The sequence below is a fragment of the Amblyraja radiata genome, chromosome 17 (genome assembly GCF_010909765.2).
Source record: "Amblyraja radiata isolate CabotCenter1 chromosome 17, sAmbRad1.1.pri, whole genome shotgun sequence".
In the NCBI taxonomy this organism is placed as follows: Eukaryota; Metazoa; Chordata; class Chondrichthyes; order Rajiformes; family Rajidae; genus Amblyraja; species Amblyraja radiata.
The window spans coordinates 39,386,393-39,458,481 of NC_045972.1; the positions used below are offsets into that span (position 1 = coordinate 39,386,393).

Sequence of the window (72,089 nt, forward strand, 5' to 3'; positions counted from 1 at the left end):
TACCACAAAGAAAAACCTTTAAATGTAGTGATGTGCAGCAGAAATAATTACAAAAAATGATCCAAAAAATAAAAATCAATCACATTTTGCCTACAACTATGGTTGACTGCTATAGCCCTATAACATTTAAATGATGACAATTTACAATTACCGGAAGCATTTCCATAGTGGTTTTCATCCTCACTTAAGAACTACTAAGTAGAGGAAATGTTATATCAAAGATTTTGGCAATTCCAGTTTTATTTTGATGGAAAATAAAAGCTGCTCATTCTACAGGAAGCTTATGAAAACTGCAGTCATTGTGCTTAATACTTTAAGTGTGCAGAGAGGTACATTTTGATTATTGTTGGGAATCCAGCAGTCAACAATGATCAGACTCTAGGTTTAAAGTAATGGATTAGGCCTCGAAACTGACAGGGCGGACAAGACTAAAATTAATTGCTGTGTCTTGACAATGTGCTCTCCATTTTAATTGTTAAAGGCTCCAGGTTACCAAGATCACCTACAGGGTCCATACAAGGAGCTCATACTTAATTTTCTACTATTTTTAAATGATTAGTAAAGTTGCACAATTATACTCTAACAAAGTGCATCCAGTTCTGCTGGAAATGAACGTGCCGATACTAAACTACCAACCTGTGTAGAAAAGAACTGCAAATGCTGGTTCATACCAAAGATAGACATAAAGTGCTGGAATAACTCAACGGGTCAGGCAGCATCTCTGGAGAAAAAGGACGGGTGACGTTTCTGGTTGGGACCCTTCTGCAGATTTCCAAAACATTATGCATCCTTTTTCCTCCAGAGATGCTGCCTGACCCGTTGAATTACTCCAGCACTTTGTGCCTATCTTCTAATTACCAACATATTTGTCAAGTTTAGACTACCCCAAAACCTCAACAACAAAATTGTTACGATATTTATGTGGATAAAAAGTGAAATGTCTTCAAATTCATTCCCAAGTGTTTCCATATAATTTAAACCCCAATTACAGACATTGTGAAGCTCTTTAGATGACAATGCTGCCTTGTGTGCCCTAGGTTTGTCAGTGAGAATATCCATTTAATGAAAGATTAAAAATCAGAAGCTTTTGACCAAATTATTAATTAATTTATGGTACGCTGTAGAGAAAAATTATCCTTGGACGTAACTACACTGATCTTTTTCTGAAAGTATTCCAATTTAAAAAGTGCTCTTTGTCATTTAATGTACACAGAAGTTGGAGTATTATTGATGGTTACTTATCTCAGTGTCGAACAGTGCTCTGTTTAAGGAGAGGAAAGTACAAAATGTGTGCAATACAGAAAGAATATGTCAAGCAGCATGGTTTTAAAAGGTACTGAAGCCAGCAGGATTTCTTAAAATTTAAGATACAGGTAGGTTAAAAAAATACAATACAGGACACCCTCATACCACCAAGGAAGAATCTGCCTTACAGCAGGAAATCCACAAGTTTAAAATTGCAAAGCTCTCAAATATCCTTTTAGGGAGCAGAGCAGCTACTTCACGAAAGGTTTATGCTCCACTGAAGATCCTGTCCACGTTTAATCAGTTTCATAATTGTTTTCCATAGGAAAAAGGGGACACCTGCTCTCAAATTGGATAAATGCAAATAATGCTGAATAAGTAGTTTGTAAGTTTACATTTGTAACAATGAGGTCACTGATGCAATGCACAGGTTCCATGATATGAAGATAGTGAACCCGCATTTTTAAAAACGCTTGTATTGCAATTTCACAAGATACATTTGTCTCCAATTGCAGGTAACATCTGCTCAAATGCTGCTCCATAATGTGATGCATTCCAGTTTTATTAAACAGGAAGCAGTTCAAGAGGTTGGCTTCTAAACAGAATCTTGGACATTTATTTGCCATCGAAAATGAAACATGATGCGAATACGCACAATTCTTCGTCAAAGATCCTTCATACAAGCGATCACGATTTTTCTTTCATAAATACTTCTAACCTCCAGATTCACCATCGGCGTCAAATATTTTTGTGAAAACTGATTGGATTCCAACCTCCTTAACAAGGCTTAAGTCAGGTTTAACCATAAAGGACTTGGAAATGTTATATAAAAGTGATTATAAAGGAAAATTGTCTATAGTGTTATCATTGTTCCATCTTCTCGCATGTTTCCATGGCCTGAACTTATTTTGCTGGGACTGTCACTGTGTGTGTTCAAAGAGTTTAAGGACCCTTTATATTTGTTTTCTTTGCTGTCTAACAGTGGGCTGTTTAGGGAGAGGTTATGCTGCAGCTTTTTTGTAAGATCTCCATTCACATAGTTTGGGAACATTGTTTTTGGAATGTATGATGGCATGTCGTTTTCAATTATTAGATCGCTTTCGTCTTCACTCTCTCCTTCAGCTGCACTGTAGTGGTTGGCATAGTGTGAAGTAGCTATGACATTGTGCTGGCTTGGACTGCTGTCCGTGGAAACACCAGAACTACCAGAGGCCCTACTGCTGCGAATGACATTATTGCGTTGATTTGCTGGCTTCACGGTAATGATCAGATTGTGACTGTTCGCTACCATCATGTCAGTCACTTGGTCCAGTGACTTCTCGGCGACATCAATCCCGTTGACCTCGAGTATTTCATCGTTCACCGCAAGCAGGCCAGTGCTCTCCGCCAAGCCACCTCGGACAAGCCTAGAGATGAAGATACCTGGGACCTTTTCCACTCCTTGAGGGGCCACCCGTACACTCACCCCGTCGCGAATGTAGAATCCAAGTGGTTTGTCAGAGCCGTGTTTGTGAAGACGGACTCTGCGGTGAGTTTCTGGAAGGATGTCCACGTCAATAATGGAAGAGATCTGTCGGAAATCCTGCGGCATTCCAATCAAGATGTGAGGCTTTGACTTGTGATAGACAGGCCGTAGCACATGAAGACCTTTCTTCTTGCGTAGGAGAGAATTTGTTCCAAACGCCCCACAGTCACCTTCAGCTGCAGAAAGATGCAAATGTTTGGTTAGATTTCTGAAGTTACATTTGAGCTTTTCATTTAAAAAGGAAATCAAGTCAAATCAAAAGCATTCAGCACTTATCTCACGTCCTAATCAGAGAGAATAAATATTTAGCTGGTGTTAGAACTCTCCTTAAAACCCAGCTGTTACCTAGCCAGAATGCGGCAGAGATTTGGTTGTAGTGGGGTTGTTTGTTGGGTTTATATTAAGATAAGAACTTAAAGTATTAGCTTAGCGTGAAGATTAAATTTGGCATTGCATTAAAGTTCATTTTATCGAGTTTAGATATATTGAATGATCAAAAGGGTAGAATCACTTATCTTGGTAAAACCATAGAGAATTGTAATACCGAGGGAGCAAAAGACAGATTCATCTTCCAAATCTTTCTTCTATGTTCAATTTAGATCCCAGGAGAGTCAGAAATATTTGTTCTCGGTAAAATGAATACAATATTGCAGGATACACTACCATCCAAAATACGCTGGAAAATACCTAGGGATGGTCTCATCTTCATGGAAAACATTTATATAAAGGACACATAGGCAACAAAATGTCCAAGTTTTAGGTCCATTCTCTTCCTTCTCACCCCTCTTCCAACTACCCCTAAATACACATAGCCATAGTACTACAGTACTTTAATTAGAGGAAGAGCTCCCTAATGCAAGCAAGCAAAATTTAGATTGCACACTAAAAGCAGATTGGGGCATTTAAGAAATATACTGCGTTTGGGACCACTACAGTCGCTGCTCCCTCCCTCTTCAGTACCTCATCTCACAATTCAATTACACTTCAACTGGTTAAGAAGGAACTGCAGATGCTGGAAAATCGAAGGTACACAAAAAAGCTGGAGAAACTCAGCGGGTGCAGCAGCATCTATGGAGCGAAGGAAATAGGCAACGTTTCGGCCCGAAACGTTGCCTATTTCCTTCGCTCCATAGATGCTGCTGCACCCGCTGAGTTTCTCCAGCTTTTTTGTGTACACTTCAACTGGTGCCCGACAGCTAGTCCATCCCGATGCAAAACCACCCATTATGTTTCAGATCCTTCGGCTAAAAATTCTTGAAATGGTTGAAGTTGTTGATAACTTGTTGCTAATTTGAGTGTCAGATAATTGTTGCAACTAATATTCTGCCAGACCACTAAAGAACATGGCTGAATTATTTTATGGTCTGATTTGCTAAAGCAATAGCTGACAATTTGAGAGGAAGATAAATGTCATTTGATTTCTGTTCACATCATTAAACTGTCTACTGCTGCTGAAAATTCCAGAATTTGAACTGCTCAGCTGACTGAAGCATGCATTTAGATTTAACATTACTCTCAGATGCGATTAGTAACATTTCATAAAGTAGCTTTTCAACAGTAAAAAATTGAAATTCATGTTACATCAGATTTAGTACTTGAAATGCACAAAGTGACCTCTTCCCATGCTGCAGTTCATTGATGACATAATAGGGTATTATTTATTGACAGCACTGCAAGAGACGATTTAAATCGCAATGAATCTCTTTAGAGCAGCTTTTATTCAGTCATCACACCATGGCCCTTCTGACTGACTACACTGCAGGACAGAAAAACAACAGGTTCCATGGATTTCATATTAAAACATCTAGTTAAAGGCAACCACAATACACTCATTTTTCTTTCCTCCTATCATTGGATGAGAAAACTATTTTCTTGGATTACAAAATTACTAACAGGGTGGTTGAAAATTGAGACCCTTGAGTGGAAGTGTGTTGTCATTAATCTGGAATATACACATGTGCAAAATTAAACACTTTCTATTCAGCATTGAAAATTTAATGCTGCATAAAAATGTATCATTTCAATAATTTTTTTCATTTCTTGGTCAGTTGAGACTCAATTTGTTCAGGTTAGAAAATTCAAATCCCATTCAAGCACAAAAATACCCATCAGGCTTTATCCCTCTCTTTCAGTTCCTTCCTTATTTGCACCATGATGAAAACATCTATATAACTGGAATCTCTATTTTACATTGGCACAAATCTTGCATGGTACTCCAATTGCCCATCCCGAATTGATCCTAACTGATTGGGCCCCGTTATCAAGCTGTGGTGTTATCCCTCTGTTCGGGCAGCAGTGCATCTTCCAGTCACCCCATAGCGACTGCAGTCAAACAAGCCCCATCCTCTGGTATTTAGGATGGTAAAAGATCCTCAGATCCAACACACCGTCCACCATGACCTTGTATGGTCTGGGAGTTGGTGTTTGGAGTTACCACTATATTCCACCACATCAAGCATGAGAGCAGGAGAAGTGGATAGAAATGGGGCTGAACAGGCAAGGGTTTGGAATGGATGGATAGTTTATAGTTGGTACTGACTCATTACCCAAATTCCATATTCTCCATGTTGAATATCACAAATTATTGCAGTACTCCAGCCAGCAGTTAGCCCCTTAAAAAAAAAAAGGGTGAAAGTATTCACACAGCAACTATTATCCGTAGACACAAAATGCTGGAGTAACTCAGTAGGACAAGCAGCATCCCTGGATAGAAGGAATGGGTGACATTTTGGGTTGAGATCCTTCTTCAGACTCTAGACCAGGGGTGGGGAACCTGCGGCCTTAAGGCCACATGCGGCCTTCTAGGCCATTAAGTGCAGCCTTTGAATGAATCCAAATTTTGTGGAACAAATCCTTTTATTTTTATTGATATGCTTTTGTTCGTCTTTTATTATTTTAATTTTAATCGTAAAAGAAGATTCAACTAAATAATCCTCCCTGACTGACGGCCACAATTCCAATATTAGTAAGTCATGAGGGCTATTTTAACACCTGTTATGCTCACTCTAGAATGTACGTTAACTTTGACATGCACGGAAAATGCTTTCTTGCTTTTCAACCACTTATTGCTGCGAATCTACATTCTCCTACCCAACCCAAATCAAGACGCCCTTAAGGTCACAAATGACAGATACTCATCTAGAAGATCAGCTGAAACTGCGTACCTCCATGTTGCAACCAAATATTCAAATGCTTTCCCACAAAGAGCAGTCACAAAGTCATTAAAAGGTTAATTAACTTTAGAATTAACAAATTTTTTTCATTTTCTTGAAGTTAGTACATAGTAGTTAGATTTGTTTACCAAATAATGTACATTTTGAAGTATATCTAATTTAAGTTTCTTGGCTGCGGGCTTATTAGATTACAGCTAGCTTAATGCAGCATTCCAACATGAAAAGGTTCCCCACCCCTGCTCTAGACTCTGAAAGACATGCAGACTTCAGATTCCGAAGAAGGGTCTCGACCAGAAACATCACACATTCCTTCTCTCTAGTGATGCTGCCTGATCAGCTGAGTTACTCCAGCATTTTGCATCTATCGTCGGTATAAACTAGCATCTGCAGTTCCTTCTTGCACAACTACCATCCATAGACCAATATGCGTTATTTTATAGGCTAATACTCCAATGGATTACTAAGAGTGATACACTCAAAACAACTTAGAAATAGTTAGGTGCAAACATTTCAACATATCTGGCAGCCAGTACAATGCTCTTTTTATAGTGCAAAAACAGTCAGATCAGGTTACGTAAGCATGTCAATGAGTAACACAGGAGTTTCATTGAATGAAGGTGGGAGATCATGCAGAATGATTGTGGTTTCAGTTCATGGCTGTGCAGAATTAAAAAAATTAATACCACAGAAATAACAAGTGGTCTTCACTGTGCCCGTCAGCACATCAGTTTTAATTTAGTTTATTTGCATGTGTACCGAGGTACAGTGAAGAGCTTTTTTGTTGCATGCTATCCATTCAGTAGAGAGACTATACACATGATTACAATCCTGTGTGCAGGACAATGGGAATATCATTTGGAGCATAGTTAGAGTAAGAAATTCTGTTCTTGGAGTAGAGCTTTCAAAGAGTGGAGCTATTGTAATGAATGATTGCAGATCCACTTCTGGGACCAGCATACAGAGAGTTGCCTTGCATGGGTGCCATCCTGCATCTATCTAGCAGACACCTTGATGATTATGAGTGCAGCACTGACCATCAGATGTTTAACCGAGATCCCATGAATAGAATTATCCTTGCACTCTTGATACTTATCCCTCCAGCAGCACCATTTAAACTTGATAATTTGTACTCTGCTGCTTGGGGGAACTTGTCAAGAACAAACAGGCCACGTTGCAAGCAACAGATAGCCCCGAGCCCAATTGGACAAATGTAGGCAAGATGATATATAATGTGAAGTGCAAAAGATGCACAACCCTGTGATGTTATGTGCAAAGTTCATACCTAGGGATGCTCAATGAGGAAGGCTCCCAAAGTGCACTGGGCTCATTTGCTGTTGCTGGGCCTGGAATGTTATAGGTTGTTCAAATGCAGTGTGACAGAATTAAAACTGGTACTTCCAACCTACCCCATATCATCCCCATTTACATATGCTTGCCCCCATCCCCACCAAAAACATTGCAATTCCCCAGAAGGGAAAAAAGGCCAGACCTGTTTGGGGAATTCCTGATCCATTCAGCCAATCAAAAAGGGGGGGAAAAAAAAAGAATCCGTCTCAGATCAACAAAGTCCCAAATTTCTCAATTACCTTCTTATTTGCTCCAGTGCTTGGAATAAGGAATTGTACCACACAACTTGACAGCCTGGTCCTAATACTGTAGGAAAGAAGCTCTTACATGTAACCTAGACCTGACATTGCACCACTTAAGTGACACCTGGTTCTCAGTAATGTACTTAATTCAAAGTCAGCAATTGGAGTGACAGTGAATGTCTAATTTACCCTGATCTAACCCATGCATTTTGGTATCCTACCAAGCTACTGAAATCAGGTTTCATTGATTTCTTAAAAGCAGTTCAAAAGGCATCCAATATGCTGAATGCTGTCCTAGGCCATGTGTGTTCAGGAGTCAGAAGCATGCTTCTGACTACTGAAATGCACGCGTTAGATCAGGGTAAATGAGACATTCACTGTCACTCCAATTGCTGACCTAGTTCTGTTCATATATTACAGGCATTTGGATTCAAGTACATACATTTTGTTGTTAGAAAATTCCAAGACCTTTGATTTTTTTTTGCAAATTATCAGGATCAACGGTTTCACCTTTCACTGCTGGAGTTTCTAAAGCCCTACTTCAGACAGTTAATCGCAAAAAACAAATCTAAGCTTGAGATGGAGGAAGTAGGTTGCACAGCCAGGGGTCCCAGTCTCAAAACAAAATACCAGCCATTCAGGAGAATACATTTCTTCTTTAAGAGGTAGTGAATCTTTGGTATTCATTATGCAAGAGAACTGCGGCATTTTCACAATTCAAAATCATCTTGAAGAGAATCAAAAGATTATGGGATTAGTGCGGGTAAGTGATTATTAAGATCAATCTGTTCCTACTTTTAAAATCTTTAGTATGATTGGTGCCATCTTCTGGAAGAATCATTAAACAGAGACTAAACAGAGTCTCAGATGGATTATAAAAAGCTATGACATTAATAAAAGCAAGGTGGTGAGCACAGGTGTCTTCTTAGCAGGTATTATTTTTTTTTAAATTGGCCCTGATCTCATCTCATAGCCATTTCTCCTGTCATTGCTTGCAATCTCACTACTTGATTTGGCTGCCATATTTCCAGTACAGGTGCACAACCTTTTATCCGAAAGCCTTGGGACCAGACACTTGTCGGATTTCGGAATTTTTCGGATTTCCGAATAGAAGATTTTTAGCGTAAATTAGGTAGGTAGCGCGGGCGGCTTGAAAAGTCTGGAGCGGCTGCCTCCTCCCCGGAGACCAGGGAATCATTGCATAAATGTTAGTCAGTTAGTTTGGAGGGATTTTATGTGGTGGGGGGGTGAAGGGGGAAACTTTAATTCTTAGTCCCCTACCTGGTCGGAGAGGCGAGGAGCGGGCAATGCCTTACCAGGTCGCCGTGCAGTAAGCTCCGGAGCGCTGTGGCCGCCGACTCCCAACATCGCGGAGCTGGGGGCTGTGGGCGTCCGGCCGCGGGCGGCGCCGGTTGGAGCTCCGACCCCGGCAACTCTACCCCTGGCTGCGCGGTGCTCCAAATCCAGCGCGGCCCTGCGACCGGACGCCCGCAGCCCCAGCTCCGCGATGTTGGGAGTCGACGGCGTTGCAGCGCTGGGATACCAGCGGGGAGCGGGCAATGCCTTACCGGGTCGCCGTGCGGTAAGCTCCGGAGCGCTGTGGCCGCCGACACACATCGCGGAGCTGGGTCTGCGAGCATCCGGCCGCGGGCCGCGCTGGATTTGGAGCGCCGCGCAGCCAGGGGTAGAGTTGCCGGGGTCGGAGCTACAACTGGCGCCGCCCGTGGCCGGACACCCGCAGCCCCAGCTGGGAGTTGGCGGCCACAGCGCTCCGGAGCTTACTGCACGGCGACCCGGTAAGGCATTGACTGCTCCCTGCCTCTCCGACCAGGTAGGGGACTAAGAATTAAAGTTTCCCCCTTCACCACCCCCCCCCCCCCACTCACCCCTTCACATAAAAGCCCTCCAAACTAACTGACTAACATTTAAGCAATGAATTACAGATGTTTAAGTGTCTCCCCGGTCTCCGGGGAGGAGGCAGCTGCTACAGTAGTATAGACCTGGGTTGACCGTGGGTCGTTTCGGGTCAAGTTTAGCGCCAAACACGAGTTTTGGTGTGCAGACGACATCCTGAAAAAAATGGACGGTTTTCGGAGTTTTTCGGTTTCCGGAACTCCGGATAAAAGGTTGTGCACCTGTATTAGCCATTATCCAAATGATCAGCCATCAAAAGTGCTTCACTGGCTCAAGAGGTCTTGGTATGACCCAATGATGGTTGAGAAAGACAATGTACAAATGCAAGTAATTGCTTACGTACAAGGAACCAGGAATTGCTCACAGGAGGACAAAGTTATTACTAATCTTGTTAATTGCAATGATGCGGAAAATATGCTCCTATTCAGGTTATATTCAAACTAGAATTTCTTGGCAGATTGCAATGTAGATTGGCATTTGGGATCTAGCCAAGACTTCAGGTTACTTTAAATTGCTTCCTGCTAGCCAGGTTTAACTATCACGAGACAAAGGAATAGCAGATGATGGTTTCCAAAAAGAGATTAAAAAAGTGCTGGAGTAACTTATTGGGTCACACAGCATTTCTAGTGGACATGGATAGGTGATGTTTCAGGTTGGGACCCTTCAGTCAAACCCGAAAAGTTACCTATCCACGCAAAAAAAAATGCACCATCGCATGCCAATCTCAAGTTTAACAGTTATACTTCCTGCAAGCTACTCTTATTGCATAGTCCTCACAATTCAATGTCAAGAGGACTGTATTTGCAGCAGGTCCTTTCAAAGAAACCATCAGAAGAAGAACTTGTAATTTAGGGACTAAGAAGGAGAACTTCATAATGTATCTTATTTCTTTCCCCAAAAGAGTCCCTGTCAAGAGTTGAACATAAGCCTTGTCCAATTTTAATCTCTGTAGAACAGAGATTATCTGTTTTATCAAACGTGCCAAACAATCACATAATCACGCATCTTACAATGTACAAATTAAAAAGTCTCAAATGTTAATTATGTCAGTACCACTATAACATTTCTCCAACTAGGGAAGGACACAGTTCAGAAGGTTGAAGTAACAGCTGAGCACAGCTAAAGGCAGGGCATCTCAAATGAGACAACACAAGAGATTATAAAGAGTAACAGATAACCCAATAAAAGTTCATGCTGAATGTGACACTCCTATGGAACTATTGGATTGATACGACTCTTAGCAGATCTACAGAACATTCAAAATCAATCCACTTAATCAGATCCCCTTCTCTGTAGTTAACGATCTGAAATAGGAATCTAGCTGGACACAGTTCAGATAGATGCAGCATTCATAAACACAAGGATTTAGGATGTACTTTTATCATGATTTTTTTAAAATTAGTATTAGACAAGTTTATATAGTGATCTGTGAACAGCACTTGTGGATTGGCCATTAGGGAAGATTCACATCAACTGTATGTTAACTTTTGTTTATAAAAGGAACATGTCAAGAACAATTATAACCAATACCAACTTAATTTGGTAATTTCATTTTGAAGGTTTTCAAAATCTGCCCTCGTCCCTGTGCGGTTTACACCACTGCCCACTGAATTAGCAGGTATTGGAAACACTCACCGGGGAACCAGCACACTGAAAATTAGCATTGAATTGCTAGAAATGTTTTCATGGGGCTAAAAAGGCAACGTTCAAATGTAGTTTTAAGTCTTGGTAATTAGCACAAGATTGACCAGAAAGATTTCTGCAAGACTTTCCCCAATGAATTTATAAGTTTGCAAAAACTTGTGGGCAGCATTTATCAAGACTGAAGCCAGGTCTGGTGTGAAAACAAAATAACACGGAGGATTTAAAAGAAAAGTTGTGGGTTGCTTCATTGAGATTAGCCCCCAAACTATAGCACCAAAAGCAGGTCAGAGGCTGAGTGTTCTGCTGATTTGTTCTTCTAATCCTTTGCTGTAAAAGGTCACGAGTTATACATCCTAATTGGATAGAGGGCAGCTCCACGTCATCCAGAATAAATTACAGTAATTGGCATCCCCTCTACCACTCTAGGCATTCTCTCTCTATTACACTTTACACTTCCACCTCACCAAGCTTGCTGGTAGCTCTTCCCAAATTCAACCTCACAAAGGACAAGGGCAGGAGATACCTGGAGCCACTAACACATTCCACGCTAAATAATATAATAGCCTGCATTGTATTACTGATTGTAGTGAGTCAAGGGCTATCAAGGACAAAATGTTAGCCTAGTTGGTTAAATACATTTTCCATGAACAAAAAGGGCATTGCAAACAGGCAGAGCAGTTTGGATAATAAAGTTGGCAGCAAAAACTTGAAATAATATAGCAATACAAGTTTTTCTCAAAATCCTCGGGTGGCGTAGCGGTAGAGTTGCTGCCTTACAGTGCTTGCAGCGCCTGACACCTGGGTTCGATCCCGACTACGGGTGTTGTCTGTACAGAGTTTTACGTTCTCCCCGTGACCCGAGTGGGTTTTCTCCGAGATCTTCGGTTTCCTCCCACTCCAAAGACGTACATGCAGGTAAATTGGCTTGGTAAATGTAAACATTTCCCTAGTGTGTGTTAATACGCAGGGATCGCTGGTCGGCGCAGACCCGGTGGGCTGAAGGGCCTGTTTCCACGTTGTATCTCTAAACTAAACTAAAATACGAAATGAACACAGCAAGATTAATGCAGACTTCAGGGACATGAAAGAAACAAATCTACTCAAGGGTCAGACAAGATAGCAAGTGACTGAAAATTAATCACTGGGACAAAATAACAAGGTTTTGCCCAGACTGGAACATGTGCTGCTTGAGCTACATTTGATCAACAGTGATTCTGTCCAAGTGGAAGTCCAGAAGTGGCGGCGCTGGTGAACGGCTGCGGCTCGCCTGCAGTCCATTTGTCTTTACTTTTTTGTGTTGTTTTTTTTCCCCGTTTTGTCTAGTTAAGTTTTTGGTTTTTAAGGTTGTGTTTATGTGGGGGTGGGGGGGTTGAAACGGGGCTTGCTGTCTCTCCCTTCGGGGAATGCGACTTTGTCGTATCCCCCTTCTCTGCCTCCGTCTGCGCTGAGGCCTAATGGCGGAGCTGGCGACCTCGCGACTCCGGAGGCAGCCTGTCAGGACTCGCCCTGGGCTCGCTCCCGTGAGGGCGGCCTGGCGCGGGGCTGGAACGGCGCTCCCGTGAGGGGTTGTGACGCTCCCGTGAGGGCGGCCTGGCGCGGGGCTGAGACTCTCCCGTGAGGGGCTGTGGCGCTCCCGTCGGAGCCGCCCAGCCCGAGGGTGGAATGGCGCTCCCGTCGGAGCGGCCCAGCTCGAGGTGGAATGGCGTTCCCGTCGGAGCAGCCCAGCCCGAGGGAGGTACGGCGCGGCCCAGCCCGAGGGAGGTACGGCGTTCCCGTCGGAGTGGCCCAGCCCGAGGGAGGTACGGCGCTCCCGTCGGAGTGGCCCAGCTCGAGGGTGGAACGGCACTCACGTGAGGGCGATCCGGCTCAGGGCTGGAACGGTGCTCCGGTGGCTGGGACGGCGTTCTGGCGGCGGTGACCTGAGTCCTGGGTTCAGCCGCGGGCCAGCGGCTGCGTCCGCTGGACTGGAGGGCGGCAGCTTCGACCACCCCCGGGCCGCGGTGTTTGAGCCGGCCCTTTTGCGGGGTTCGGTGAGCCGCGGGACTGGTTGTACCATCGCCCGGTGGGGAATCTCCTCAGCGCAGAGGGAGAAGAGGAGGGAAGAGACTGCAGCCCTAAGATTTTTGCCTCCACCACAGCGAGGAGGTGCTTGGAGGACTCACTGTGGTGGATGTTAATTTGTGTTTAGTGTTGTTTATTATTGTATGATTGTATGTATGACTGCAGGCACGAAATTCCGTTCAGACCGTAAGGTCTTAATGACAATAAAGGTATTCAATTCAATTCAAGTGTTGAAATGGGTAAAGAATCAACTACATAGTTTGGACAAATTCAGTTATCAGCTGTTCATTTAGGAGACAATTTAATACTTTAAAATCCATTCACCCGTGAATAATTTTGGCACGGTACCTACATGAGAACCTGTCTTGACAAGTTCTATATAAACCACAGACCTGCCCAGAATACAAATGTGATCATTGTTATAACTTCAGCAGGTAGGTTTTATGTGCAATTTAGACAAGGTTATATCTTCATTCTTGTTTAGAGTTTAAGACAAGCTGGTAACTTCAGACAAGGACCAAGAAGTTTGCCATCACCTGTATCCACAGTCCCATAAAGATGCTCATTCAATTGTTCAAAAAGGAAATTAACACTTTGCCCAAATTTTAAAAAGATTTGCAAGACAAGCCAAACGGATCTCTTCAAAACCCACGTTATCAAAGCAAACAAACAAACATGCAGTTTAATTTTAGTCACAAATGTAAATATTTTGCTTTCGATGGTATATTGCAAACAACGTGACAACATAGCGTGGAGGTGAACTTCCTTCCGCTCCAGTTGTGTGGGCACTGCAGGATTCCATGCAGGATCCACAGACTGCCACAAATGGGGCAACGTATGTATCAGTGGATCAGTCACTAGGATGTAGTGTGCTCACAATACTTGTGCTTGCCCTGTGTTGTAGATTCAAGATGCTCCATTTCTAGCTCTCATCCCAAACATATTGGAACAGAATTTTTGCATTTCGCTTACAGCAATAGTCACTGTTGTATAATGGATTACATTAAATGACAATCAAATCTAGACTTGTCCAATGCGCTGTAAAAAGATTACTCCCTATATTGTGTAAAATGGCAATCACATTTAAAAGTCTGTGGTACATTCTTTTAGGCATCCTTAAATGCAAACGGAACAGAGTGGCAACCATTTAAACCGCTGGACATATCATTTAGCAAATAGTTTACAAACAAATACGCAGACCTGACTTGATTTCTATGATAGGCCCATTCTTAGTCAAGTGTGTGACTAAAGATATGAAAAATTGTGGAATGCATCTCTTCTAATTCTGAAAGCATTACAGGTATTGTTTTGTACTGTATATACGATTCATATTTTTCTGAAGTTTATCATGTGAAATGTTTAGGTTATGCTGACAATGTTTGTTTAAGATCAGAGGTCAAATATGACTGGTCACGTGTGTGACCGCACATGGAAGCGTTTTTTTCATCTCAGTTTTATCTTACAAACTGCATTTAAAAAAGCTAAAATGTTCATGCCTTTAGCAGACATGCATTATAGTTCTGTAGGTAGGAAAATAGCAATGAATAAGATTAATCTCTTACAAGAATTTTATAATATATTACTTTATGTGAAGCCATCTGGTCACGTGTGAGACATTTTGGTTCACTTTCCAAAGAATGGCCCATCTCGTTCATTTTGGTACACAGACTAGTCTATTAGGCAGAAGATAGATACAAAACGTTTGACGCACTCAGCGGGACAGGCAGCATCTCTGGAGAGAAGGAATGGGTGACGTTTCAAGTTGAGACCCTTCGTCAGACTGATGTCAGGGGAGTGAGCGGGACAGTCAGGGGAGTGGGCAGGACAAAGATAGAATGTAGTCGGAGACAGTAAGACTGGTGGGAGAACTTAGAAGGGGGAGGGGATAGAGAGAGGAAGATAGGGCTATTTGACTTGACATCTCTTGGTTTCCACAACTGCTGAGTTCTAAGGTAGATGAAAAACTGAAGGCAGCCAGGAAGTATTTTCCTGGAGGATTTTGTCAAAATTGTTTCATTTAGAATCCAGAAAGATGGAAGTTTGCACTTTGCTCTGTCCAACTGGTGGTTTCTAATGTGTAGGAATGAACTGCAGATGCTGGTTTGTTTACCTGGTGGTTTCTAATGTTTTAACCAAGCACCAAAGACAGAAGCCAAAAACAAATCAAGAATAATGTAACGCTAATGGTAGAGCATCTGAAAGTTCAGGGAAAGCCATGTACAGTAGCTCTGTGATATTTGGCTTGAAACAATTGTTCTCTTGTTCCATCTGAAACCTGTGGGAAACAAGCCCTTTAAATCAACTTGGGCTTTTCTCCTCAGTATCTACCCAACTTGCTAAATTCAGATTCAGCATCTGATATATTTGGTTATGGCTTTGTACAGTACATAGTTGTTTGTTCACATTCAAATCAGGCTGAAACAGGAATGATACATTCTGTAAAAAGAGTCCCTTAACAAAAAAACCTCAATTATCCTTTTCATTTCCTAACCCATCTTTAAACAGCAGGAACTTCAGATGTTCATCTCCCAACTGTGTCCATCTGTCCCAAAATATTCCATTAAATCCTTCCAGAGCTTCCATTTTCGCCACAACACTGAAACATCCCCGGCCAAATGCTACAAACAACATCTTGTGACTGGTATATTACACTTGGTACTGTTCCAAGTCTATTTTGCTGAAGGTATCCACTGTAGCTCCAGCAATAGCTCGCCTTCTCCCTCGAGCTTTACTTGGCTGGGCACTTCTCCTTTTGGCAACAGTCGCCTGGCATCACGAACAAGACAACCCAACATTTGGGCATCATTCCATTGCCTCTCAACTGTTTCAAATGGGTAGTTGAACAAGGTCTCTTGAAAGCATGCATTACTGAACAAAGGTTAGCCAAAGACTGTATTCAATATTGTTTTTACTTACAGATGGTTACTTGTCCGTATTGAAATTGAGAGATGCAATTGATTTGGGTGGATAAAGCTCAAGCTCACTAGACTAGGTATGTTACTGTGTACCAAGGTACAGCAAAAAAGCTTTGTTTTGAATGTTATCTAATCATATACTACCCATAAATACAGACAAACTGAAGTACAATAGAAAGAGTAAAGGGAAAGAGACAAAGTGCAGAATATAGTTCTCAGCATAGTAGCGCATCAGTTTCACATAAAGTCTAATGCTCAATAGGCAAGAGGAGCATCGGACAGCATCCAACTTATGGATGGATTGTTCAGAAGCCTGACAGAGGGGAAGGTGCTGTTCCAGAGCCTTCAAGCTTCTTCATCTTCTGCCAGAGAGGAGCAGGAAGAAGGAATGACTGTGGTGGGGATAAGTCTTTGATTATGTTGGCTGCTTCTTCAAGGTAGCACAAAGTCAGTGGTGGGGAGTCTGGTTGGTGTGATGGACCCGGCTACATATACAATTCTCTGCAATTTCTTGGGGACTTGGGCAGAGCCGGTTTCCCCCTCCCCCACATCCCAACAAAACCTCCGCCAAATCCCAATGCAGATTCCAGAGAGATATATACGGCAAATGTTAGTGTTCTGGACTAATGACCCAAAATAATTGATACCAACCAGGACAGTTAGCGGGATGTCGATGTCCACATGCAATAAAAGTGAATTGGTACTTGTCTTAATCCCTCATTGATCAAGCTCAGGTCCAGCGTGGGGCTGCTCACAGGTTTATACTGCATGGTACACCTGGCATTTTTTTTTTTTTTAATCTATAAAAATATTGGCTGTCCCCCCTGCTGCCAGGCATCACCCTAGATCGGTCATAAACTGAGCAATTCCAGCAGTAGAAGGGACTACAGATGTTGGAAACATGAACAAGACGCAAAGTGTCAGAGGAACTCATCTGTGCAGGAATGGACAGACAACATATCGAGTCAGGACTCTTGGGACAGAAGTTCTTTAACAGAAAATGCAGCATTTGGGCTATATTCAACTGCCACCCCTAGTCAAAGTTCAACCATATTCCCAGTCTAGACTTCCATATGAAAGCAGGCTATTTTCAATAGGCTTTTAATGACTTGGAATTGTACCCAAAAGACATTTGTTTTATCGTAGAAAAGAGTGCTTCATTGCTGCTCTCTTAACACTTTTCCCCCTCGTCCATTATATTGTTTACAGTGTATTATGTTTACATGTTCTGTTGTGTTTTGTTGCAAGTAAGAATTTCATTGTTCTATCTGGGACACATGACAATAAAACTCTTGACTACAAATATTATACGAGTGCAAAACAGCCTTTTCCAACAGACTTGCAGTAGCAGTGATTACAGTCTCAAATGTAGCAAACGGCAGCAAGATAACTGAACAGTAGATCTTGGGCACTCATACAAGACAGTAACCTCATCCAAGCCATGTAATGGTGACCAAAATCCTCAAGATTCATATCATATCAAATTATAGCAGCTAACATTATTAGCATGCAAGCTCAATATTCCCTTTCAAACAGCAGCATCTATAGATCTTTCGTACAATCTAGTAATTTACTACTAGAATTCACATTTAGCCTAAGTCGGCCTTTGCTGAAGAACAAGCAACAGCGGCATCAATGAGCCAAGTAATAACCAACTCCATCTGCTAGCCGCTTTATTTTTAATAAAATAATGGATCACAAATGTGACCCTTAATTGCCTTTAAAACATCAAAGAGAGACAGCATTCTCAAATCACAATGTCCCTGCATGTGTATTAGTAATCACGAGGAAGGAATTTTCCCCTTCTCAGTAAACATAGTCATACAGTTATGCAGCAAGGAAACAGGTCCGTCTGTCCTTGCCTATGCTAATCAAGTTGGCACACAGGGCTAGTTCCATTTGCTGGAATTTGGCCCGTAGTCTGCCAAACTCTTCCTATCCATATATCTGCCCAAATGCTTTTAATAAACTATAATTGCATCCACTTCTATAGCTTCCTCTAGCAGCTCATTCAGATACAGATGCCCTCCAAGTGAAAAGTTTCCCCGAGGTCCCTCTTGAATCTCACCCCTCAAGCCTATGCCCTCTGGCCTGGCTTTACAAACCTCTACCTTGGGGGGAAAAAAGACAGTGTTCACTTTATTCATGTCCCTCTTGAGTTTGTATACCTTAACAAGGTAACCCCTAGGCTCCAGAGAATAAAGTCCCAGCTTATCCAACCTCTCCCTACAACTGAACCTTGCAAGCCCAGGTAACATCCCAGTAAATCTCTACGGAATCCTTTCCGAATTAATGATATACTTCCGATGGGTTGAGCAACCATTACTGCGTTTGCTATTCACTAACAAGTGTGGTCTCACCAATGACGTGTACAGCAGCATCCTGATGTCCCAACATTTGTACTCTATATCCTTCCCAATGAAGGCAAGTGTGCCAAATGCTGTCCACTTGACTCACCACTGTCCACTTGACTCACCACTTTTATGGAACCACACACCCATACCCCTAGCTCTCAGTCGTGCTGCCCTCGCCAGAACTCTACCATTTACTGCACAAATCCTGCCCTGGTGTGACATGCCAAAGTGAAATCAGTTTCCTTTTCATTGTGTGTAGAGTGGTTGAAATTTGTTCTTCTACTTTTCTTGTTCAGATGTAATCAAAACAAACAATTAATGCAACAGCATTATTCTTCTCTCTTTTCAGGGACCTGAACACCTGTACTCTGAGCTCCGAACTGTCAAGGGTCTACCATTCACTGTGAAAGTCCTGCCCAAAATTGCAACACCTTTCACTTATCTCCATTAACTGCACGGGCCATTCTTCAGCCCACTTGCCCAGCTGATCAAGATACTGCTGTCATTTCTGTCATTTTTTCATCACCTACGATACCACCCACATCAGTGTCAACTGCACATTTACTAATCATGCTTAAACCACTAATATGAGCCACAAACAACAATGGGCATTAGTCCTCTAATCCTCATTTTGCACACACAACCCGCAGTGTTTGGTGCAAATGGTAAAGGTCTAGGTTTCTTTCTAAACCACCGCCACTAGCTCACAATCAAAATATAATCTACAACAAGACTGAGCATACCCCTCAATATCTTTGGCTCTGCATTACATTGTTTGGAAACCCTCTTGACAGGGACATTTTCTCTCTTCAAGTCCTGCATGCTCAAGTGCAAATTGTTTATGTCAAGGGACAAGAATGGAAATCAATACCGACTAGCATTGGCATACAGACCAGTACAATGAATTAGCTTTGGAGATATGGTTTAACTATTAAGAGTCTATTTTAACATCAGATCATACTTAAATATTAAATTGTAACCTTGAGCTTTGAGAGTTTGGGATCTCTTAGATTTCAGATTTTTATGTCAATACACTGATTAATGTAAAGTGCTAATTCCACTCAAGTTTAAACTTGCCACTTTAAATCCAAGTCGCAAAGCAAAGTGCACAATTTGCAACATCCCAGAATATCTAATTGTGGCTTCCTTCTCAAATGTCTACTTAGTTTGTTCTCAAACATTATGTCACAGATAATAAATTACTTTTGTTAGTTACCAGGCTGGGAAATATTGTAATCCATTTGTATATTGCAAATGAGAGAAGTATTATTCAAGACATTGATAAGATTGGGATTTAGATAGATCTCCCAATGGAGGCCAAAAAGTAATATTTCCATAAGCATGAAACTGCAGTCACCTTAAATTCAAAAGGTCTTCAAATGGAGCTCAAATCCATGAGCTGACAGCAAATTCAAACTTAATGTTATTTTAGATTCTTAAAAAAATGCTCTGGGTTAAAATTTAATCTGGTAGCCAAGGCTGTATTCCATGCATTAAGATTCTAGTTAGCTATAAAAGGACTCGTGGAAGAATTTTTCATGCGATTTAAACTTGTACATTGTCATGGTTACTGAAGGGGGCTCCAGCATCTTGAGCTTCTCAAGTAGTCAATTAAAGTTAAACATAAAAAAGCCCCGATATCATTCTAAAATGGTAGTTGTTCACAATCAAGAAACCTTGCATCAAAGGGTGGTGTGAAATTTTTGTTTTTAAGAACGGCAATGATAATCTCAAGTCCTCGTACAGTTACATAAATTGTAAAGGCGTTGCTTTGCAAAGAGCCAGCAATTTACCCACCCCCCCAAAAGATTCTTGCCTTTTTTGTTTTGCACCAGCAAACTCAATTCTGTAGATAGGTTACAACACAAGGTTATAGTGAAATTTAGATACAGTTGCTTAGATACCAGGTCACAAGCTGCTGCACTACTGGCGAAGGCATTTCAAAACTTACACTCCCATATAAACTCGATTCTCAGTACAGCTATTTCACAATTTTATAACTTGCTTCAAGAATCTCATGCTCTGGTCATGACGGGGCACTTGTGGTGCAGCCTCAAGAAAGATTTTAAAAAGCCACAGCAGAGCATCTTCATGCTGAGAATACCGGAGGTTAAAAGGTGCATGGGAAACATCAGTAGTCCAGCAGCCCCAGATTAGTCAAATTCCATTTCAGTGAATACAACATGAATGAATCAGAGGATTGAAAGAGTCAATTCACACCAGTTCAACGCATTTACACACATTTCCAAAACTTTCGGCTGACTAATTTTAATTTCCAAATACTTGCAATGACAAAGACATCACCAGTGTTAGACGATCTTCCTTGCCAACTCTACACCCATAACGTTACTTCAAATCCCTTCATTACTTAAATGGACACAAACATTTCAAATGGCATATTGGAAGTGCAAAAAATCCTCAATCTCATGCAGATTCGACAATTGCTTCTTCCTCCAATCAATTAGGACTGGTCACTTGGTTTGACTATTAAGCAGCCAATGGCATCTTCAATGATGACTGTTCTTCCATGGCATTCTTTTGGCAACAGATGGTGTTCTGCTTCCACATTCGGGCAGCACTCACCTAAACTACCGGCATGTGGTCACCCTGCTTATCCTGTGGACAGGCAGAGTCACAAAGCCTTCAGTTTCGAAGGCTGAAGCCAAAGCACCTGCATATCCTTTCCTCTTCCCAGCCAATGTCTCAAGACCAGCCAAACAGTTCGATCCACTTTAATCCCCGCAACCCTTTGCTGAAAATCCGACACCTTATTCTCAAAAGTACTCCTATCTCCAGCTAATTTCCCCCAAATGGTTAGAAACAAAGAACGACAGATGCTGGTTAATAGACAATGGACACAAAGTGCCAGAGTAACTTAACAGGTCAGGCAGCATCTCTGGAGAACATGGATAGGTGACATTTTGGGTTTGAAGAAGGACCCCGTGCCACCTATCCATGTTCTCCAGAATGCTGCTTGTCCCGCTGAGTTACTCCAGCACTTTGTGCCCTTAGCCTAAAGGTCAGCTATTTTGTCATCACTCCTACATTAATACTCTAGTCCAACCCAAAGATCATAGAGCAGATATGCTCCAAGATATTTGGTCCAACCCACACCATCGCACAAAATTATTTTCAACTTCCTGCCCAAACACTGTATGATTCAACTTTCGTGCATTCCTTTACTCCCTTTCTTCCATTGTTGCTATCTCGCCACAGCCTGGTGTTTGTTGTGGAATTCCCCAAGCAATCTTCTACTTCACCACCCTTCCCTCAAGAATTCATCTGTGCAAGCAAGTTTTTAGGTTGTTTAAATCTCATTAGGCAGTCTTAATTTTAAGTCTATTTTACCTCCAGAAGTATCATGCTTCTCTGGACCAAAAAAAACAGCATTGGCTCACATTTACCTTTCTTGCTAAAAGAGCAACTCTCGCTTAGCTGCTTGAGAAACTCTCTTCAGGATTGTTGTTGGTTACACAATAGCCAGCAGCACAGACAGGAAACAAACATTAAAATAGCTTTTTCTTTACAATTTAGTTCCCTGGATTCAAAACCATTTACGTTTCAGCTACACCGTATACTAGTCATAATTGACTGACACAAGTTATGGCATTATTTTCTTCAAAGGATTAGTTTAGTTGGAGTATATGTACTGTTAGAATAGAATCAGTGGAAGACTCTACAGTAACTAATAAATTCACTTAATATGTTAAAATAATGAAGGTGATGTACTGCTATTACTTCTGAAATAACACCTTGCTCCAGCTGCGTCACAAAGTCAATAAAAAATAGACAATGGAACCATTTCCCCAATTGCAGACGCACCTCTCCGGTGAAGGCAGACATCAATAAAATTCACCAATGCACTTGACCTGGCATAAAGCTCATGGTCTATCAGGCACCAATGACCAGGCAACTGAACCTGGTCATTCTTGCTATTGAGGGAGTGCAGCGTAGGTTTACAAAGTTAATTCCCGGGATGGCGGGACTGTCATATGCTGAGAGAATGGAGCGGCTGGGCTTGTACACTCTGGAGTATAGAAGAATGAGAAGGGATCTTATTGAAACATATAAGATTATTAAGGGTTTGGCCACGCTAAAGGCGCTTGGACACGGTTGACGAGGAAACAGAGAGTTGTGAGTCTGTGGAATTCTCTGCCTCAGAGGGCAGTGGAGACAGGTTCTCTGGATACTTTCAAGAGAGAGCTAGATAGGGCTCTTAAACATAGCGGGGTCAGGGGATATGGGGAGAAGGCAGGAACGGGGTACTGATTGGGGATGATCAACCATGATCACATTGAATGGCGGTGCTGGCTTGAAGGGCCGAATGGCCTATCCCTGCACCTATTGTCTATTGAACCATCCTACCACAACCAGAGATCAGTGCTGAACTACTATCTAACTCTTTGGTGACACTCGGACTAACCTTGATCGAACTTTGCTGGCTTTACCTGACAACAAACGTTATTCCCTTTATCATGCATCTATATACTATAAATGGCTCGAGTGTAATCATGCATTGTCTTTCACCTGACTGGATAGCACGCAACAAAAGCTTTTCACAGTACATCGGTACACGTGACAATAAACTAAACTGAACTGAGACTTGGACGTCTGACAGCCGGCATCTCAAGGTAATGGAACATCACAAAATGGGTTGCTGCAAAATCCTTCACATCCTCCAATGAATTCTCCAAGAATAAGCAGACCAACAAGCAGCATCGTCTCCCAGGCCAACATCTACAATATTGTGGCCTTAGTCATTCAGTTGACCACATGGACTGACCACATCATTCACATGCGCAACCTTGACCTCAAATAGACATCCTATTTCTACTGTAAAAAAAAAAAAAAAAGTGCTGGAGGAACTCAGTCAGGTCTCTTCTTGGGACAAATCTGAACGAACAAGTAGCCAAAGTGCCAGAAAACCATTAAGATCATATTAGACCCCCTTTTGCTAATAGTCTCATCACACCAGAGATCCGAGCAAAATTGCAGCAATTAAAATACATAACTGTAAGAATCTCATTTATGTGTATGCAAGGTTTAGGGAGTTTTCCCCCAATTAGAGAAACCGTCCAATTGTTCTCTACTCCAGGAATATTCAGATAACACCTATCCAACCAATTGTTTTAGGTTTAGAATGAAAAGTGTATTAAACTTCCATCAAATGTATTAAATAGCATGTCCGGTTATCAGGATGCTTATTTCAATGCACTTCAACAGCTTGCAGACACATCACAGGACATTAGGCGTAGGCAACCATCACATAGTCTGGTGTAAAAGGTGATGTAAAGAATACTGATTGACTAGTGGAGACAGCATGTACAGAATCCAAACAAGATTGTATCCCAACCCTAACTGCCTCAGGCCCTTTAGCCGGTTGTTCCACTTACGCATGTAGATCAAGGGTTAACTACCAGGTATTTAACCCATAACCTACATGCTTAAGCAGTCCCATCCAGATATTAGTTACGTATGAATAGCTATACCCATAGATCTAGACTGACACAAAGTTAAAGTCAAAATAGATAGTGGAGAATTAAAAATGTGGATAAAGCAGCAACAGATAATTAAAATCTGCTCAATAATGGAGATGATGGCAATTTAGCAGATTCGTAGAGCTCATCATGTTCACTCGCACGAAAAGGGAGTTCACTGATTTTTGCCCACTCTGGCCCACATACAACTATACATCCAGAACGGCCAATTTTTAACCATCTAATATCCACAACATGATAACACAAAGCTAGACATGTCACACGAGATCAATCTGGGTACCAGATGCCAACATATCGAATGTAAACCCTGCCAACGCTTATGGAAAATACAGTAAATTGGAGTAGTGCACCACTCTAGTCCAGTTAACAGTTTTACGATTGGAAGTTGTATTACTACCCTAATATTGATACATTCATTTCCCCTAGTGTACTGCTCACGTATGTAATAAAAAGGAACTGCAGATGATGGTTTATACCAGCTAGACAAAATACTGGTGTAATTCAGTGGGACAGGTAGCATCTGTGGAGAAAGTGGATAGGTGAGGATTTGGGTTCCAAGTGTACAATTCACTTGATGTGCTGCAGCAACTAAATGCTTGCACGCCAGTAGATCCCAAATTAATATTACGCCAACATTGAAGGGCAAGGGCTCCTCCAAGCCAAAACTAAAAATCAAATTATCCTGAAAATGCACTGCAGTTTTTAAAACCCTCAGGAGCATTCACCACAGCAGGCCTATCAGAAGGAACTGAGGATTGATTTTTCAGAATCCTGCATGTAGTGATATGTTAGACATTTGACCGTATGGGCAGACAGAAATATTAAATTCATCTCAACTATTACACAATTTTAAGCTGGTAAAACCACCTGTTCTGAGTGATTCTTGAACCATTCAGCACTATAATATTTTGAAACCCTTCCTAATTTATGCTAAAAGACATAATTCCCAGCATTGTCAGAGATGATTACTACAGATGGGAATGGGGTATGGCTTTGTTGTAAACATTAACTATCTATTAACAAACAATGCAACTGCTGTAACATAGTGAAACGTGCCTGCGCATCGCGGTCACAGAATGATGTGCAACTTGAGGTATCTGACTACACATTCCATTCAATACAACGATGAATCACCTGATTCAATTATCAGTAAATCAGTTGTTGTGAGCAATCCGATTATGCACACTGCCCAGTAGTACATGAAAGGAATACATTACGCAAAGACATTCAGGTAAAGAATGAGGAATGACTGGTTGGAATTATTCATTCCTGCAATACCTTGCTTTTCACAAACCAAATACTTGGAATGCATGTACTTCCCATCCCAGAGTACAAATAAATCAGTGTGCTACTTGATGTATTTATTCAGTGAGATTAATATCTCCCCTCGGCTCCAGTCCAGGTTTTATCCGTTCAGCGATTTTGGGCAAAAACAACCCCTCAGTACCAAGAAATGCCACTCCCACATTTTGTCCATTCCAACACACTCTTCTTAACAGCAAGCAGATTCATACCAGGTTGAGGCATTCATCTTTCCTCTCCCGATAATTGGAGACAAATTATGCTCGGCGCAAATCTGTACTTTAAATAGTCCACAGGGCTGCAGGTGGAATGAAGTTGGATACATTGCTGCCATAGCCACCCCAGGAGGCAGAGCAGTTCACAGGCAGCAGACGAGGTCCTACCCAAATGGCCATAAGTTGTGTTGTCAGGTGGCCTTTCCAATCACTTCCAATATGTCTGACTGGACATTGGAAAGATTTAAATATTAAATATTTTGTTTACACAAGTCAATTTTAAGTGCTACTAAATGAAACACCAAACCAATTATTTTTCCCCACGCATGTCAGTGATCCAAATGAAAGGAATGGGATTTTGCTGGGCTGGTGTAAAGCAGAGGGGCCAGGGACAATCGAGCAAGTGCCAAGTGGAGCAGGAGCAACTCTGACAGCACACAGCAAGGAAGCTGGGATTACAATGACCTGCCCAATATTGTCAGCTATCAGAAGAATGGTATACAAGCATGATCTGGGCCATAGATTGATTCTTTAAACTTAGCTCCCTCATCCTTGCAGCTTGGTTGCCCCATCCACTGTCAGTGTTAAAGGTGAACGCTATTTAAGTCAAAACAAGCCAAGACACATTTGTTAAACTGTACATTTACTTTGCTGTCACCGAGACCAAGGTCTCCTTACATCACCCAATTCATGCAAATTTGATAGCAGTCTTCCATATGGCCCTGTTGCCAGTACATTTTGCTCTATGGTCTTTAACAAATTAACATGACATTCTCAACTCCTTCATGATCTTTGACCACAGCTTTGTATGAGGCAACAATTTCAATGGAATAAATGGAATTAAGTATTAGGAAGTGGCAAAAGGTCAGTTGAAGAAATCCAAAGCCCTTTCATTCTTTGACGAGCGGCAAAAGGCTTTTACCCTGTTTAATAAATTTAAGTTTAAAACTTTTTCCACACATTGACGACCTCATAGTCATATAGTGAATCATAAAGCACAAACAGGCCCTTCAGCCCTACCTACTCATGCCAACCAAGGTGCCCCATCTACCAGTCCCACCTGCCCACATTTATCCCATATCCCTCTAAACCTTGCCTTTCCATCGAGCCATCTAAATGCGTGATAGGACCTGCCTCAACTACCTCCTCTGGCAGCTCGTCCCATATATCCTCCACCCTCTGAAAAAGTTGACTATGGCAATGCTTTGTAACGGTGGCGCAGCGGTAGAGTTGCTGCCCAAACCGGGTTCGATCCCGACTAGGAGTGCTGTCTGCACAAAGTTTGTACGTTCCCCACATGACCCGTGTGGGTTTTCCCTGAGATCTTCGGTTTCCTTCCACATTCCAAAGACGTACAGGTATGTAGGTTAATTGGCTTGGTAAATGTGTGGGTGTAGGATAGTGTTAATATGCAGGGATCGCTGGTCGGTGCGGACCCGGTGGGCCGTAGGGCCTGTTTCCGCCCTGTATCTATAACCTAAACTGAAAGATACAACTCTCTTTTCATTTCCCCAGAATTATCTATCTACTAAACTGAAAGCAAATTCATTTAAATTAAATTCTTAGAATTTTTAAGTGCTGACAGGAAGCAAGCATGTATAATTGCATGACATGATAGACGTGCAAATATTTCAACAGCATGAATATTTCAGTAATTTGTTCCCAATAGTAATGGAAATTATTGTGTGCAAACAAACTAGAGACAGTTCCAATAAGTGATCACTTGTACGACGTGTGCTGTTGTGATCTTGGCTAGGCCCAAATACAAACAAAGTAAAATATTTCCCACGGGATGGAGGACAAGAAATGCAAAAGGCCACCACCTGAAAATACATTTGATAAGAAAACAAACATGACAAGAAAACAGATAAGGTAACCAGAAACTTAGATTACCAAGGAAACTGACCACACTAATAAAAGTTTAATCCAAATGAGATTACAAATTGATTAACGTTTTGTGGTTTCGGGGACTAATCTGTAACCAACCTTCCAAAAGACTAACAAAAACATTGTTTCATAAATACCAAAATTCTAAAGAAAAAACATCATTTGGGCCAATGCTGTTTTATGTTTTAACTGCTTACAACATTCTTCAGATATTTCGTATAGAATCAGAATTTTCCCAGGTATGTGCTGTTGGCCCAAACTTCAGTAAAAAAAAAAAAAAATGTCAACCCTTCACTATTCCAGCAAGAGCAGGCATTTAGCTGGACTGAATGCTTCCACAGCTATGATAAAGTTCCTGCACAGCATTCAGATAAACACTTGCATAGATAACAACCACAATCAATGGTTAGTCAGGCACTTTGTGCCATTTTCTTGCATTTTCAGTTCCTTGTTTCTACAATCCTTGTTTCTACAATTACGACGTTGCAACTCACCCAGAAAGTAAATTTTAAAGCAAGCTGCAAACAACCGATCAGGTTTTCTTCCAGTCAGAACTATCTCATGCTGCAGGAGGCACCTTAGGTTACAATCAACGCAGATTTACTCCATCTGTCATATTTGTGGACACCTCAAAGTGTTTCACAGCACCATATCTGCAGGGGATCAATTGTAAATGTGACAGTTGTGGCAAGTGTGAAGCAAGTGAGAAGTGTGGAGAATCTTAGAGGCTTTTATAGAATTGGATTATTCCCCACACAGGGCAGATGCTCTTAGAATGGGTACAGAAACATTTATTGCAGACTTAAACTAAACAAAACTAATTGCAGGTGTGCCCAAGAACAACAAAGGTGCTGGATAAGGAAGCTTGGTCTATTCTACTCATGCTTCTCCATCTCACATTTTATGACAGCGGAGGTGGCCTTTCAGCCCATCAAGACTATGCTGGTTCTCCTAATCATTCACATTCCACTTATCACCCGACACCTGCTCTTTCAGAAGTACCGGTTATACAAATTCTCTCAAGAACCATCTACAACGAGGGGGAATCTGCAGTACTCAATTATCCCACCAACCACTCTCTGGAAAACGGGAGGGAACCAAGTACCCAGGGGACATGCGCATGATCACAAGGAGATGTGTAGACACCAGTTGTCCGGATCAAATCCAGTTTACTGGGGGGTGTAGCACAGCTGCACCAGCAGCATCACCTTGCACTCTGCATGCTTGGCCAAAAGAAACAAAAATACATGCTGTTTCTAGCAGTATATTCAGATAACACTTGCCAAACACTCACACGACAAGCCATAAGCACAAATAGGCCCACTGAATAAATGCAATTCAAAACGCTGGCGTGGATAATATAGCAACATCCGTGGAATGGAACCCAAACTCTATACCTCCAAGGCATGATTAAACATATTTCTTAAATCAGCAGTATGTGACAATGACAGTACTATGACTGGTTACCCAACCTTAAACATTGTTCTTGGTTCTGAGGCAAGTCAAGCCTCCAAAGCAGATTTATTATTTCTGCTTTGCTCAATAGATGTTCTAAAATAAGAACAGAGTTTAAAAATTAATCCATTTTATTACGTTCTAATCCAAACAATGACTCATCAAGATATATCTACACGTGAAAGCTCTGGATACGTGAAATTGCACGTACATTATTGCTCTACAAACATTTCCTCATGTTATTTTGAGTCCTAGACTGATTCGACAAGTCTACCAAATTAAACAGCTGCTTATCTTTCTCCAAAAATGAAATATTTACCCTGTTCTGACACTTAAGGTGAGTATTTCTTTAAGAGAGAACAACAAAGCTTGGCTTAATGTCCTAGAATGAACAATTTCCATAAAGCACATTCCTATATGAAAAAGATAGGCATGGAATTTATTTGCACTAGTTACCAAAGCAGGTTTACTCATTCTCAAATGTACAAGACCGAGGGGCAGAAAGTTAATAAAGATATTCATTAAAAGCTGGGAATTGATGATATGGGAAGGAGAGAATAGATCTACAGCAAAAAAAATACACGCTGTTAATATCCTGAGGAAAACTAGTAGGGTGGGTGGGGAGATTAAAACTCAAACACAAAAAATGAAACCCAAGGAGGGAAAGTTGAAGACAGAACATGCTTTTATTAAAAACCAGAAGAAAGAAAAGTCTCGGAATGTGTTACCAGGTTTATCCTCAAACATCTAAGAGGACATCAAGCGGCAATAACAGCATGGAACTGAGGCCCACGGAGGCAATATATGGTATTCAAGAGATTTTTCTGAAGCGGATTAATGGGGGTAATTTGGGTTTTTAAACCATTCAATATATTCACGGTCCTTATTTTTCCTGGTGCGGCTCATGCTTTGAAAGATTGGATATTAGACAAGAATTGTTAATAAAAGTACTGCATTGGTTGTGAAATGAATTTAATCGACAACTAATCCTAATGTCTGTAAAATGTCTGATCAGTTCTGACCAAGTGGCTGATAATCTTTGAACCATTACTAAAATTCCAAGGGACACTCTATAGGTTTTCATTTGGAAAGGTACAGATTAATCGGCAACTCCAAGAATGGATGGGTTAAAAGATGGTCATGTCAAACTTGATCGATTTTCTTTTAAAAGGTGAAAGCAAAGTGGGTGTACAAGGCCAGTATATTTGATGTAGACAACATTGAATTTTAGCAAGGCTTTGACACAGTGCCACATGGCACTTTTACAAAAAGTTCACATGATCAAAGGCAGGGCAGCAAAGTAGATTAAAAGTTGGCACACTGGAAGGAAGCACAGAATCATGGGTGATGGGCAGCATATAAACTGGAGGCTCCACCTGAGTTTGAGTTTGTAGAGGATATAAAAAATCGACTACATGGTTGGTGAAGCAACGTTTTAGATTGCATAACATGTAGATGGGGTCCGGTCAGTTGGACATGACAAAATGAGACGGTGCACAAGGGAAAGGAATATGTAAGACACTGAATGGTGTGAAGACAGAGATCCAGGACCACAAATGCTTCAGGTAGTACAGGTCAACAAGAACATTGGTTGAGGTATAAAGAGATGTTCTTATACTCTGCACTCGACTAAAAAAAGAGGGGAGGGGGTTGGGCCAGAATAATATTTAGTCACCCAATTAGAGGAATGATATGACTGCAATGAGGGTGACAGAGAGAATATATATTGACTGGAGTGGAAAATTATAATTATGAAAAAACATTGAATAAGTTTGAGTAGTCTTCCTTGGAATGAGTAGGCTTGTAGTATATAAAATGATGGCTTAGTTACAGCAAAATGGACAAACCCATTTACTTCATTATCCTTACATTTATGTAGTAGTATCACAGGCCAGAATTGAGAAATGTAATGGGAAACTACATACATGAATGTTTATTGCAAATTAAAAACTCCTGAATAGCCACAAGTAACTGAATGTAACACATGATGGATAAAGTCATTATCTGCCTGCCTTTCCTCAGATTGTCCACAATCCATTTAACCCAATTCTCATTCTAAAAGTTGCTCCAAGCTTCATTACAAATGTGACCTGTAGTGAACAAAGCAGCCAAGATGCTGGAAAATTTCAATCCCTGATAAACTTGCATCGCTAAGACCTTTTTTGTGACTACTGCCTCATGATGATCACGATTCCAGATCATATTAGGATCCTTAAATAATCATTATTTTTTCTTATTGCACCAAAAACCAAACCAATGCTACACAGAGGTTATCTGATCCAGTGGAAAACAGGAGATAAAAGTAGCAATTATCAAAAAAAAAAGCAGATTCTCAAGTTATTCCAGAATAGAAAACAGACACCTCGGTAAACGTGGCCATGTATTGGTTTTGTAGGAAGAGCTATATTGAAAAACAATTTGCTGTACATAATTGAAATATTCAAAATCACAAATAAATCAGATTAGTGTTTGAAGGGGGCGGGGGGGGGGGAATAAATACATTTTGGAACATTACCTGGATTTGCCGGCTTGAGTTATAGGGTGAGATTAGATAGCCTGGGACTTCCTTTAAAGAAGAGTGCAGGAGGCTGAAGTGTGACCTTATTGGGGTGTACTAGATCATGAGAAGCATGGATAAACACCCAGTCTTACTCCCAGGATAGAGGATTCTAAAACTAGGGAACATTGGTTTAAGTTGAGAAGGGAGAGGTTTAAGGACCACAGGGGCAACTTTTTCCATTCAGAGGGTGGTTCATACCCGGAATGAGCTGCCAGAAGCAGATACAATTATGAATTTTAAAATGCCATTTGGACAGATATATGAATAGGAAGGGTTTAAGAGAGCTATGGGTCAAATGCAGGCAAAAAGGACTACCTAGAATGCCAACTTTGTCACTATTGGGCAAGGTGGTCTGAAAGGCCTACCTCCGTGCTGTGTGACTTAATGGAAGGGCTCATGGAAAATGTGGACCAGATAACTGGCACAAAACACTTCAGGTCTTGATACCTGTAGCAATCAGCTGTTGATTTGTCAACAATGGAAATAGGATCCCATTCAAAACAAATAGCAAAATGTTAAGATGGGATGGGATAGGGTCGGGTGAGCGGGCATAGGGAAGGGTAGTGGGATACATCTCCGCTTTTTTCACTTCTTCGTTAGTTCAGGGGTTTTTCTTTTTTCTCTTTTGTTTCTTTTTCAAAATTCCTTCTTTTCCTTTTCTTCTTCCTTTCCCTTCTTTCCGATTTAGTTATTAGTTTATAAAATGTTAAAATTGAAGCTGTACGAAAATTGTATAATTATGTTGATTACTTTCTCCTTGTACAATTGCTTCTAATAAAATAAATATTAAAAAAAAAAAAGAAATATACCGGAAGCTATGGTTAAATAAATTCTGCACACTGAAGTGGTCACTATTAGCTATAACAGTGGAAAAAAACCCAACAGGCCATGATCCATTCACGCGAGGTGGCCACACATGCATCCCGTCTCCGATACAAGAACATTGTGCTTAATGTCTCGAGTAAGAATTCCACTCTACACTCCTGGTAGTTGATTGTGATCTTAAAGGAAAGAAATTGTCAGTATCAGAGGGCAAAACAGAGTTCTTTCAAGCAGGAATCAGAGCATGCCAACACGAAACGTGCATTTGCCAAGGTAAAGGAATGCTGCTGGTATTTATGCCATTGGATTCTAGCAAAGGTCCATTTTCAGGAAGAGAGGAAAAAAAAATCAATATTTGTTCTTCAAATAATGCAGATCAATATTTGTTCTTCAAATAATGCAGATTTTAATATACTTAATCCTATCTTCTTTCCCCCTTCTGTAACACTATGTTTTAAAGTAAATATTATTTTTATGCTGTTTCAATGAGAATTCAGTCTGAATGACTGAATGTTACTTGCTGTACCGAGAGCCAAAATACCCTGTCGAGCAGTGCTGCTAGACCGTGTAGTTGTGTGCAGCAATAATCACGAATGCAAGTCCCATTTCTGCTATAAATTACAAAATCTGGACAGACCAATAAGCATTTAATGCTTTCTTTTTTCTTCAAAATCCAATTACTTTAATGGGGCGAAAAAAAAGCAATAAAACAGAACCTGTGTTTACCTGCATTGTTAATTTGTACCAGGAATTAATCTCTGCAGGAGAAGCTGGGACTTTGTTTCCCAAGAGCGCACGAGGTTGAGGACTGACCTTATAGAGGTACATTCAATCATGAAGGGCAGAGGCGATTGATGGCTACAATCCTTTTTCTGGGATAGGGGAGTCTAAACTGGAGGGTATAAGTTTAAGGTTAGGGGGGAGACATTTAAAAGGGACTCGAGAGGCAACATTTACATGGTGGGTACATGGAACGAACTGCCAGAGGAAGCTGCCAGAGGTGGGTAAAAATAGTGTCTCATCGATATTTAGTCATAAGGATAGGAAAGATGGGCCAAATCAGGCAGATGGGACTCATTCAAATAGACATCAGCATGTACGGGTTGGGCCAAAGGGCTTACTTCCATACTATTATTATTCCATGACTTCAACATCAAGTGTTAAGGTGAAACACTTACTACTGGATTAGGTGTCCCAGTTTTGCGCTGCAAATACTATGCCACAGAGCAGTTGAAAAAATGCATGGTGCAACTAAACATTCAGCCCAGAACCCCAACCAAGTAGACATCAGCAATGGCAGCAGTAATATTGACTTCTAAATTCCTGGGCTTACAGTCAAAAATACAGGATCATGATCCAATTAGCAATTGGATAAGAAGCTCCAATACAGGATTAAAAAAGTCACCACATCCTCAAACTGCCTCTCCTTCCCCAAATTCGATATCCAGGAACAAAAAAAACTTGACATGTATAAATTACACAACTGGCAGTATGGATGAATTGTTGCACAGCAGACAGCAATGATGGATCTACATCAAGATTGAAAACAGGCCCCAAGCCAATCTGATTAATACAACTACAGGCTGCAAGGCACAAGTTGTGTTCACTACTTTAATTGAAAGCTTATAGAGCTAGTCTTTGTCAGTTCTCATTTGGAATAATATACAAATAACTTCCGCTTATTCTAGAAGCAGAGAAGCAATTTAAATGCAAATAAATAAGGTCCTGAATTGAAGATTTTAAATCAGGTTTTAGGGAACTGGATAAGAAGTAGGTTGTAGGATTTGCATTGTTCACACATGTGCAACCTACTTCTTATCCAAGTTCCCAAAACTTGGTGATTTGTATATTGTAGTGTTGAAAAATGATCATCCCGCCCTCCCCCTCCCAACAAATTAAGTCACCACAATAAACCGCTGCTTAAACGCTTCGAACATCCAAAATCTAAATGTCACACAGCTCGCATAACTAACAATGTGGGAAAAAAACTGAATAATAACCACCCAGCCGAAGTTAACAAGCATCAAGTCTAACACCTTGTTCAGTTTCAACAGTTTCAGTTACAGGATACTGAGTTCGATGATCAGCCATGATCATATTGAATGGCGGTGCAGGCTCGAAGGACCGAATGGCCTACTCCTGCACCTATTTTCTATGTTTCTATGTAACCCAAAAAACAAAGTGCGAGAAGGCGACGGCTGGTCAGAGAGCATCTGTGGAGCGAATTAATAAAAAATGTTCCAGGTTGGGACCCTTCTTCAGACTGATGGAGTTGGGGCAGAGGTGGAAAAGAGGGAGGAGAACCAACGAGTCCCATATATCATCATCTTACATCCAAAACCCACCCCGATTTCAGATTCCCTTCCATCCATATCCCTTCCTCCAGCTTTATACGTCACCATTGCTCCCTCTTGATTCTCTGACACCCTTCTCTCCTTTTCACCCATAGACTGTCATTTACTCTACCCATCTGTCAATCACACCCCCTCACCTGAACCCCCACTGCCTCTGCAGCCGATCACCTTCAAGGCCAAGATTTCAACCCAGGCAATTTAATTTAAGAACAATCTTACGATTTATCACAGAATCAAGAATAATGTACTGTGCAGTTACTGCAATTGTGGTGATTATTGGTATTCTGGCACTGTGAATGCAAAGATGACAAGTGAATGCAAAGGATTTGTTTAAAAAAAAAACATGCAATTGGTCACTGGCATGCATATGATAACATGTGCTGTAACAAGACTCTGCACTCAACTCCTTTTGGATTCCATATGGATGCAAATGCCCTGTAGAATAGTGCCCTGGGGACCATTTATCTGACAAACAGAATAGGCCATTCATCTTCATGCTTTGCTGCCAAGAAATGTGCCAAATGTTTGGTTACTGGTGCGATACAGTTTTATACAAATTCCATTACTTAATACAGTCAGGATTCAAAACACCCTGGGGCAATCTTCACTGTCCATTTGCAGCCAGTTACAGCGAAGATTCAGGAACAATATTAAAACCTACACCATAATTAGGATTGCAGAAACAGTGAATGCTGCCTATATCGATTGATCAGTAATAGCCTTGGTTCAAGACCTGGATAGCTAGATGCATTGCAAATGCAGAAATTGCTGATCAATAAATGAAAGCAAGGAAATCATGGATACAATATTTCATAAACAACTTAGCAATACAAACGTCCCAGTACTAAGCTGTATACCACGAGAATTCTTTTCACATGTAATTTTCAATAGAATATTATTTTCTGCGCGTTAGAATGGTCATCATATCCCAGTGTTTACCGCTGGGCTAGATTATGATGGCTGTGGTCAAGGTTCGGCCATTTGAATGGAACTAAGTTCTGGATAACTACATGGGTTACAGGTGCAGGACTTGCTAATAAATGGAAGGAGAGAGATTTTTCCACTTTGCTCAGACATCTGGAGTCTAGACTATCGTGCTTGAATTTCCCAGAGGAAAAAAAAAGCCTCTCCGACCCACGTCAGGTCACAGTTGGTACACAATGCACAATCAAGATCCATTGATATCAAGTGGAGATTCTTGGTCCTCCGATTAGCACGTAACGATGAAGCCAAGTCCTCTCAATTATTTGCTTATCATTTATTAGCACTGTGTTTTAAAGTTTAATTACTTCAGATAATCAGCTAGATCAGACTTGGCATCTGGTCCAGGCAAGTGGCAGGGAACATTGGAGGAAGGATGATTCGGGGCAATAAGAGAGCATTGCATGGGATCTAGTCCATAACATTGCCAGGTTTATCTTGCTCATGACCCATTTGAAGACCCAGATTGTGATTTAAAACCCTAACCTTCCAATTACCCATTATCTAAAAAAGCTGCACCAATTTTATCATAAAAAATCAAATTACCCTCAGTCTGACAGTGACTGCCTTTATTTTAATGAATAAAATCAAATTTCAAAGTGATGATAGATTGCTTACTTCATACTTAAGAATGGTCTCTATGTTCCATCACCTACATTAACAATGTCAGCATTAGTTCTTAGAAACATAGAAAATAGGTGCAGGAGTAGGCCATTCGGCCCTTCGAGCCTGCTCCGCCATTCAATATGATCATGGCTGATCATCCAACTCAGTATCCTGTACCTGCCTTCTCTCCATACCCTCTGATCCCTTTAGCTCTTCTCTCATCTGTCCATCCTCAGCCTTGCTCACTGCCACAATAAGGCCAAATACAAACCAGTAGAACAGTACCTCAATTCACTCAAGTTACCTACACAGTCTGACAACATGAACATTGAATTTCCAATTTCAGGTAACTCAGTGCAACCCCCGTCCCTTTCCCATTGATGCAAATCCACCCAGGATCTCTCTCCCTTTATTCATCTTTTCCTCCCATCGTTACTTAGACATCACCTCCCCCACCTGGTTCCATCTATCATAGTCTCTGCCTTATCTGATTCCATCGATCAAGTACTAGCCTCTGTCTTGCTCTTCCCTCTCATTTCTAAATGCCACCCATCTTCCATCCGAGGCAGGGTATCACAAGGATAAAGTATCATAATAAGGTGTTCACCAGCTCTGTACTATCACTAGTAATGAGAGAGAAATATGAAACGACAAGCTTAAAAAAATGTGAACAGCCAGTCAACAATATACAGTAAAAGCAGCCTGCATTTTTGGCATTGTTGAATGTGTACCCAGTTTAAAACTATTCAGACCAGTTGGTTTACTTCTGGAATGTGGCCTGCTGTAAATCTAACACCTTTTCCACCACACAAACGCAACAAGATACAACCAACTCAAAACTGAATCCCGATTGTCTCTACTCTCCAGATATACCATACCACAGTATCAGGTTTAATATGACAAATAACAGGATAATCTGATTGACAGACCTGCACTGTTGAAATTGTACTTAAAATCAACTGGAACAGCAACTGAAGAGACCGCTCAAATTCACACCACCCACATCTGGCCATTTTGTGATTGCAATAATTTAAAAACTGGACAAACTTATTTTTTTTATGACAATGAAAGTGTTGCCTTGTAAAGGCGTACTGAATTTCATGTATATTTATTTAATTAAAATGTTTGAAAGGATGGCAGGAGAGCTTCAATTGTCAATTTCAAAAAAGGATCCAGATTAATACTTGCATGGAAATCTGCAGACAGCTTGGTAGGACTGCATAAATTGCTATTACAGGGAGTAGAGAGAATTAATTTTATCCTCCTCGTGCTAATTATGACTTTTACACATCTCAATATAGAAGTACAATATCCACATAGTTAATAAAACAGTCCATTTGATTAAACATGAAAACTTTCCCAATTCATCAAGAAGCCATAGACAACGCCATTTGATAAACAAGGATAATCTGTCCATTTCAAATAAAAAAAAATCTGGTCAATTAATTGTCGACACAAGGCAATGTTTTGGATTGGGACCCATCTGGATTCTGTTTCGAGGGTCAGACCCTTGAATCAAAAGAAAGATCCCGAGCCAAAACGTTGCTTTCCATGTTCTCCAGAGACGCTGACTGACTTGCTGAGGCTACTTGAGCATTTTGTGACTTTTTCTAGACATTAAATTGTTAGATTTTGCTGTAGAGCAAACCACCATCTTATGCCATTCACTGAATGCACCTCGATAAAATTTATCTAATTTGATGTTTTGAGGCTTGGAGGGGAGAAATGTTATATTAACAGATTTCCATGTAGTGCTAAAAAAGCTGCTCTTGTTCTCCCAATTGAAAAAGGTTTCAAAACATGAAATCATACCTGTTCATGACATGGAGATCACAACAGGAAATTATGAAGTTTGTTCAAGTCTTGCTGTTTAAATGGATAGTCTTGAACATTTGTCATGAGTCTCCCTGTACTACAGATCATTGATGTCCACCTCATAGCACATATTAATGATAATTAAAAATGCCACAGCATTGCACTGGCACTCTACCAAATTAGATTGCAACAGCAGTATAATTTACATTTTAATTGATTAGAATTAATGATATTGCATTTTTTGGAAAAAAAATCTCATTTTTTAGTATCTATTAGATGCATAATTTATGCATTGAAATTAATTTGTGACTACCAGCATGTCCTGTGGTATAGTATAGTATAAATAAAGCAATTAATATGGAGCAAGCCAAAATCTTTCACATTCATTTCTTTCTTAATCTGAAATGCACATCCTTACCAAAAACTGAATTCAAATTAAAACCTTAAATCGTGTATCATAATACTAAATAACCATATTGCATGGATCGTTTAGTATCATGAAGCACTAGAGGAAGGGTGTTATTTAAGGTTGAAATTAGAATTCTGCTTTTAGACTTGGTAAGCATACAAGGCTGTAACTCTATTTAAGATTGCAAGTCTAAATGACTCAGTAAGCACATACATGCAAGGTATGTATATAGCCTTTTTAGGGTTGTAATTCTAAATGAAAGCATATTTCATCCACTAGTTTCAATGCATCCATTTACACTAAATTATTGATCATAGACAAAATGTGCGGTCAGAGAATAAGCCAAAAGGCAAGTTAGTATTTCAGCCAAAAGGCATTGGCTCAACCATGAGCATTCTCATTTGGCTGGGACAGAATGGAGGGGAAGCCAAAAGCAAAAAGAAGTGCCTGATGGTGCAACCGAGGCATCATTCTCAGTACAATAAAGAGGATCACTTTCATGTGACATGATCCTTCTCTCAGCAAGGTCAATCCAGTCAGGTGACAATTACCTGATAAGGTTACAATACATTTAAACAAAAAAAAAAAACATGAGCCTCTTCATCTAGAGCTTGCAAGTACTCAAATCATTCCTTCGGAGTCCCCTATAGCCCTTGCTGCTGCCCTACAGTGTCCTGGCCACTACAGGAAGGTACATGTGCCTAGGCAGAAGGATCACAAAATATTTTTTTACTAACAAGATATGCAAAAAGTGGTCTCCACTCTAGGTCAACTTCCAAATGTAAGTGTTACAAGTCTCTTCAAACTATGACAGGCTTGGAAAGTTGGATTCCAATCACGGGCTTGCAAAATTGGATTCCATAATCTGATGATTACACAACATTACAATTAAAAGTAAAACAGTCCATTAAATCCAACCCAAGCATAGAGAAATGCAAAAAAAAAAAAAGACATTCGGCCCACTGAATCCAGGCCAAGAATTTATCACCCATTTGTTCTAGTTCTATATTACACAACTTGCTTATCGACTCCCTGCACACCGGGGGAAATTGGTAAAGGTCAATTAACCTGCAAAATCACATGTCATTGAGATGTGGGAGGACACTCTCAGTCACAGGGAGAACCTGCAAAAACACAACAATGACAGCACCAGTGGTTAAGATTGACCTGGCGTCTCTGCCGCTCTGAGGCAGCTGCACTCGCAGGCTGCAGTATTTTTAATTAGATGATACGAAGTGAGGAGGGGGAGGAATATATCTTTCTCCTGTAACATGACAAAAAGATGTAATTGCAGGCGATAAGCACGAGTGGCGAGGCACTGCAAACAGGGAGAAAGTGTACAGGGCAAAGGAATTGTTAACAGTCTTGATAACAGGGTTAGGGCAAACAAAGAAATAAGCAGGGTGTAATGGAGAGTTCAGGGATATTTTTACTGAGAGGAACAGAATAGTTTGGAGCTGCAATGCCAATAAATATGTAGAATATTGCATGTTTGTTTGCATTATCAATAATGGCCCAAGATATAATTGGATTTAGTAATCAACTGAGATTAGACTTCCTTAACTGTGATCATAACTTTAAACCCGTCACAAAGTCTACTACATATCATGGCTTTACCTTTGCCCTTTTAGTGATTATGAACCTAACACCAAGTATGCGAGGGAGTAGCACAGAAACAGTGCCAATGCTAAGTAAGACAGACTTAAAAGAATGAGAAATTAATTATCCACAGCAAACCTGGCTGAATAGAGAAAGTAACCCAAATAATTAAGTGCATAAATCATTTTAAATAATCTATGGTGTGCGGTAGGCAATACCCATGAAGAAAATGAGACAGGAATTGTATCATATGAAGGCAGCTCACAGTAAAACAAGGGGAAAACCAATGGATAAACTATTTAAAAATCCAAGATATTATTAGACCGCACGTGCAAGCTGAACCAGCTCGAAAGAAAAGCAGCAGATCTATTCAGTTTGTAGTTTGTATCCATTTTTCAGGAGTGCAAGATGATTGCACTAAGAGGGAAGAATGAAACTAGGCTTGTCTGCCTAATTGTAGAAAAGTTGCTGGAATTCTGATTGAGAACCTGAATAAGCAAGCTGAGAAAAATTTAGATGTTTAAAGGCATACCCAACTAATCCACATCAGAAAGTCAGTGATGAATGTTAAGATAGCATCTTAGGATGTTTTTATTAAGGCTTATGGAAATTACTTAGAGGATTCACACCAGATGATTAAAACTTAGAGGCCTCCCAAAAATAATTAGCTTGTGATATGGGTTGGCATTTGATTAGGAGGCAAGAGACAAGTACGGTAGAAGCAAGTTAGCCGGAAGTTACAAAAATACTCTTTACCTGATTGGTGGCGGGTACAAAAATAACCTTTACCTGAATACTCACAGGGTGGCACCAGCAATGGCTGCCTCGCCAACAGTCTGACTCGTCCATTCCTTCTTTGTTGTTTTATAGTATGTGTTAAATTTATGCTTTAGTGTTCGTTTTATATGTGGGGGGGGCGGGGTGTTTGGGGGAAAACTTGTTTTTAAATCTCTTACCTCCATATCGTATCTCCGTCCCCTCTACAGCCTAACATCGAGCAGCCGGCGGCCTCTGCTGGAGACCGACTTCGGAAGCTCCAACCGCGAGAGCCTGCTGACTTAACATCATGGAGCTGGCAGTCCCCGTCATGGATCGACCTTGGAGGCTGCGGACTTTAAAATCGTGGAGCTCGCGGTCTCTGGTTAGAGACCGACTTTGGAAGCTCCAAGCCGCAAGATCTTCGACCGACCTGAAGCGGGAGCTTCAATCGCCGCGACACGGGGGATTCGATCGCCCTGACTTCAGGAGCTTAGATCGCTCTGACTACGGATGGTTTGACTGTGGTGGATGTTTATGTTAACTGTTATGTAGTTGTGCGTCTTGTTGCTTTTTTTTTAGTATGGCAAATCGAATATCACTGCACCTTAATTGGTACACGTGACAATAAAAGACCTTTGAACCTTTGTGCAGTGTTGTATCTTAAGGTGTGGATGTGACAAAAGGTTTGGGAAAGAGACAAAAAGGGCTTCAGTCAAGTGTAGGTGGGGTTCAACTGAGGCGATATAAAGTCGCCCAGATTGATTCCACAAATAACAAATTGTAAAACTTGTTATGGCAACTGTCCAGAAGCAGAGCACCAAAGGAATGCGAGGAATTCACGTTCAAGAAAGGCAACTCAATCTGCTGTCATCGGGTTTTTCACCATTGTCTTTGCTGGAACTAGATTCAAGCACCTAAATTCTTTCACAGCTTCACAACTTCAATCCAGCCAGATCGGCTCCTAAACTTTGATCGTTACCTTTTCAACAACTTGTATGGTCTCAGTTGCTGAATATGGAAACAATACTAATGTAATAGAAGGGATGCTTATGTATTGTAGATTATATTTTACCAGTACTATAAACCAATAAAGCATCTTCCACATTTTGTTATTTTGGTCTGTCTGCAATAAACATTAAAAATGTTGAGAATAGTACATTGCAGCACGGGATTTAAACTTCGACCCAAATGTCACGGGCACCGAGAAAGAATTTCAAATATCTGCAAGGAAATTAATCTTCACAATAAAGTAAGGTGTCCTACCAACAAGGGTTCAAGAGCATGTTTTCCAGATCACATAGTTCAATGCAGCTTGTCTGCCAGATATCTGGCACTGGGCTGCACTCCTTGTCTTTACCCATTAACCAGACCATTCAGTAGTTGGAGCCAACATCAAAAGGACACCAGGCAGATACTTCAGAGCTGGGAAACAGCTGTCCACCAGATGAAGCTTGGGGTGGGAGATTGCAACCTTCACATGGTCTGCCCTGTTTCAACGAATGCAATCAACCTGATGTGCACAATCAAATAAGACCAAATAGAACAAGTTGTCCTACAACTTTAGGCTGTGCACGCCATACGAAAGAAGACCAGTTGAAGCTGGATACTGCAAGTTGAGTCAGGGTGCCTTTATAACCTGTCAGTACTCAGGAAAAAGCATCACAATACTATACTAGCTGGAAAAAATAGACAACTAATTGAATTGTCATCAAGTTGAAAGATCATTTACAATTGTAATAGATACATCACATATATGCTGAGCAGTTTGTAGGCAGTATAAAAATGAAGCCTTTTATAAAATGTCAATTATATCATGTCCTGATATTAAACTAACCAAATGTTGAAAATATTACACCTGCACATTATCCTCTTTTACTATGTTAAGTAGCAACATTTTAATTGCATTAACCAAGTAAAAGCTTAACAAGCACTCCATGTCTATGACATTTGATAAAGTTCTAGTATTTGTCTTTAACATATTTTATGTCACTTGCACCAATATCAAACAAAGTACCTATTTGAATTCTAAATACAGCAATAAAATCTTTATGCCATGATCATTTCATAGTAACAAGATCAAAAATAACAATCCCAGATTTATTGTATATATTTTAAGGCTGCTGTCTCAAAGTTCTAGCAACCCACATTTAATTTGGACTGTACACAAAATTGCTGGGGAAACTCAGCGGGTGCAGCAGCATCTATGGAGCGAAGGAAATAGGCGACGTTTCGGGCCGAAACCCTTCTTCAGACTGATGGGGGGTGGGGGGGGGGGGGAGAAGGAAGGAAAAGGGGAGGAGGAGGAGGAGCCCGAGGGCGGGCGGATGGGAGGAGACAGCTAGAGGGTTAAGGAAGGGGAGGAGACAGCAAGGGCTAGCAAAATTGGGAGAATTCAATGTTAATGCCATCCGGACGCAAGGTCCCCAGTTTAATTTGGACTGCCTACATACATGTTGTCAGACACTATAGTACAATGACTAGGGTCAATTCAATTGCTCTCCCCACACAAGTTGTCTCTTGCAAGCAGTACCCTTGCATAGATCCTAATTAGAGTTAGTCACACAGGCCAAACTGGGTAAAGATCTATAGTTTCTTTCCTGATGTACATTAGAGAGCCAGTGGTGTTTGTAGAATGTATTTTGTGAGTTCCGTTGCTTTTTATTTGTATGACTGACTTAGCAAATGAAATTCCTTGTATGTTGCAAAACATACTTGGCTAATAAAGTATTATTGTATTGTTTGTATTCATAGTTAGTTAAAGATTTTTGAATTACTTAAACATTCTGCACCATCCATCTTGAAAATCAAACCAGTGTCTCTGGGGGAAGGTCCAGATTCCAGCTGCCAGCACAGTAACTTAACCACTCTACCCACGACTAGCTACCTTTTTTCCCCACAACAGCCAGCTTCACCTTCAAAACCTTGAAGTTCTCCCCAAGCCCCCAAATCCTCTTCGAAACCCAATCTGACCACCATCCGTCCGCCTTGCCAACGTCATCTTTGATTTATGTATTTGGTTTTTAATTCCTCGCCAACTCCAGTCAAGCTTTAAACATTTGTCTACAGCAAAGTGCTAGGATTACATCAGTACCAAATCCATGAGGGGCTGCATTATGGTTATGTACATTCAAATCTGAATACCACCCCACAAGACTTCAAGTACTGATGGCCTGACTGAAATATACAACTTTTCTTGTCTGGGCCCAGAGCTCTTATTATTCATTTGGTGACTCTTGACAACCTCGCTGCTAAAGTCATGCTTTGCACAGAGTCTGGATTATTAAATTAGTCTAGTCTAATGCTTGCACTTTAGTCTAATAACTGAGCCCCTGAGAGCATTCAAAACATCCAAACCTGTAGGAAATGGTGATAATGGCTTCCAATATCATTCACCCTGCAAAAAAAATATTTTGATGGATGGATCAAATTACTTTGCATTATCCAAACACCAAATGCTATTGAAAATGCTCAGCCTGTGGTTAGTTATTAGCTGCCCAGCAAATTTCTAGCATCTAGCTGTAGGTAGATTACTTTGGGAGTAAACCAGACATCTTCAGAATGAATCAGCAGTTTGAAAACTACAACATTAAAAATAAATTGTATGGCAGCTTCTCCACACATCTCTCAAATCCAAGTAGAAAGCATATATCTAGATTTTCATTCAGTAATTCCAGAGTCAGGTAGTACATAGCATAAGAGTTGGGAGGAACTGCAGATGCTGGTTTAAACCAAAGATCGACAAAAAGCTGGAGTAGCTCAGCGAGTCAGACAGCATTCTGAAGAAAAGGAATAGGTGACGTTTTGGGTCGGGACTCTTCTTCAGACTTATGATTTTAGCAGTTAGGTTGTCAAGAGCCACCTGGTGAATAATAAGTCTGAAGAAGGGTCTGAACCAGAAACTTCACCAGTCCTTTATCTTCAGAGATGCTGCCCGACCCACCATGTTACTCCAGCACTGCAACTAAAGGTTGGTCAGATGCAATAATATGGCTAGGCAGAAATAGGCTTTGTGTCCTCTCCATTTAATCAGGCAATGAAAGCTTTGCCTTTTACACTGGAGTGGACCACACAAGATCGAGCCAGCTACCCAATCTGAATGTCCACTTAAAGGGCCAATTGAGCTAATACTCCATGCCAGAGAATTATCTCATTAAAGCAGAGCAAGCCCCCAAGCAGCGACCCGAGACCGCAACCTTGACACCTTTGAACCTTCTTAGAATGTTTCTGTAATTAAGAGAAATAAACCCTCGTACTCAAGGTCAGCAACCCCATTCCAACAAATGGGATTGGGCAAGGCAAGAGGCCCGCGATCTCCGGCTCAACACGTGACCACACCACAGCCCGTAGGTGTGGACACTAGACCTGCAAGAGGGAGATAATTCTCAGGGAATTGCTGGCCTCTGGTGACCTTGATGAAGCCCACTGGCAAGACAAGTGACAGAAAACGTTACGTAGATTACAAAGATGTATGCACTGATATTTAGATGACACATTTGCCTCGATTCAGCGAATGTTCTTCCCGAATCCTTTTTATTCTGCCAACGTGATGACCCTCCCTTCTTACGCACACACCTGAACACAAGAATTTCCGGAACTTCCGTTACCAGTACACAGCAGTAACTTTTAGATAAACTATTTCTGTAACAATGCATTGTGCAATGTCGAGTCAGAAACAAACATTGCTTTGCCAACTACAATTAAGAGCACACCACACCCTTGTGTAACTCCGTCATTGCTAACAAAACAGGTACACTGTAAAAGCTGTGACGTAGTGGAATGCTCAGTAGAATACACAGATTACTGCCTGAGGAATGAGTCAGTAAAGACAGTCATATCTAGTACAAAAGTCAGTCGGAGTTGATGACGATTTGACTCGCTGGTTTAGTCCCCACCTAAAAATGTTCGTCCAAATCTCTTGATGTCACAAGCAAATTAAAAGTGACGCTTTCTTTGTTCCAAAGACAGGGAGCAGTCACTGGTTAAAAATAGAAAATCCTACATTGACATCTTTAAGAAAGAGATGAAAATTGAGTAAGAGGTCAATGTTAGCACAAAGCAAACTTAGCATCAAATTACAATCTTAAGCAAAAGTCTAAACAGAATACAAATTTGAGAGTCATTCCTTCCTCTCATCCTCCAACTCAATTTAGTTTTGGCAGCATTATAGTGGTGCTGCCGTTAATTTCAATGCATCCACTGTACTCTGTCCCCTAATCCTATTTTACACCCTCTACATTTGGTAAAAGACCCTCTCACCCATCTCTATTGCCCACATTTAAAATTGCCTTTATAGATCAAATCTTAACACAAATTCTCCACTCGGTAATCTATAATCTGCCTTTATCGGTCAAACCAGCAGTAGCCATGTGCTTTTTTAAATTACAAACTGGATGACATGTATAATTGTTTTTTTGGAAATGAAGGCACATTTACAGGTACAAATTAGGATGGCATTCATTGTTGGAAGGACTTGGGAGAAAGAGGGATGAGAAACTTGTCCTGTGCGACTAGAACAGGCAGAAATAATTGGTCAATTGGACAGTCCCTGAAGACAAGTCTAATCACATGCAGGAAAAGGGAATAGTCAATGCAGAAACTTTAGTCGAAATGTGTGTAATAATTGACCATATTGTGTAGCTTGGTTACAATTCCAACAACGTACAATGCTGTGCACTTAATATAGAAAGCATCAAGGCCTTTCTCAACAGTGTGAACACTGAATCAACAGGAAATGTTGTGGCAGGTGACCAAAAGATTGAATATTGTAAGAGGAGTGGATCATGATAGAGAGAATTTCAGAGCTTAGAGCCCTGGCAGTTAAAGATGCAACAACCAATGGCAGAATTATTAAATTTCAGGATTATTAAGGGGGCCAGAATAAGTACTAAGGAGATCCAATTTAAAGCTATCACACCAAGTGAAAAATTAAGTATGACAGTCAATAAAACCTTTAAATTGCTGTCCACTAAAAGGTCAATAGCTCACCCCAGCTCTGTACAGGGGACATCTGCATCTTTAATTTGGGAGTTTTGAATTAAATCACATAATTACTGAGCCTTTTGCTGGTAGTGTATTGGAGAGAACAAGTGCAGATTAAGTTTTGCATCTTCTTTTTGTTTAGCAAAAGATCAATATACACCTTAACAGTTTGCCTGCCTGTAGTGATGAAACAGTGTGCAAGCACATTCAGAATTAGACCTGTTAAACGAGGATTTTTTAAAGTGAAGCACGTGCATGATAAACAAAACTGTGCATACCTTGGGGTTAGAGTTATCATTCACGATCTCTGGACATCATGTACTGGTGACATTTAAATAGTTACGACATTTCAAAAACAGCAAAAAACAAACTGCCATTGTGATATTTAACAGGAAATTATCATCAAGCAGAGTCAAAATAGCCATTGGATCTTAGTGGGGATAAACTGGGATCCAGAAGTGGATTTGTTCGATGTCTTTCAGAATCTTGTAGGCATTTATTTTGGGAGGGATATTCACAGATCACTTCTATTATTTCCTTGTAAAGTTATGCTTGTGGAGATTCTGCATCTCCGAGTTAACTATAAACCAATACATGAAAAGTCCATGACTGGAAACAAAATCTTAAAACAGACAAGGCATGTCTGAAAATTTATTAAATCTTGATTTACCCCAAATCGCCCAACACCTTCGCTCAGTTCGCAATAACCAACCTGATCTCCCGGTGGCTCAGCACTTCAACTCCCCCTCCCATTCCGAATCAGTCCTGGGCCTCCTCCATGGCCAGAGCGAGTCCCAACGTAAATTGGAGGAGCAGCACCTCATATTTCGCTTGGGTAGTTTACACCCCAGCGGTATGAACACTGCCTCTTCCTTTCTTCTTCCCACCCCCATCATCCCCACATCAGTCTGAAGAAAGGTCTCGACCCGAAACGTCACTTTTTCCTTCACTCCATAGATGCGGCCTCACCTGCTGAGTTTGTCCAGCATTTTTATCTACCTTGGAATAATAAGTAGGTCACCCATGTTAATCAAGATTTGGGGAGACGACCAGGGAGACCTTCTCTACAGAGCAGTGCCGAGGGATCTTGTATCTACATATTGCACTTTAACATCTCACCCAAAGGTTAGCGCCTACTACATTGCAACACTACATCACTGCACTAATATTTTAGCCTAGCATTATCTCTAGGAGAGTAGATGAACGCCATCAAAGTGTGTTATCAACCAAGTCAAAAAATTGATTGTTGGAATGTGGTTTGACCACTGGCAACAGAGCAAGAATTCTTCCACAAAAAAATGGGACATTATGTCCATTAGAAAAGCAGCAAGGTAACTCCCAACTGTAGGAGTTACACAGCAACCATAATAAATATTAAAACATACAGACTGGGAATCTACTTACTCAAGGAAAACAAATATTGATGGAAGGCATATTCAGATACCTAAAATAGAAAGGAACTTTAATCTGTTTGTGTTCATTATATTGGATAGGACAAATGGAAAAAAAAAATTCTAAGTACTTTAACTAGTTGTTTGCAATGGTCAACTTTGTACTGAAACCTGGTGCTGGCTCTGCAACCACAAAGATTGCATTGTTGTTAACAGCTTGTGTGCGATACAAACTGCCTTTTGCTGTATTTAATACAAGGTTGCACATAATAAACAGGATCACCTGGTGTTGCCCCCAAATAAATTAAAAACAGCTTCTGTTGCAAAATATTGTCCCTCCACACGTACTAATCAACTTACTATGCAAGTGCAGTATGTTCTGCTTAGCATTGTTATAGACTTGTTTCTTTTCCATTCCATTCCCTTCTCTCTCCATCAAGGTCTCAGAAGAAAAATAATGTAAACATGTAAAAGAAACTTATGGATACCAAGGACAACCTTGCGACTTATACTTCTAAACTTTAGCGAATGATTTGCTTGCTTTGTGGACCAAAATCAGCCATGACTTTACAATTAATTAATTTCCCTCCTCTCCCCCAAAATCAAGACAGCTGCCTTTTTTTGGTGCGCGTGGGTGAAAATTGTCATGCAAGTCAATCTAATTGACCAAATATGCAAGGTAACCAAAAAGATAAACAACTAAAAGCCCTGTCCCATGGCACGAGTTCATTCCAAGAGCTCTCCCGATTTAAAAAAAACAAAAACAAAAAAACAAACTTGTGGTAAGCACGGAGAATGAACGTAGCGGGTATGTCGGAGCTCAGGGACGTCTCTTAGCGGCTCGTTACGCTAACGGCAGGTACTCAGGAAGACTCGCTGATGGCAGATAAGCTCGGGAAGACTCGTGAAGAGTTTTCAACATGTTGAAAAATGTCCACGAGAGCCCCGAGTACCGACAAGTGGCCATTACCGTAAATCTCCGAGTTCGAATCAGGGCAAACTCGGGAGAGCTCTTGGAATGAACTCGTACCGTGGGACAGGGCTTTAATAATGCCAGGTCTTCTGTCCCCACATAGTGAACAGTACATAGTATCCAAGACCAAAATAGCATTGGATTGTTTTTAAAAAGCTATGCCAAATTACTTCATCCTCGATATTTCAAGTGGTAACATGCCCTTTTTTTTTGTTATTGTACAGATGTGGCCCACACAATGAGTGGTCAATGCGACTTCTGAAAACTTGCTAATTTGTGGACATGGTCTTATTGTCCCAAAACTAAATCTGGAAACAAGGTTTCCTTCCCAATTTTTTTTTTGTAATAAGAACTGCTCATTGGGTTCCTGATCCAGTAATTATTATTTCTACCTCCCTGAAAGTTGTACCAAGCAAAAACGTACAAGTATTTGGTTGTGAGTGAAGTTTTTACTTCAAAAAACCCCAATGTTGTTAGGTAATTCTCATCTTTAGATGGTGTTTTGCTGTTACCAGCTGAGAGCATACAGAAATGAACTGATTAATGAACTAACCACACCTTACCAACATTCAAAGTTTCCATTATTCTCCACACTGCCACCAACAAGTTCTCTCATCTCACCAAGAAGTTTTTGATACCAATGCCAACGCCTCCAATTTGATTTACAAGCCTGAAGTTAATCAAACCTACATTTGTAGAAATGAACTCAGATAGTTCTGTTCTAAAAAGTGATTGGCCTATTAAAACAACTGATGCAAATTAGTTGCAAATTAAAAACTTGTCAAAACTTGCATTCAAGGAAAGCTGGTTTGCATTCAGGGTCCGAAGTTGGGTCCTGAACTGAAACATCATCCATTGCTTTTCTCAAGAGAAATGCTGCCTGACCCACTTCTTGAGTTACTCCAGCTTCTTGTGTCTATCTTTTGCAATAAGCACATTGTATTTGCAAAACTGCTACTTGCAATGGCTATTCATACACATGAAAAGCACCCCAACATCTCAAGTGGAATGCATAACCCCCAGTGTCCAACTGAAAGACTAACTTTATTCAAGTTACATCAACATCAAGTAAGAACAATAATTTACATGTTGATACTCACACTATTTTTTTTTTTCCACGTAGCTTTCAAACAAATGTACATATGGCATTCTACTCACTTAGCAGGGAACTTTACAAGTTATCAATGGTTGTTCAAGAGTTATTAGAACAAGGCATCATTTCCCACTTCATAGCAAATTAGCTAAAAGGCTGATTAACAAGAGATTTAGAATTTGCGCTTTACCATGCAATTAAACGATGTTTAGAAAAATATGCATCAGACATCGTACAGGTTTGGTCTCCAAATCTGAGGAAAGACATTCTTGCCATAGAGGGAGTACAGAGAAGGTTCACCAGACTGATTCCTGGGATGTCAGGACTTTCATATGAAGAAAGACTGGATAGACTCGGCTTGTACTCGCTAGAATTTAGGAGATTGAGGGGGGGGGGGGATCTTATAGAAACTTACAAAATTCTTAAGGGGTTGGACAGGCTAGATGCAGGAAGATTGTTCCCGATGTTGGGGAAGTCCAGGACAAGGGGTCACAGTTTAAGGATAAAGGGGAAATCCTTTGGGACCGAGATGAGAAAAGCATTTTTCACACAGAGAGTGGTGAACCTCTGGAACTCTCTGCCACAGAAGGTAGTTGAGGCCAGTTCATTGGCTATATTTAAGAGGGAGTTAGATGTGGCCCTTGTGGCTAAAGGGATCAGGGGGTATGGAGAGAAGGCAGGTACAGGATACCGAGTTGGATGATCAACCATGATCATATTGAATGGCGGTGCAGGCTCGAAGGGCCGAATGGCCTACTCCTGCACCTATTTTTCTATGTTTCTATGACATCCTAGTGATTTTCTGTAGGAAAGAACTGTGGGTGCTGGTTTATACCGATGATATACACAAAGTGCTGGAGTAACTCAGCGGGTCACACTATTTAAAGAAGAGTTCCGGTCCAAAACGGTAATTACCCATCCTTTTTCTCCAGAGATGCTGCCTGACCCACTTAGTCACTCCACTACTCTGTGTCTATTCAAGTGATTCTAGTCATTTTAGAAATGAGCAATTTAGAAAGTGATTTTCATCACAGATCTTTAAAACGCGAGTTAATGCTAACAATCAAGTAATTATTCTAAGATTTAAATGTCCTAACATGAAATTATTGTTCTCCAAGAGCCAGCACTTGTCACCCAAGTTCTGGTTTGGACTCGAGTTACCAAGAGGAAAAAACTATCGTAAATCTCAAGTGCATTACTGGGGGGGGGAGGGGGGGCTACATTCTAGGAGTCATCCTTTGGATAAAATATCAAATAAAGCCACGCGTTTCCCCAGATGCATGCAAAATACAATATTATTTCAAAACACAAATTAGTTTCAAATCCTTGACCAAATTATCACATTGCTGTGTACAAAGTGGTCAGTACAATTTCCTGCTTTGTAACAGAGATTACATGTGCCTGCCTTTCAGGAAATACTAAAGGTACCATTTAAAACTAGTAAAATCCAGTGATATAAAAGCTCAAAATGAGAAGTTCTTGTGTGCAACAGATGAGGTAAACATTTTTTTTCAATTAGTATCCAAATCTAGACTTAAACTGGCATCCATCCGAGAAATACCAGTATACCATGAGAAAAGGCAAGTCACAATATTGCATTCAAAAATACCAATAGATGTCTCAATTAATTTATTCAGTGAATAAATTAACCACAAAACTTTGTTTACAATTTGCATGCGAATCGCATAAGCTGAAAATACAAATAAGATTTGACAAGAGTATTAATGGCACAGATGGTTCAGATAAATTGTCTTCAATATACACTACTTCACTGGACTGCCTGAACATTTGATCAACTAAATCAAAGTGTCAGGTCAGTGCAAGTAAATACAGTGCCCTCCATAATGTTTGGGACAAAGAGCCATCATTTATTTATTTGCCTCGAGTGTACTCCACAATTTGAGATTTGTAATGGAAAAAAAAAGAAGAAAAAAAAAGGAAAAAAATCACATGTGGTTAAAGTGCACATTGTCAGATTTTAATAAAGGCCATTTTTACACATTTTGGTTTCACCATGTAGAAATTACAGCAGTGTTTATACATAGTCCCCCCCCATTCCAGGACACCATAATAAAATCGTTTCAAGCTTCCCATGATCACAGGTAGCAGAGACAGTTTTACAATTATACCAACATTTTAAACCGACTCCATGCCAGTTTAATGTGCAAAGCAATGACACCAAGGGTTGAGAAATCCATCTGTGGCCACAAAATGCAATCACATTACGGAGACCTAACGCTCACTGATACACCCATAAATCTGAATAAACAATTCCAGAAAGAGACCTATTCGTATAAATTTATAGCATGGCAATATCCAAGTTTGTGATGTACTTCATCTTAACCTCCACATGATCAGATATTTTGCTTCCCAGTTATAGCTGTATGCCAAAAAGAGTATTTCCCTCCTTCATAAGTACACACTCAATTTTCTAATCACACCAGAACTGAATAGACCAATTTCTAGCCACAAACTCAGACGTGATTTAGAACACAAGCCACAATTCCCAGGTCCATCGTCCTGACCATGTCTTGGAAATTTTATAAAGTCTGCCATTCAGCTATTGTGAATTGGTGAGAAGTTGGGAAGAAGAGCACAACCACATTTAATCTTGCAACTATCAAGGAATTCCATCAGACACACTAAATCATTCCTGCTGCCTAGTTTTATGTCCACAGTATTGCTACATTAGCTAATTGAAGCACTTGAAGACAAAGTGCCATTGGCTTTTAAAAGGTCAGAAGTCACCAAGCTTGTGACTCTTTGCGTCATCAGCAAACATCAGACTTGATCACCTACAGTTTTGAAAGATAAATTGCAGCTCACTGATACACTTCATGCAATTACTTCCCTACCCCAGGAGCAATACGACAAATATAGCATATTTCAACAGAGAAAGATCCCAAAGCACTTAACACAAGCAAGTACACTAATAAACTCGGATTCAGCTCTTCAGTCTGTAATGATTTAGCAACTCTTAATCACTTTGCATTTTGTTATAAAAATGCTTTGGCGCTTCCCCAAAAATACAATCCACTTTAAAATGTAATGGAGAAATAATAAAACTACGAGTGAACACTTGATTTCGTCACATAGACAAAAGTAAAATTTGATTAAAAATGGCTGCCCCTTGGGGAGGGGGGGCGGGGGGCGGGGGAGAACAGGAAGTTTGTAGAAAATTTGAGGGTTGCACAAGGAGATAAACAAAGATGAAGTTGTCACAGAAATGGATGGTGCACAAAATGTCCGTGATTGATTGTGGAAAAGATTCAGTGACTTTGATATTGAAATGTATAGAGTGTGAAAGCAGCATCTTGGCGGTGCCTCCAGTGCCTCCAGCATCCCATGTGGTGAGCTTGACCGAAAGAATAGAGAACTGTTGTGGCTGCAACCCTGGAGTTCAACAAACTTATAAACTCAAGTTTAAAGGAATTAACATGATCAATGGAATCACATGAATTCAAATGTCCTGTTCATAACATTGTGCTAAGCAATGTATTCAGATTTAAGTGCTGGTAAAGGCAGGAATTTTCCTAATGTTGGGGATTGCAAATTAATAAGTTAAAGTAAATGGTTGCTCATCTCGCTTCAAGTTTATGTGTGTACTACATTCACCTGGCTGGCATAAAAGATAATACAGCAATAACCTTTGAAGTTTGTTTTACATTTTCCCCAGGAGGGAGGGATCTATCTATCCATAACTAAAACTCTTCCGGTTTTGCGTTTTTTCTATTTGCGCTAAAACAGTACATGATAGCGCTACGGTTTTTCACCACCTTACTCACCATTCTCCTGTGCTACAAGAAGAGTGGGGGAGGTAGGGGAGTGGGGAGTAGAGGGACAGGAGGGCAGTGGGGGAAGGCGAGGAGGGATCGGGGGAGGTTGTGGATAGAAGGATAGGAGGGGGGTAGGGAGGGGAGAGATGGAGGGTGGGGGTGACTGAGGGTAGGGGGAAAGGAGAGAGAGGGAGAGGGGAAAGATCCTGGGGAGGTGAGGAAGAAGAGAGGGGGGGGGTTGAGGGAGAGGAGGGGGTAGGGAGGGAGAGGGGGGGGGGGAGTGGGGGAGGTGAGGAGGGAGAGTGGGGTAGGAGGGGGGGATAGGGGCAGAGGAGGGGGGAGTTGGGAATAGAGAGAGGGCAGTGGGGGAGGTGAGGAGGGATAGTGGCGGGGGATAGGGGGAGGTGAGGAGTGGGGAGAGCGGGATAGGAGGGCAGTAGGGAGGGGAGAGGAGATGGAGGGAGGGAGGGTAGGGGAAAGGAAAAGGAGGGAAGGGGAAAGGGAGGGATTGGGGAGGGGAAAGAAGAGGAAGAGTGAAGAAGGGGAGGGAATGCTGGGGGATGAGGGAAATGAGCTGCGCCTGCACAGTTGGGGGCTATGCGCGAGTGGTGGAATATTGCGTAGGGGGGACGGGTTGCGTAGGGGGAACGGGTGAGTGGTGGAATATTACGTTGGGGGAGCAGACCCAACGGGTCTGCACTTAGTCTAGTTACATTATAAATACCCAAACAATTTTGTGCGTTAGCCTCATTGATTTAATCAAAATATTATCAATCATATATGAGCAAAAGAAAGTTAGGAATCTTTGATTAAACTTAAGACTTTCCATGTCAAAATTTAAAGAGGTCAATTAACCTACAGAACAGCACGTCTTTGCGACGCACGAGTAAACCGGAGTACCTAGAGGAAACCCACGTGGTCACAGGAAAAATGTGCAAACTCCACACAAACAGTGCCAGAGGACAGGATTAAACCCAGGTCACTGCCGCTGAGGCTGTAACTTTACCAGCCGTAAACTATTTGACATTTTCTCCATTCAGAAAGGTAAAGCCCGAGACCAATGTGGTGTAAATTCAATCCCATCTAACATTAGAAAAAAAATGCTTATGGCATCTATCATCAAAATCATTCCCAAGAAGTGGACTTCTAATGGAACTGCAACTGCAGCTCAAAACAAAAAGAACATGCAATTAAAAGATCTAATTTGCAAAATAAATGCACTCATTGTAATCCAAAACTACGTTCAATTCATGGGTTGCAGAGGATATGAAACCACCTTGCCCTTGTTGTTTACAAAATACTGGAGGTCATTCCAGAGACGACTACAATAGCATCAATGAAAAGTTTAGAAGGGGCATCATGGGCCACCCATCTGCAAACCTGAAGAAGGATCTCGACCTGACACATCACCCATTCCTTCTCTCCAGAGATGCTGCCTGTTCCGCTGAATTACTCCAGCATTTTGTGTCTATCATTTGCAGACCACATAGGCAAAGCAATTAGCAGCTGGGACTCCCTCAGCTGTGTTGTTCTCCAATTAGTGATAATACAGTTAGGGTTGTGGGAGGAAAAGAACTGATTAGGAGGTTGTTTTAATTGTTTCAAAGTTTGCTGCCCACGACAAAGTTGATTTATGTGGAGACTGACCATTTTCATCTACCCATAGAAAGGGAAGAGTGGAAAATATTAGGATTATATCGCAAAAATGGCAAGAATATTTCTGCAATACAGCTTCAAAGAGGTTTTTGCTCCATTCCATATCTGAGGTAATCCCCCTCAATTCCAATCTAACTTTACCTCACCCTTCAGTTTGAAAACTTAGGCTTTATGAAGACTAATGATTTACATGTGGAATGAAAATGCAATTGTTTGTATCTGGACAATCGTAATGGTTGTTATGGCACGAGGTTTTAAAAAAAAAGTAAACACTATAAAAATAAAATGTAACCCATATAACTAACATACACGAACCAAGACCACGTTTAATTGCTCAACCTGCAATCCATAGCTATTTAACGCACCCATTTCTGGCACCAATAGCGATGAGTCAATGTGCCTTGTTTGTGCTAAAAATAGATAAAACAAGGGGACATGAATAATGGAGAAATATTTTGCTAAAAATAGATCTCATTGTAAGTGACTTACAACGCCACGACCTTTTCTCCTGACACCCCCACCCCCTCCTTTCCCGGTTCTTTAGGAAAAGTTAAGATTAACCGAATTCCTTGCATAGCGGAAACTGTTCAGTGCACAGAGGTGTCGGTGTTAGGATACCTCCTACATTTAAAAAGACAAGTGATTATGGCGCACCACGTTGAGCACTTAAAGAGCCGCGACTATTTATACACAGTTTACAATAAGTCACATAAAATGCCAAGGCACCATCAGACATCAGTTATGTATCTCGAGATTATTATTATTTTTAAATGGGATATAATTCAGGCGCCAATGGAAGGGAGCTCCTGCGTTCGACTTACCCCGTCTCTGAATGATGACTCGCAGTAAAGGGTTGGCAGAGGAGACCGCTTTGTGATAATTGTCATCGTTGTTGATGGGCAGCAAGTCCCCGTGGATGTCGGTATATCCCAGCAATACGTCCACGTACGGGATCTGATGGACGGCTTGAATCAGCTGGTAAAATTCCTGAAAACCCCCAACGTTGGAACGTTTTAGAGCAAATCTTCGGAATTCAGCATCGAACTGTGAGGGGAGAGAAAAAAAATGAAGAGTTTGCAGCACCTGCGTCTCTCTAAACACACGTAACCAGGCAGGCTTCCAATGTATGTGAAAATAATACACGAATCCAAAGACATTAGATTTATAATCTGCCTATTTTTAAAACCAAATCTAAGCGCAACCTTTCAAATTCTTTCTAACACGTAATATCATTAAATATGGCTCCAATATTAACAGCCAATAATGCGAATGATGATGGCGAGAAACGGGCACCGTCGCCTTCGAGTGCCCAGAGAGGGAAGAACATTGGCAGAAATATTAAATAGCCGCAATAACAAAAAAAAAACCCGTCATATTTTAACCGCTGCAAACGCCTTGGAATTTTTTTTAAGGTGAGGTTTGTTTACATCAATAGCGGGATCAATTCGTTCCGAGGAACAGCGCGGCGCAAGCAACTGTGGTCCGCACGCATTTACGGATCAAACACACGCAGTCCCTGGAAAATATCCCGAAAATAAGCGAACGATCCGTTGAACCAAGACCGTTTTGTTGCATTGCTACATAATCCGAGCTACCTTAGCTTATTATAAAAAAAAACTCGCGGCGTTTAAAAAAAGCATGCATTCAATCTAGCACTGAGGGAAATGCTGAAAGTTACATAATACATCCAGCAATTAACACCTTCTACCTTGCTCTTCACTTCGACAAGATTGTCCATAGTTCTGGCGGGCGTCCTGTGGTACTTGGACATGGTCGTCTCTCCCCCGCTGTATACGTGAACCATGCACCGCTGAAACTCCACTGCAGGTAGGTAGCTAGGTAGGTAGCTAGGTAGGTAGGTAGCTACACTGTTACAGTATCGCGCTCGCTGACTGACTCCTGCAAGAACCCACCGCTACTGCTGCGTCACTGCGCGCTGACGCCTCCCGCCTCCTGAAATTAATGAATGGCTGCTGGTGGCAGCGGGGGGCGGGGCCGGGACAGGTGTCATTGTGATGTCATCAAGAATGTTGCTGTCGAGTAACGATGGCAACAGTGGAACGCGATTGTAAAAGTATCGTTTGGAATGAGTCATTCCCAGGGATGTGTAAAGCAGGCACGGCCAAAGTCGCTTCACATGTTCAGATCGTTTTGTTAAGCTCTTCAAGTGCCTAGCAGCAGGAAATTAGCATTCATATGTCATTTCGTCATGCCTGAATCATTTCAAACAGCGACATGTAGAATGATTAACATGCTGCCCAGAGATTCATTAAAGCAAAAGTAACTGACATCTAACAACATTTTTTACAGTTAGCAATGTGACCAACTCTCAGTGAGTTAAACTTAATACACCCGCCCTCTCTCCCTCTGATTCGGTTAGGTCGCCAAATCTTGGAGCCTGTTTGATGTATTAATTTCTTTAATCAGTCAACATTATTGGTGCTCCAGATAGCGTTTTTGCCATTGGTAAGGGTCCCATTGCATGATTGGTCAACATTAATTGAAGTAAGTCTACATTACTTAAAATCCTAGAAGCATTTCCAAAAGGGAAGGTTTAGTGTGCTTACAGAAGGTGGGGATTGTTATCGAGGTGACAATGATTTGACAAAAGACAGTTGCGGATACAATTGCACACCAACATCTCTACTTCCTTAGAAGGCTTAGAAGGTTCGGCATGTCCCCAACAACTCTCACCAACTTCTACAGGTGTGTCACTGAAAGTATTTCATCGGAATGCATCACAGCATCGTTTGGGAACAGCTCCATCCAAGACCGCAAGAAACTGCACAGAATTGTGGATGCAGCCCAGACCATCATACAAACCAACCCTCACTTCCATTGACTCTTTTTATGCCTCACGCTGCCTCGACAAAGCCAGCAGCATAATCAAGGATGAGTCATATTGCCCACTGCCTCTTCTCCTCTCTCCCTTCAGGCAAACGGTATAGAAGTGTGGAAACACATGCTTCCAGAAAGATTCAGGGACAATTTAATTAAATAAACTAAACTCAACAGGTGAAGATAAACACAAAAAGCTGGAGTAACTCAGCGGGACAGGCAGCATCTCTGGAGAGAAGAAATGGGTGATGTTACGGGTTGAGACCCTTCTTCAGACTGAAAGTTACGGGGGAATGCAGCAGCAAAGAGATGCTCGAACACAAATCCACCATCATGAACGGCACCGTATATATGTTGTAATTATGAGTTCACGGCGAGCGATATACTTGACTTAAAATTACTTCCCACATCTCACTTTCCCCTAATGCCACAATCTCTTCTGATTTGCAAGCTGTAGTTGGATGTACCTCTAATTCTCCCTTTCTCTTCCACTCAACCTTATGCCTTTCTCATTTCTGAAATGCAAGAACTTCATTATGGCCAGGTAAATAGTTATATATTGAGAACAGGGAAAAAGACATTCCCAAGCTTGATTTAAACCACCCAGCTACCAGCTCATATACTGCTTTGTTTAGAGATGGGTTCTACACATTAATAATTAATTAATAATTTGTTTATAGGGACAGTGCATATTAATGAACATTTTGCATGTAAATATGCGAGATTGTAGCCAATCAGTAGCTAATTTCCGTCTCTAGTCCCAGGCAAAGGTAGGTGAAGTGTCTTGCCCAAGGACACAACGACAGTACACACTCCAAGCAGGATTCGAACCGGCCACCTTCAGGTGGCCAGCCAAACACTTAGCCCATTATGCCATCTGTCATGATGAATCCTGAGCACAAGCCAGGCAAACCGAGAGAGGAAATCCCAATTTCTCTTGGAAAAGGTTTACATGGATCCTGTTGCAGATGACTGAGCTTATGACTTTAGGGGTAGGCCAATGAAGATGGACTTATTTTGAAGAAAAATAACTTATGTGCACAAAGAGTAATTTGGCAGGCTGACCTGAAAACTTGCGTGCAATGGTAAGATGCACTATAACATGCAGCGAAAACTTTGCACAGGTACCTCTACAGCATGGAACCTATCCATAGCAGCATAGAGCAGTGCAAAGCAACATTTGTGCAATTGGAAATCCACCCATCATATCGCATTTGATGGCTGACATCTTGACTATTTTACGCATTGTGAAAGCTCAGATTTTGCCATGCAAGTTAAGCATACCACTGGTGGCAAGAATCAAGACTTCAAGACATTGGGGATGTTCAGTGTAGAGGAGGCCAACAATGCTGAATACAAGAGAACTCCAGAAAACTGGGTCAGGCATCAGAGTCATTGTTTAGATACCCCACCTCATATTCCGCTTGGGTAACTTACAACCCAACAGTATGAACATTGAATTCTCCAATTTTAGGTAGCTAACCAAATCCACATGCCTCCTCCCCCCCCCTCCCTCTCCCCCCCCTTTTCTCCCCCTTCCTCTTTCTTTCCCATGGCCAACCTGGACTCGCAACCATTTCTCCCCACCCCCGCCCTTCCCTTCCACCTACATTCCTTCCTCTGGCTTTATAATTCCCAACACTTCTATCCTTATCATGCATCTTTTATCCTTTCATCCCTGACCTTTGTCCAACTGTCTGCCTATCACCCCCCCCCCCCCCTCAGCTTTCCAGCTTTCCTTCTCCACCCCTCCCACCACAAGCAGTCTGAAAGGTCCGGACCTATCCATGTTCTCTGTAGATGCTCGTTGACCCGTTGAGTTACTCCATTACATTACTTTGTGTCTTTGTTTGTCAACCAACATCTAAGTTCCTTGTTTTTACATAACCCTCAATGGCATTTTAGACTTTATCTTGAGGCCCATCAGGTTTAGTTATCTACCCTATTCTTAGCTGGCACTCAACTATTATCAGAAGTAAAAACAACTTCAATCTTTGGAGATTTTATATTGCTTTTTCCAGAACAATAATTCCACTTCAGATGGCTTTTTTCCCCTCAAAATGTCTTGCAAGAGAAGCTTTTTTATTATTTCCTTGGGAAACTGTAATTTCAGCAATATTCTTGAGTGTTGTAATCATGAACTATACCTCACTCTGGCCTTGCTACACAGCTTTGTATATTGGATTTCTTTTCAGCTTCTGCAATCATTTCTGCATGGGTTATTATGCTTAGTCTGGAAAACCAATGTTTTTTCTTTATTTGCGGATTAAACCAATAGCAAATTTAATATAATTGAGACATTGATTGTTTGTCACATGGTCCATGTTTGTTAGTCAAAGTGTAACAAAAGATGCAACCGCACAAATCCTACTCATTAGTGTGGCTTACTGCACCTAGTGTTGAAATTAAATGTATTCTACAATTAAGAAAGCAACTCAAAGTTAAACATCGAATAAAATTAACATAAATCTGAAATCAGATGAGTTTCCCCTGTTTGACGCTCATGCGACAGGATTTGCTGGTGCTGATTATAGTCAATGAGAATGAGGGGGATCCTTTAAAGAAAAGATCTTACCCAAATAATGATGACAATTTACCTTGAAAATGCATTGAAAACTTATTAGAGAGTAATAACTTGAGGTTTTCAACTTGGTAAATGAATAATTTGAGCCAGTGACTTTTTTACAAACGCTTCAATCATCTCATAATTTGATTCTGATATCAGGTGGAGACTAACATGATATAGGATGTGAAGAAGGGTCTTGACCCGAAACATCGCCCATTCCTCCTCTCCAGGGATCCTGCCTGTCCCGCCGTTACTCCAGGTTTTGTGTCTATCTTCGGTTTAAACCAGCGTTTGCAGTTTCTTCTTGCACATGATATAATTATGGCTTACTATGGTGGGATAAATGATAGAAAGACCAAATATTCATCTCAGAAACAAATTATTACACTACGTTGCAGTATATAACAAAGACACAAATTAATCAGCAATGGCCAGCATGGTGCTGTCAAGTCAAGTTATCATACTAACTTAACTACATTTTTTGAGGTAAGGAGAAAGTTGATCAGGGCAAGGTATTTAATGTGGTCTGCATGCATTTTAATAGGACCTCTAGCAAATTACCATGTGTCAGTATTATTGCTATTGAGGGAGTGCCGCATAGGTGCACCAGGTTAATTCCCAGGATAGCGGGACTGACATATGATGAAAGAATGGATCGACTGGGCTTACAGTATATTCACTGGAATTTAGAAGAATGAGAGAGGATCTTATAGAACACATAAAATTATTAAGGCATTGGACAGGCTAGATGCAGGAAAAAAGTTCCCGATGTTTGGGGAGTCCAGAACCAGGGATCACAGTTTAAGAATAAGTGGTAGGCCATTGAGATGAGGAAAAACTTTTTCATCCAGAGAGTTGTGAATCTGTGGAATTCTCTGCCACAGAAGGCAGTGGAGGCCAATTCACTGGATGTAATTCAAGAGAGAGTTGGATATAGCTCTTAGGGCTAATGGAATCAAGGGATATGGGGAGAAAGCAGGAACGGGGTACTGATTCTGGATGATCAGCCATGATCATTGAATGGCGGTGTTGGCTCGAAGGGCCGAATGGCCTACTCCTGCACCTATTTTCTATGTTTCTAAATGGTAGGACACTTATAAGCATTGATGTGCAGTGTAATCTTGTGGTGCAAGTCCATAGGTTCTGAAAGTCATCTCAGTGGATAGAATGGTAAAGAATAAATACAACAAGCTTGCCTTCATCAGTCAGGGCATTGAATAAAAAAGTTGGCAAATTAAGGAATAACGGGCACTGTTCTGTGTCCTTTAGATTAAAAAGTAAAAACCCATGGAATATACAGAAGAATGATAAATTGGACTCGGAATTGGTCCAATTGTGGGAAGCAAAGTGTAAAGTTGATGCATGCTTTTGAAACTGAAAGGCTGTCACTTATAGGGTTCAAAAGGGCTCACTATTTGGTCCATTCCTTTTTGTAATACATATTAACAAGTTAGACTTAAATCGATGATGGTGGTGGCAGATCTAACAAAAAAATGGCTGAGTGAATAAATGTGAGGAAGAAAGCTTCAACCTGAAGCAGAATAAAGATGGTTTGGTCGTTGGGCAGAAAAGTCACAAATGGAATTTAATCCAGAGAAGCGAGACATAATCGCAAAATAGTCCAGGCAACATCCTTGTAAAATGATTGAAGTATGACATAGTAGTAGTTGGGAAGATTGAATATGGCAGAGGACTGCATGATAAACAGAATGATGTAAAGTAGTCTGGATGAACAAAGGATCCTTGGATATACGTTCACAGATCATTAAGTGTCACAGTTCCATTAACAAAATGGTTAAAATGCATGCTACCATGCTTTCCTTTATTAACTGATGTATAGTATATACAGTAAGAGCAGATAAGTTATGTGATAATTATATGTATCTTGTCTTGAATACTGGAATGATGTGAATGTACAGATTAAACAAGAACCGGTTCAGTCCCTGACATCTCCACTCCAGAACCAAGATCACCTAATGTCAGTCATTGAGATAAAGTGCGCAGATATTTGTGCGTTCAGAAACGGCTGCATGTTTATCCCATAACAATTGACTCTTCCACTTAAGGGTACAAATGTATGAGACTTAAGAGTAAACATTTGAATAAGTGTCTTGTAAAAAGCTGCCCCTTTTGAACTAACCTGTCCTTATCCTTCGAAAACGTATCACTATCCATATTTTGAAAAACCATTATTTGGTGAAGGCAGACATTGATGCTGAAATTTACTACTATGTCCAGAGTGCCAGCAGAGCCTTCAGATAATTGAAAAAAAAGGGTGAACAAAGAACTAGACCTCCAACCCATTTGCACACTTTTGAGCAGTAGTGATCTGTGGCTTCCCATAAGTTTCTGATATGGACAACCTACAGCAAGTATGTGAAAGTTCAGAAGAAATTACACCAGCAGTGTCATCATTCAATCCTCCAAATCCATTGGCAGGAAAGCCAAACTAGTGTCAGCATCCTTGCCCAAGTTAAAATCCCCAGGTTCTCCTCAAGGTCAACTAACTTGCTCCCTGCCCTACTCCAAGTTGTATTCACCAATACAGTTCCAGGATAGAGGAAATGTTTCAAGGGGCATTATCATACTTTCTCTAATCTTGGGATCACTGGACAGTGATGGAGAGTGATTAGGAATCCTGACTGATACCACCTCTGTCTTAAATCCATAGGTCACTGGGATGTGATGGGGAGCAGGTTCCCTGGCTGATTTCCCCCTCTCTCTCTAACCTAGAGGTCACTGGGCAATGATTCCTCCTATCTTTTTACGACAGAGGGTGATGCCAGAGAAAGTAGTGGAGATGGGTACAATTATGACATTTAAAAGGCGTTTGGACAGGAAAGTGGATAGGAATGGTTGGGAGGGATATGGACTAAATGCAGGCGTGGGACCAGCTCTTTGCGCAATTTGAGTCTCAGCCACGGGAGCATGGCAAAGATCTTCCACAAACTCTTGCCTGTTAAGCACTTCCAGCCCATCAATGACAACGTCTGCAGCCTCAGAACACATATAACTGGAATGGCTGCAAGCCATCCTTGTTCCTTGGAATGCAGAAGAGAATGCGTACGTCATAAATGTCATAAATACTATTTTAGTTAAGGTCCTGCTGATCTTGTGAAAGGTGCTATGTAACTGTCAGTTCTTTTCCTTGCTTTAAAAAAAATAGTGCACATTCACCATTATCTGACTCACTGAATAAGAACTGAAAAGTCAACAAACTGCTCTGGTATCTCCCTGCACACTCCCACTCCCGTAAACATTGCCACATAACGAAGAAGTGTAGGACTGAGGATTAAATTCCAATGAGTTTCTGTTTTCGTTCACTTTGCATGGGGAATGTGCTTCACCATTACTCATTTAGATAATTGAATCACGATGACAGACCATTCGGCCAACCACGTCTATGCCAACCAGTGGGCACCCATCTGTATTATTGGATTGGTATGGTTTATTTAGTCACATGTACTGAGATAGATTGACAAATCCAGGCAGGTTATGCCCTACATAAGTGCAATTATATTAATTCCATCTTCCAATATTTGGCCCATAGCCTTCTAGGCTTAACCTATATTATTTCCTTGTCTAGACATTTCATAAATGCTGTCAAATCCATTGCCATCACCTTTCTATCTGGCAGTGCATTCCAGGTACTCACAACCCTCTGCGTGATAAAGATCTCCATCAGATTCTTGACAAATTTCTTACTCCTTACCCATAATCTATGCCCGCCAGAGTTATCTATCTCTGTTATGATGAACGTTTCCTGCAGGCTACCTTATCTATGCCCCTCGCAATTTTATATACCTCAATCATTTCCCCTCTTTACCTCCATTCCAGGGACAACAAACGTAGCATCTCCTTTCTCTCCTCATAGCTGAAACTCCATCCTGATGAATCCCGTCTGCATCTTTCCCATAGTGTGGTGACTGGAACTGCATGCAGTACCCCATCTGATGTCTGACCAATGTTTTATAAATCTGGAGCATAACCTACCTTATCCTGTATTCAATGTCCTGAATAATGAAGACCATCTTCAAGCACTAAACCTGCATAGCGATCTTCAAGGATATTTGGATTTGGATTCTAAATGTCTATCTATTCCTCATTATTCCCTCGGACTCTCCCATTCTCCCCTGCGAGCTGCCGCCCCGCTCTCCTTCTCCTCTCCCACCTCCTCTCTTCTCCCCTCTCTCCCCCCTCCTTTCCTCCTAGCTTTATTATCCTTATCTTTATCCTTATCCTTATATCACTATAAAACTCTGATCTTGGATGTGGATGTGTGTGTGTGTATTTATTTGTTTGTGTGTGATCACATCTACTCGAAGAAACGATGCGATAACGGGAAAAAGTTTTACATATTCCGGGAGAGATTTACCCCCTGGAGTAAAAAATCAGCTTACCTGAAAATGTTGTGCTTTATTTCTTGAGTTATTAATAAAAATGTTCACAAATCTGAAATGTCTTTGAAAATAAAACCGAGCGGCTTTGGCTGATGACGTCACAATGGCTCTGCGTGCCGCGAGCTGACATCCCCCTGTGAGCTGACGTCCCCCCCACAAGCTGCCGCCCCCGCGAGCGCCCCCCCCCATGAGCTGCCACCCCCCCATGAGCTGCAGCCCCCCCACGAGCTTCCGCCCCCCCATGACCTGCCGTCCCGCTCTCCTCCTCCTCTCCCCCCTCCTCTTTTCCCCCTCTCTCCCCCACTCCCCCTCTACCCCACCCTCTCTCCGCCCTCCTCTCTCTCCCCCTCCCCCTCCGCTCTCTCCCCCCTCCTCTCTCTGCCCCCTCCTCCCTCTCCCCCTCTCTCCCTACCCCCCCTTCTCTCCCCCCTCCTCTTTCACCCCCCCTCTCCCCTCCCCTAATATCAAGGGGGGTGGTTAGTGTGTCTGAGTGTGTGCAGGGGGGTAGTTAGTGCGTACGTGGGGGGTGGTTAGTGTGTGTGTGACGCCGCAGGCCGCCCCCCCCAACCGTGCGTTGAAGGGACGGGACCCAACGGGTCCCACTTGGTCTAGTTATTCCTAAAATCCATCACCTCCGAGTTATTTGGAATGAAGTACATCTGCCATTTCACCCATACATCAATATCACCCCATAGCCTAAGCCTACCTTTCACACTATCAACAACTCAACCAATCTTCATGTCATGTGCTAACTTACTGATCACGCCTCCCTCATTCACATATATAGCAAACAGCAAAGATCCAAGCACTAATCCCTGTGGAACACCACTAGACAGAGGAATCCAATCATAAAAACAATCTTCTACCATCACTCTCTGTCTCCTTTCACTAAGCCAACTTTGGATCCAATTAGATGCGGCTCAACATGGATCCCATGGACACTAACCTTTAGAACCATGTGGGACCTTCACAAGGGTCTTTAGTGCAGTTCATGTAAACCGCATCAACTACACTGCCCTCATCATAATTCTGTGTTACTTCTTCAAAAATTGAATCTTGAAAGCTTGAAAGCACGTCACATCAGATACAGGAACTGCTATCCTACTGTTATCCGACTTGAACTGACCTCTCAAAAGATAAGGATGGAGTCCTGATCTCCCAGACCGCTTTGTTGCGGCCCTGCACTTTTTTATCTGCACTTTCTCAGTTGCTATAACAGTATATTCTGCATTCTGCTTGTTTTTCTCAGCTACCTGTTCTACTTGGGTATAGTTTTATTGTTCTCAGCATGGTCTGATTGGCCTGGAGAGCAAAACAAAGATTTTCACTGAATCTCTGTATGTGACATTGGCAGGATCTTCCCTTGACTAAGCCATGTTGGGTCTCTGATTAGTTAGTCCCTGCCTTTCCAAGTGATCATTAATCCTGCTCTCTCCCTCAAATCCAGAATTGATTGTAACAGAATATTAGGCTACTGTTACATCATTCAGTATTGACAAAGCAAATGGGGTTTTAAATGTAGGAGATTAAAAATCCAGTACCAATTCAGTCCGGTGAAAGTCTCTTCACTTGTCCACAGCACAAGCAACCCAGACAGACATAAATATTTATGGATGAGGAGAAATCTATTCCAATTTATTTTAGTTATTCTCACATTCTATAAGGCACTGCAATTTTTGAGGAAGTACGATTTAATAGAAAAGTGTTCAAAATCTTTTCAACCACATAGCAATTAAACCACATCCTAAGGTATTGTTTATCTTTCCCTTCTCATTCTGACAAAAGATAATCATTAGCAAATACTTTACCGTTAGGTTTGTATTTCTTCAAGAACGAGCCTCATCTATTCAAACAGCAGAAGAATAAGTAGTGGCTTTTCTATCCGAATGATGAGTGATAATCACATGCCCACATCTTACGTCAACTCTCCAAATGAAAAACTGTAGCTTTATCTAATCTAAAGGATGATTCACCCACCCACTCATTTGTTCATCTCACTCAGTTTATTATTCAGTTTATAACTTGCATCTTCATCACAGCAGATGTAACAAAAGGGTCTCAAACCTGAATCATTAACTGCGTCCCTTTTCACAGATGCTGCCTGACCTGCTGAGTGCCTCCAGCACTTTCTGTTTTTGTTTTTTTCATTATTGCTCTCTGATTGATGAGAAATGCCAAAAGATTGAAGACAATGTAAACTAATGCTAGACTTCTATTAAGAGTCTTTTGAAATTGTGGAAATGTGAAATAAAAACAGACTCATGTTAGAAATATCAGGTAGCCAAGAGTCAACGGTGTTTAATTCTCATATGTACCGAGCGCGGAAAAATAAATTCTTACTTGAAGCGGTGTAACAGCCCTGTTGGTACATATAATAAGCAAAAATTCAATAAAGTAATAACCCCACTACTAGTGCGGAAAGCCCAAAGTCCTTTGTGCGACCAAAAGTAGTCTATAATGTCTGGAGACAGAAAAATAGGGTTAGTATTTCAAACCAATTATCTGTCATTATTCTACTGGTTCTGAAAAACACACTTGCCAGAGGAATTTTCTGAATGTTAGATTTGTGGAAAACTTTGTTTAAAACTTCAATAAATGTTATTTTAGTTCCAGTGCATTGTCGTGAACTAAAGAGGAACATTTTCCAGTTTTGCATTGAAGGAAGACAAGCGTGGAGCAACAAAAATAAATCTCATCAAAATCACACCAGCCAGACTTCAAAGCACTGCCCAAGGATAGTAGGGAATGCAAGTAGATGATTCAGGGGAAGGTTAATGTTTGCCGGGGGAGAATTAGTGTGTGGGGTGAGAGAGGAATGGATGTGGATTCAGCAGAAGTGCGCAAGGTAGATGCAGTGGTATTTAAAAGGAGGCTTCATTTTATCTGTATAATCAAGATTAAAGTCACTTATTACCTCCATTTATTTAAACATAGTTAGAAACATTTATTCTCAATATAATCACTTTGTAGAAAACACAACTGACTTTGGTGTCTAGGCTGTCTCAAGATTAGTGGCAACAGCAAGTTATGAATTATAAAACGAACTGAAAATGATTTGCATCCGATTTTCATCCATATATATAAATAGACAATAGACAATAGGTGCAGGAATAGGCCATTTGGCCCTTCGAGCTAGCACCGCCATTCAATGTGATCATGGCTGATCATCCCCAATCAGTACCCCGTTCCTGCCTTCTCCCCATATCCCCTGACTCTGCTATTTTTAAGAGCCCTATCCAGCTCTTTCTTGTAAGCATCCAGAGAACCGGCCTCCACGGCCCTCTGAGGCAGAGAATTCCACAGACTGTCCTGATGCTCAAGTGCACACAGTGGTAGCTCCTGTGAAAAACAAATGAGACCTCAATTACTGCCACACAAAGACCTCTCCTCCCCTCCCTTCGAGTTATACAGTGACACAGCTGGCAGAGCTGTTGCCTCACAATTCTAGTGACCCGGTTCGGTTTCAATTCTGACCTGCAAATGATCCTCCTTCACCAAAATGAAGTGGAAGCATTAGTGTTAAGATTAACCAAGAGTTTACAAGAGCATTTCATTTCCGACTGTGCAGAGAGCAATAAAATTAAAAATGACACCATCATGTAAGGCTTACTTTAACTTTTTAGAACAGTATAGTGGCAAAGCTAGTAAATCAGCTGCCTCACAGCTCCAGCAATCTATGTTTTATCCTGACTCCAGGTCCTGTCCGTGTGAATTTAGCATGTTCCCCCTAAGGCTGTATAGACTTATTCAAGGTGCTCCAGTATCCTGCCACCTTCCAGACAAGTGCAGGCTGGAAGGTTAACTGACCATTGTAAATTGCTCCCAGTATGTACAGTAGATGAGTGGTAACATCTGAGGAAATTGATGGAAATGTATGAGAATAAAATGAAATTAGGGTATGTTTAGTGTGATGTGTTCATGATGATCAGTGTCGACTCGATGGGCCAAAGGGCCGTTTCCATGTGTTGACACTATAATTAACCCCACATTTGTGATTTCTTGAAGTGTTCAGCAGCAAATCTAATGCTTGCTTAGAAAACTTTAGCCTCAAGATTCTATCCACTGAAAATGAGAACAGAAATGGTTAGTGCTAGTAAAAAATGGCTTCAAGGATAGGAAGTATTCCTGACAACCACCGACAAATTATTGGAAGGATTCATGTGTGGGCATAAAGGTAGAACAGCCTTTGCTGTAAGATTTACTTTCATCTCTCTTCTTTGATGTATTAATCACAAGGTCTATCCCGTACCAATTTCAGGAAGGAAACTGTGACAAAATGATGGGGGAAAATCCTAAGGGAATTCTTAAGTGTACAAATGAAGATGATTTTATCTCTAGATATTCCTTTGTACTCGGTGTTTCATAATGACGAGGAGATGGAAAAAGCCAGAGAAGCTACTCAGCCAACTTAATATTAGATCATGCAACACTTAGCTCCATCTTCATCAGGTGCAGGGCCTGGGGAAGACTCTGGGTTCTGAAGAAATCATCATTGAGGATCCTGGAACCAGATCTTTGTAATTTGAAATTTAAGGATCCAATTTTACATTAACATAGTTACAGGCAATCAGACTGGTGTAACCCTAACTAATATGGTCATAATGCAGGTTCTTGATGCTGCTTGACCTGCTGGTCCTCCAGCAGTTTCATTTTTTTGAGATTACACCATCTGTAGTCTCTGGTGTATTATTGTGGAAGGAAGATCATTGATGATGTGGCTGAAGATGTCTAAGTGAAGGACACTGTTCTGAGGAACTCCAACAGTCATTTTCTCACTTTTTATATCAACAACCACAACCACAACCATAAGATATGAGAATCATTTTGGAGTGTTTTCTGCTTGATGCCGATTTTACCAGGGTACCTTGCTGTCATATATGGTCAAATGCTACCTTGATGTCGAGTACTCTCACTCATACTTCACATCTAGAATTCATCTCTTTGGACCATATCTGTGTTGAGATTTGGAATAAAATCTTCCTGGCAAACCCAAAGCCAGGACAGGTTATTGGTGAGTAAGTGGTACTTGATAGTACTGTCCATGATAGTTTCAAACTGCGCTTATATTGAGATTAGATTGATTGGGTAGTATGTGGCTGAATTGCATACGTACTGTGTTTGTGAGAGTATCTACCTGGACAACTTTCCACATTGTCAGGTAGATATAAGCATTTTACTTCTGCTGGACCCACTTGGCTAGAAGGACAGCTAGTTCTGGAGTGCAGGTCTTCAGTACTACCTCTGGGATGTTGTTTGGTTCTATAGCCTTTGGTATATCCATGTTTCTTGGAATCATATGGAATGAATCAAATTGGCGGTTGATTGGATTCTGGTGAACTCAACAGGAAGACAAGCTGGATAATTTATTTGGCACTTATCTGGCTAAACATGGTTTCAAATGCTTTAGCCTTAGTCGTACTAGTATGCTGAGTCCCACTATCATTAAGGATAGGGATGTTCTTTGAATCTTCTCCTCCCGTCAGCTGTTTAATTGTCAACTACCGTTTACAACCAAATGTGGTGGGACTGCAGTGTTTTGATTCTGTTAAGATGCTGTTTGATCTGTCAGGATGGGGTGGAAGATTGCAACCTTCACGTGGTCCACCCTGTTTCGACGAATGCAATCTACCCGGCGTGCACAATCAAATAAGATCAAATAGAACAAGTTGTCCTACAACTTTAGGCTGTGCACGCCATACGCAAGAAGAAGAAGTTCTGTCAGGATGGTGTTCTTTGGTTTCCCATCACCTGCATGTACACCATTCTGGTTGTGATTCACCAAATGTGATTGTAAATTTACACCTTACCATCGAGCTAATTGTGACCTTTCAGCAGCTGATGTCAAAAGTCCCCCAACTAACGCCCCTGCCTGAACCTCATGATCGTGAATGAACCACTGGCTGATGTTGTAAGCTCCTGCCAAACTTCCCCCAGGTGGAACTGAGATAGTTGGTCAAAGGTGAGAAATGGGTTCAGATTTGTTACCTTGTGCCCAGTATCACACAGACAGGGCCCAGCAGCGCACATAGCTTATTTGAACGGTTGCAATATCGTATTCAATTGTCTTTCCAATATCCTGTAAGTGCTTTTAACATTTTAATCCAAAAGAAATACCAAGTCTGGAAATTTCCCTTGAAGGGGTTCACGAGAAGCAAACAAAAACAGCAAACCTCATGGGACAAACAGATTGGATCCATGCAGTAATGTTCTGTGCAATTACACTTGAGTTTTTATGTACCAAGTGGGACATTTAACGAAAGCTGGAATGCTTGGTCAATAATCTATTATTGTTATTCAATTCACTGTGATTCACTGGCAACCCTATAAGTGCTTAATCTGGTCGGATGGTTCAATAACTACTAGGTATGTCAAATATTAATGGTTTTTCAACCACTCGGGGAATAATATGTCAAGTCCCAGGATGAACAGTCATATTTATACTGTAAAAAATATACCAGAATATCTCTGCACATGAAAAAGGGGACTATACAATATGTTTAATTTGGGGAGGTGATTTTTTTTATTGCACTGTTTAAGATAGTGGGGGCAAGTTGGGACAGCTTTCACTGCAAATGGAGGGTAGGAGATGGGAGCATGCATCGGATGTGTCCAAAGGCCAAAAGTAGATTGTGCTGTTGGAAGTGGGCAATTAATCAGTGTGGACAGCCCTCAAGTCCATCTGAGAGTGTTCCACAGCTTGACAATGCAAACTCCCCTTACAGGCACTCAGAGAGG

The 72,089-nt window shown here is 41.1% G+C and overlaps 1 protein-coding gene across 1 annotated transcript; it reads right to left on the reverse strand.

Annotated features, from left to right (window-relative positions):
* Positions 1-1,938: 1,938 nt before the first annotated feature.
* pard6a (par-6 family cell polarity regulator alpha) lies at positions 1,939-57,469 on the reverse strand. Its single transcript, XM_033036271.1, has 3 exons — positions 57,259-57,469; positions 56,372-56,594; positions 1,939-2,946 (listed from the first exon to the last, which is right to left on the reverse strand). Exons 1-3 carry the CDS (start codon positions 57,352-57,354, stop codon positions 2,099-2,101), a joined length of 1,167 nt encoding a protein of 388 aa, XP_032892162.1. The 5' UTR covers positions 57,355-57,469; the 3' UTR covers positions 1,939-2,098.
* Positions 57,470-72,089: the final 14,620 nt, after the last annotated feature.

Excerpts from the sequence above, each read along its gene's own strand:
- pard6a (XM_033036271.1), bottom strand. The coding sequence starts at position 57,354 with ATGGTTCACGTATACAGCGGGGGAGAGACGACCATGTCCAAGTACCAC. Across the intron at positions 56,595-57,258 it reads TTGTCGAAGTGAAGAGCAAG|TTCGATGCTGAATTCCGAAG; the intron begins GTAGAAGGTGTT and ends CTCCCCTCACAG. Across the intron at positions 2,947-56,371 it reads AGTCATCATTCAGAGACGGG|CTGAAGGTGACTGTGGGGCG; the intron begins GTAAGTCGAACG and ends ATCTTTCTGCAG.